Here is a 70684-nt window from a genome sequence, read left to right as displayed (position 1 = left end):
GCTTGGCGCGGAGGCAGGCTCCCGGCCCCACCGTGAGGGGGCGCTGCTTCCTCCCGGGCGGCTGGGGGCGCTGCGGCCTTGCGGCGGGGGGCGCTGCCTCCTCCGGGACGGCGGGGGGCGCTGCGGGCCGGGCGGCGGGGGCGGCCCGGGCCGGCGCGGCGAGTGGCGCGGCGGATGGAGAGTCTGGCCGCGGCCGGCGGCGCCGCCTCCTCGTCGGGCCGGGTACGGCGGGCCGGGGCCTTTGTGTGAGCCGGTGGCGGCGATGGTGCTCGGGCCCCGCGGAGCCGGGTAAGCGCGGCCGGGCTAGGGCTGCCCCTGGCCGAGCCCGACCCCGGCCCGGCCTTTCTGTCGCTCTTCTTGGGCTCCTCTTGCCCGCTCTCCTGGCCGGCCCCATCCTTCCGCCGCGCGCCTCCGCGCCGGCCCGGCAGCCGTTCTGTGGCCCCTTTGGGCTCCGCGCCCACCCGCCTCCGACTCAGGGTCGCTGGAGTGGACCCCGCGCTGTTTGTGGGGGGACGCTGGCGCTCGGGGTCCTTCAGGTGGAGTGCCCCTGTCCAGTCCAATGCCCTGCCTGCGCGGATTCTATCGTCCGTGGGGGAGACCGCGGTGCCACCGTTTGTTGGGGCGTCCTCCCCTGAAGTTCCGAATCTCCCACTCCGGTCTCGGCTCAGGCTGCCCAGTGCCCTGACCCGTCCACCGTGGATGAGTGGCCGCCAAGGCCTGGGAGATGCGTGGCTGGTACCCAACAATACTCAGAAGCTTGCTGGGCCCGGAAAAAGTTGGGAGTTATTGGTGAAATCTGTGAAATGGAGAAAGGGGTTTTACTGCGCAGGGCGAGTCCTGAGACTGAACAAGCATGCAACTTAGGCGTGCAGGAGCTGAAAAGGGAAAAAGTAATATTGAACTAGCCTGCAGGAGTCTTACCTACGTAATTAGATGCCTCTCTTAAAGGCATTGAGTAAATCTGTTAGTATAGTGTCAACATAAGCATAAACCTAGTAAAGGTTGGTAAAAAGAAATGAAACGTATGGAAGTAATATTTACCACAGTTGTGTTCTAATTCGCTTTCCTCTTTGGTTTAATATTTAAACTTCATCCACAGAATAAGTTCAGAGAATGTGGTCTACCAGCATCTATAATGGCTCTGGGTTATAGGGCTAGAGAGTAGGCATGTAGTGTAGGTAGTGAGAGATGGGGATTCATGAGTGTGAGACGTATTTAGAGTCTGAAAGAACACGGAAATGACAGAAGAGAACACCCTTATCTCTTCCTCAGCAGCTAATGGAGCTTTGATAATTATATTTAAGTATATGCATGGCATTTAGCATCAAGAGGGAATAGAATTACTGAGATAGCACAGTGTATTTAAGAGGAAATTAATGTGAAAAAACTTTGAGCTAGTTGCTGTGGTAATGAAATATAAGATTATGTTCAAGGGAATGCCTCCTGTCTAGCTGTAAGGCACTAACTTGAGGCCTACAACCTCTCTGACTTTTGAGATGGAGTGAATCAGCTTTTTTTCTGATTTAGGTTTTATTATCATGATTCTGTGTTTGGGTGTTTAGGCAGGGGGACAGGTCATTGTCTTACCATTTTGCTGTCCTTGCCCCCAGAATAGAACAGCTGTCCATGTCCATTTATCCTGTTCCTTGGGACATAGGTGCATTCAATGTGGTGGCTCAATGGTACAGCGCTTGCCTAGCCTATGTGAGGTACTGGGTTCAGTTCTCAGCACCACATATAAATAAATAAAATAAATGTCCATTGACAACTAAAAAATATTTTTTAAAAATATGATGGGATTTTCTCCCGCAGAGTCCCCTCTCATGCAGGGATGTGTTTGGCCATCCATCTTTTTTTCTTCCTGTCTACAGATTAACTGTGCTGATAAGGAGGCAACTTCCTAGGAGCTGCTAAGATGGGCATGAGGATCAAACTGCAAAGCACCAACCACCCTAATAACCTGCTGAAGGAACTCAACAAGTGTCGGCTCTCAGAGACCATGTGTGATGTCACCATTGTGGTGGGGAGCCGCTCCTTCCCGGCCCACAAGGCCGTACTGGCCTGTGCAGCTGGCTACTTCCAGAACCTCTTCCTGAATACTGGACTTGATGCTGCCAGGACCTATGTGGTGGACTTCATTACTCCTGCCAACTTTGAAAAGATTCTGAGCTTTGTCTATACATCAGAGCTCTTCACAGACCTGATTAACGTTGGTGTTATCTATGAGGTGGCTGAGCGTCTGGGCATGGAGGACCTCCTCCAGGCCTGTCATTCCACCTTTCCTGACCTGGAGAGCACTGCTGTGACAAAGCCTCTGACTAGTACCAGTGACAACCAGTCCAGCACCCTGAGTTGTCCCTCAGCAGATCCTGCCCATCCCCTTGGAGAACTCCGGGGTGGTGGGGAGCACTTTGGTCCTGATAGAAACTATGTGTTGTCCAGTGATGTGGGAGGAAGCTATAAAGAGGAAGAAAGAAATGTTGCTAGTGATGCTAATCATGGATTGCCTGTGCCGCAACCATCATTGCCACCAAAGACAGAAGACCATGATGTCTCTGCTCCTTTCACATCTGTTTCTAGTATCGTGACCCAGCCGGTCCTAGGCACTGTTAGCACAGGTATCCAGACTAACACGAGCTCTTGCCAGCCATACAAAGTTCAAAGCAATGGAGATTTCAGTAAAAACAGCTTCTTCACCCCTGACAATGCAATAGACATTACCACTGGGACCAACTCCTGTATGAGCAATAGTGAACACTCCAAAGATCCAGGCTTTGGGCAGATGGATGAGCTCCAGCTAGAGGACCTGGGGGATGATGACTTGCAGTTTGAAGACACTGCTGAGGAGATTGGGACAGCTGAGGAGGTGATCGAACTGAGTGATGACAGTGAGGATGAACTTTTTGGAGAGAATGACAACCGAGAGAATAAAGCTATGCCCTGCCAGGTGTGCAAGAAAGTTCTAGAGCCCAACATTCAGCTGATCCGGCAACATGCTCGGGACCATGTGGACCTGCTGACAGGTAACTGCAAGGTCTGTGAGACCCACTTCCAGGACCGAAACTCTCGGGTGACCCATGTCCTGTCCCACATTGGTATTTTCCTCTTCTCTTGTGACATGTGTGAAACAAAGTTCTTCACCCAGTGGCAGCTAACCCTTCACCGACGGGATGGAATATTTGAGAACAACATCATTGTTCATCCCAATGAGCCCCTGCCTGGGAAGCTGGGTCTCTTTTCAGGGACAGCCTCACCAGATTTGAAATGTGCTGCCTGTGGGAAAGCATTGGCCAAAGATTTCCATGTGGTCCGAGGACATATCCTCGACCATCTGAACTTGAAGGGCCAGGTCTGCAGTGTCTGTGACCAGCGCCACCTCAATCTTTGCAGCCTCATGTGGCACACACTCTCCCATTTGGGCATTTCGGTCTTCTCCTGCTCTGTCTGTGCCAGCAGCTTTGTGGACTGGCACCTCCTAGAGAAGCACATGGCTGTGCACCAAAGCCTAGAAGATGCCCTTTTCCGCTGCCATTTATGCAGCCAGAGCTTCAGGTCTGAGGCTGCTTATCGCTACCATGTCAGCCAGCACAAGTGCAACAGCAGCCTTGACATAAGGCCTGGCTTGGGGCTACAGCACTCAGCCCTCCAGAAACGGAAGCTGCCAGCAGAGGAGTTCCTGAGTGACGATCTGGCTCTGCAGGGCCAACCTGGGAATAGCAAGTACAGCTGCAAGGTCTGTGGCAAAAGGTTTGCCCATACAAGTGAGTTCAACTACCACCGTCGGATCCACACAGGCGAGAAGCCATACCAGTGTAAGGTGTGCCACAAGTTCTTCCGAGGCCGTTCGACCATCAAATGCCACCTCAAGACACACTCGGGGGCACTCATGTACCGCTGCACTGTGTGTGGCCACTACAGTTCTACCCTTAACCTCATGAGCAAACATGTTGGTGTGCACAAAGGCAGCCTGCCACCTGACTTCACCATCGAGCAAACCTTCATGTACATTATCCATTCCAAAGAGGCTGAAAAGACCCCAGATAGCTGACTGGTCCCAGTAGAGCCAGTGGGGAGCTTCCAGGTGGCAGCCAGGGTAGTGATTTTCTAATGGCTGTTGGTCCCTCCTCAGTGGGTGCTACAGTTTTGCCTTGCTAGGAATTCTGTGTTGTGTTTAAAGGAGAAAAAAAAAGAAATAGCACACAAGCTGTGACTGTTTTTGAAAAGCAATGGCCCTATTGCATTTACCTCCATACCTGTTCTTGCCCACACAGGGCTGTTTTTGATTCTTTTGAGGCTGGTTTGGGGATCTAGTCAAGCATTTATGACAGCTAGATCCCTTTCCCCAGCCTGTCTAGTTTTAGTTTACTGATAGGTTTCATGCTGCTAATAATCCAACCAACAGCCTCACTGGAGAGGATGTGGAGAGAGGTTTTCACTGTGGTTATTATAGCCAGACCTCCAACTGGGATGACCAGCTATGAGAAGGATTTGGGGAATGTGGTCATTTGGAAGGGACTGGTTAGCAGGGGGGCTGCTCACCTCAGGTTCCAGGGCTAGCCCTTAGCAGGGGAAAGTTGTCAGAGATGGAGGTACCTACCTGCTCCATAGCTCTAATCTGCTGACTGGACAGTGAAAATCTTTTGACAACTAGGTCCAAAATGGGGACAAAGCTTTCTATTTATGTTGGAAAGCTTTGGGATGACTCTTTGCCAGCAGAAGGGGTGTCCTGTAGTGCTGTTAGCAGTGGCCACCTGGATGGACAGGAGAGGAGGCTTCTATTTTCTCCTCATTTCCAAAGAAACACAACCTGGAATGATGGCCGAGATGTCAGGCCTTCCCTGTGGAGCAGAGAGTAAGGGGATATATCATCTGTTATTCTGGTAGCCTCTAGTGACCTTGAGTTTCCTGGTGGAGAGGAGAGGGAGGTCTGACAGCAGCAGCCTTGCCTTAATTTACATCGGTTTCCCACCCAGAAGGGTTTGGCCTATAGGATAGATGGGAAGACCCAAGAGGTGTGCAGTGGTGGTATATTGTCATCCCTTCAGGATTAAAGGGACCTGAGTAACTGGTGGTATGTAGCAGGGTGTGCATTCTGACTGTCCCAGTCGGGTAACCTGTTGTTTACTTCTGTTCTAACAGTGCTGGAGCTTTGGCAGCTCACCTTTGACCTGCTGGAATTGATCTTGATCTGTTTTTGCATCACCTTCAGGGGGCGCTGTTGGGCGGAGCTGGTTCAGGCCCTCCTGGGTGACCCAGTCCATGTAGCTGTTTGGCTTCATTTTTAGTTGGTCTTTGAAGGGGTCTTGCCCAAAGAAGGCTGGAGGGAGAGGGCCCTCAGTCTTGCATACTCAATGAGGTGGCACCTCAGTAGCTCATACTACCTCACCCTGTTTAGGCGAGCTCTAGGAGTTCCTGGCCTCGCCTGACACTGCCCCTGGTGGGACTTAGCAACACCCGGGTTGTTTCACAAGCAAGCTAATTAACTCACAAAGCCTTTTTGGATGTTAATATTTATTTATTTTTTGTTTTTGTATGCATATTACCCAGCATCTCTTTTGGATAAGAGAGTTCAGGAAAATGAGTTTCTCCCCAGCAAGTAGCCATATTCCAGGGAATAGTCCTGGTCAGAGATTTGGGGAATAGGAGTATAATCAGGGAGAATGTGTCCAAGCCTTTTAAACAAGTCAGTTTTCTTGTCTCCAGATGTCTGTAGCAGAATAAATCCACAGAGCCCTTTAGGTAAGTTCTAGAAAGTTTGGGCCAGTTAAATTTCCAGACTTTTCATTCCCCTTCCATCCTGAGATGGTGTAGATTGGGGATTGAGTTGAGAGGATCAAGTCACAGGACCTTTTTACAGTTTCTTATCCTTTCTAAACATAGAGACCCTCCTGTCTTTGTTTATATTAAGAAACATGGCCAAACCAAAGCTCTGTCTCTAATAGGCCTGCTGCCTCTCTCCCCGGCTTGGAATTGAGGAAGCCTCAGAATGGAGCAAGGAATCTCCAGTCCTTCACTAGATGACAGGAGACTTTTATGTGCCACTTCAAGGCACACTGTCCAGTTAAAGGCCCACCTTTTACCATCTAAACCCAACTTGGGACATTCTCAGGAGAGAAGTTCTGAGACTTCATTCCTGACTGTCTTCTCACTTTCTTATGCTGACCATTAGGAATTTGAGAAGGGGACACGTAATAGGCCATAGTCAAGTATCTGCCAAGCTTTTTAAGCATGATGGTTACTTCCAGACTGTTGGTGAGGACTGTTTTGAGGGGTCAGTTTGAGAGAAATAATACTTACAGGTCAGATAGCTAAAAGTAGATAAACATGCTGGAGAAATCCTTTTTTAAAAAACAAAACAAAACAAAAAAACAGGCATTGTGGATGCTGGGTGGTCTGTATACTTAACCTGATACTGTGAAGTTTTCCTTTTTTGCCAATGAACCAAAAAATAGATCCTTGAAACTTTGCCCTTGAAACACTAAACAAAAAAACTGCACCCTCTGATGCCCCTAAGGCTAAATGGTTGATCAGGAAGGCCCAGTTGGTCCCAGTCAGATATGTAGCAACAGGATCAGTAGATCATGAGTCTTATTGACCAAACCCTACCCTGCTGGGTGTCCCCTGGATTCACATTGAACTCCCCTTCTATGTGAAGTCACACTGAAGTCCCCTTCTGTGCTTCCTCTGCTTCTAGCTCACCCTTTTCTGAATTTTACTTGAAACACTATATTGTGACAAAGGGCACTGTAAGATACTACCCAGTGGAAGGGATTCATTTTATTTTGCCTTTTTTATTTTTCAACCTAATGCTCATTTGATTGTGTTGCCCCCTCTCTCCAGGAACCCAGTTTAGCACTGTCCCTTCTGTAATGCTCTGAAATTCTATTTGACCCTTGAATGTTCTCTCTTTACCAGTTTTCCCTTTTTCTTGATCTGTACTCAGGACCAGCTACATAATTTGCAAAGCCCTCTGGTTCACAGATTGTTAGGAATTTCAAGATGGCAGTTGTACAGCATTAAACCAAATCTGAGGCCATTGCTGATTTGTTTCCTCCAGGGAAACAGCAATCCTTGTATGGCATGCTGGGATGAACTGCGGAGTCTGCTTGTGGCCGGAACAGGGGATCAATACCCTGGCATCCAGTGACTTGATGGCTCATTGATGCCACAGCATCCACTGGAAGCTCTGCTGAACAGTATTTGGTCCTCAATTTTAAGACTCCAGGGAGTCCCTTTAGTTCATGGCTAGTTGGAAAAAAAGGAGGTAAGGTGGGTGTTGGGCCCAAACAACCCCTAAAAACTAAGAAATGGGTAAAAATTCTTTTTCACTTCTTTTCTCCTCTATTAGCACCCTTTATCTCCAGGACAAATCTTTGGCTTCAATGCCTTTTTTCCCAGTCAGGCTTTTGCTACTGATTATTCCTACCCCCCTCTTTCTGGCCTCCTGCTGTGCTCTTTTTCCCCAGACCACTCAACTTTGAAAGTGAAATTAAATCCCTTTGTAGACAGACACTGAATTTTTTGGCATGGGAGTGGACTGTGTGGAGCAGTCTGTGCCCATCTGGGAGTCCCCACATGTCCTTTTCCCTAAATCCTGCACCAAATGAGACAGGAAGCAGGGTGCATAGCATTAGTTTCAGTGTGATTATGCATCATAAACTTAACATCCGAATTAAAATGAAACATTTGATTTTGATGTTTCTGTAACACCCTCCCCTGTCCAACCCTCCCAATTCCCTCCATCTCTAATAGCTAAAGTCTCTTAAGAAACGGAAAAAAGTTGTTGACGTCTAACTCCTTCCATTAAATTAATAAGTACTGACCTCCTAATATTTAAGTGTTTACTATCTATTGCTGTAAAGTTTTGTATATTTTGTAAACTTTTTTTCCCAAATAGTAGATGTTTAAAATCGTTGTACATCTGATTCTTTTATATTCCATTGTTCAGCACAAAGTGTGGTTTTTATTTAGAATAATAAAAAGAAGAAATTTAAAATGAGAGTTTGCTTCCTGTGTACCACAAACATGCTTATACCTTGAGTTCAGAATATCTGAGCTCATCACTCTTTCAGTAACACATGTTGGCTCAGTACACACCAGAATTCTTTCAGATAGCACATTTTCCTTTCCTGTAGTTGGAATTCCCCAGGATTAGCTTGTTGACCAGTTTTGAGTGGGAACTTAAGTCAAAAACTCAACCTCTTCAAGGGGAAGTCCCTGAGGGCCTCTTCTGTCAAACTGAGAGAGAGCAGTGAGACTATGGATGTCTAGTTGGACTAACATTACTAAGTAAGTGATTCAGTTGTAAATTGTCTTACCATGACCACTTATTTCTTGGTGAAGTAGTATGTCTTTGAGTGGAGAGAGGCAGATGGAAAGTGGGAGAGGGAAGGAAGATTTGAATAGGGAGGAGGGAAAGGTTTGGCATAATTTTTTGAGGTTGATGTAAATGAGTTAACATAGAAGAAACAGACCCCTAGCAGGTAGGGAGTGATGTGGTCCTGTTGGTCCCAGAGCACATGGCCCAGGCTCAGCTGTCATTGTTGCTCAGTAAATGTTTGCTGAGTACAACAGTCTTGTCACAGTCAGCATAGTCAGTTCCTAGCCTTCCCTTCCATGGGTGAAAAGATTCTAAGGAAGTATTCCTACTGCCAGGGTGATAACAAGTTTGGGGGAAGTGGCCTCTGTGGTGACTTGGGATGTGACACATGTAAAATTGGATTTCCTTCAGAAAGATCCTGGAGCCCAAGACAAAGCAGTTAGTGATAAGGTCATCAGATCTTGGCTTGCTTTTTAAGTGGGGATTAGGGAAGAATGTCTTTATATTGCCATTTCTGCATTGTTGGGTTAAGCCCTTATCGCATCCCCAAGAACAACCCAGAAACCTTGTTCAGAAAGTCTTCTCTCTATGTGTAGCTTAAGACCCTCTCCAGTTTGGGCCAAGTGATCAGGGAATGGCAGATACAGGTTTCCCTCTGTGCTCCTGACAGACCTGGGCTGCATCCGCCATTGCAGCATATGTTTAATGCATCTGCTGAATATGGGTTGAGATTTCCAAAAGTAGAGTATTTGGCCTCCAGGTAATGGGTAATTAATCCAAGTTAAACATTCCTGGCACAGTGAGCTCTGGAGCAGAACAGAGGGAACAGAAGATCAGCAATTGTATCCATAGCTCCCTAGCTCTCCACGCAGGATTGAGAGGCCAAAGATGTGACTCGTGATTGAAAGGCCGAAACCAGAGCCTGTTCTTAGACTTTTACGTCAGTGTTCTTCAAGTTCCTGGGCCTAGTTTCCCAAACTGATAATGAGCCTTTTCCAGAAGACCTACTTGTTAACAAGAGGACTACTTTCCCCATCTATACAACAAGTGTTAATAAGTGTAAATTGTCAGGCAGGAAAATTATGAAAAGACTTGGCCAGGGAGAACTGACTTCGTGCTAGAGCTCTACTCTGTCACAGAACTGGGAAATTTCCACTTTGGCCTTTCCCATCCCTGTAGGGGGGCAAAGGCTGAGGGATGGAGCAACTGTCAGCACCTGCTGCTAACTGTCACCATGTTTGCTCCAGAATGAATGTCTCTGGATATTTTCCTATGATCTGGAGAGAAAGTAAGAGATGGGGATGGTGGTGGGATTTTTGGTAGCTCTGTGTCTCCATGAAAGATAGATTGTCCTAAATCAAAAGCTACAAGGAGCATTGACTCTGGAACAGTGCCTCTGCTTTGGGGGAGGAGGAGCAGGATGGACAAGGGGGAGGGGAGGGTATCAGTAAGGAAATGGAACTCTGTTTCCTGGATGGTGGAGGGTGGAGAGACTATCCTGCTGACCCAGCTGCAGGGTGCCTGTCTCAGACCCAGGCCCCACCCCTGTAGACCCCATCCCCCTTATCATTGCACTGACATGCACAGATAGGGAATGTCCTGCTGAGGCCTCCTGGTTCCTTGACCTCTGGCCTCATGTCCCCACAACCTGCATAGTGAGCTGGAAGATCAACAAGCACACAAACAAAAGGAAAGTTTTGTGAAGTTCCTGTGGAGCTCATTCTTTCTAGCTAGGATGATTTATGAAATGCATGTGTCTAGTTTCCTATGCAGGGCATCCCTTTAGCCTCAGCTTCCTTCCCAAGCCCAGCTGGAAGTGCAGAGTTCTTAGAGATCCAGAGCCATGGCTATCTCTATTATTTATTTAACTTTTTTTTTTTTCCTGCATTGCTCCCTTAGACACAAGGGCCAAAACAAATAATACAACACCAAGGAAGGACCTGTTCTCTATTCCTCCCCATCCCTTCTCCCTCTCCCATATTTCAGATATACCATGAGTATTCTGATGCTCTCCCTCCCCCCTCCCCCCAAATGTCTCACCTCCCCCTTCAGCCTTTTACTCGACTCATGGAAGAGACTGGAATCTACCTCAGCTGCCTATGGGATTGCCAAACAGAGATGAGGCATTTGGAAGCAGAAGGCGGCTGGAAGTTCAGGCTTAGGTGGGACTGGGGGAGGCAGCTGCAGTGGGCAGGCTTCCCTCCTTGGTGATGATGATGGAGTGCTGGGTGGAAGAGGAAGAAGAGGAAGCCCGTGCACCTGCCCTGGCCTGGTCCTTTGGAAGGTAGTGGACAACAGCACTCAGCAGCCGGTCCCGGAAGCTTGGACTGAAAAAGTTGTAGAGGATGGGGTTGGCAACACAGTGCAACATGGAGAAGCAGTCAATGATGTCATAGAAGAAATAGAGCAGGTGGGCCAGGTAGCAGTGGACGGATATGTGGCTCCCATGCAGAGTGAGCAGCAGCAGAGTCGCATGGTAGGGCAGCCAGCAGATGACAAAAACAGCTATGTAGGCACACACCAGGAGGCAGTGCCGCCGACCCTGAGGCTGTCCCTGGCTCCGAAGTCGGCAGGCTGTCAGCACGTTGAAGACTGCAATGAGAGGGAAGGGCAGCAGGAAGCCCAGGACAGTGGTGGACAGGGCCACTACCAGGGCCCATGTGCTATATGTTTCAAAAGGTGCCACAAAGAGGCACATGGGCTCTGACCCCTCCACCAATTGAATGTGGACCACCTCGGGCAGTGGGATGATGGCTGAGAGGACCCAGACGCCTGCACATATAGCCCGCCGCACTCGGTGCTGGCGATGCTGCCAGGAGGAAGAGGCATTGGTGAAGGTGATGTAGCGGTCAACACTGAGGCACACCAGGAAGAAGATGCTGCTGTACATGTTAGCAAGGTAGAAGTAATGAGTGAAGCGGCAGGAGAAGTCTCCCCAGAGCCAGGTGTAGTCCAGCATGACCTCCAGCATCCAAACAGGCAGGGACAGGATGATGCCCAAGTCCGCGATGGCCATGTTGAGGATATAGAGGTTCAGCAGCCCAGCCCGGCCTGAGCGACGCCAGTTGACACATACCACCAGGAGGTTCTCCACCAGCCCAACCACAAAGATGGCCAGGTAGAGGACAAAGAGGACCACTCGCTTGGTGTCCTCACTGAGCTCCAGGTGGCACTCGGACAAAGTGTGGTTGAAGAAGTAGAGCAATTCCTCCCAATTGTGGATCTCTTCACTGTCAGGCGCTGCGGTGGGCCCTTCAGAGGGGCCTGGCCCCAAGCTGGGTCTGACTGACATGAGGACCTGGAAGCACCTGTTGGGAAGAAGAGAGGGTGGGAAGAGAAAGGAACTCTTGAAAGCAGCCTTGTGCCTCCCAGGTAGAAGGCATAGGGGCTGGGGGCCCTTGGGGAAAGATTCTGGGACAGAAGGAATAAGAAGGGGGTGCTTAGCATTCAAACCGTGAGTTGCCAGCTTTGGCCCAAGAGCACAGACATTTTGCTAAGGGATTTCAGTGCTAGTAGAGACCAGGATGGTTTGCCCAACAAGGTTTCTTCCCAGCCCCAGCCAGTCCCATCCCACTTCCAGCCCTAGAGCCTCTCCAACCTCCACTTCTCTCCGCTTTGTCATGCGTCTTCACTAAGGATTCCACGCTGTCTAGCCATTCAGGCATTAGGTGTGAGAGGACACGCATGTGTGCACACACAACACCCCTGCCCTCTGATTCACCCCTGGGAAATCTGTCTTCAAGCCCTGGCTTTCCATCTTCTCTGGGAGGGGTCAACACTCACCTGGATTTCCCGTGGATGCACCTCTAGTCCTGGAGGTCCTGCAGGTCTGGGCTGTTAGGGAGTTGCAAGGAGACTGAAGGGACCCTGGCTGTGGGGCTGCTGGCTTCAGGGCCGCCCTGTGCTACTGGCTTCAGGGCTGCCCTTCATCCGGGAAATAGCTGTCACTGGCTAAAGCTCCGTGGGAGAGGGCTGAGGTTTTTCCTGCATTCCCCCAATCCAGTTAGAGGGGACGTCCCAGCAAAAAGCAAGTAGGGAGGTCAGGATGCAAGCATTAAAATCCAGCTGCTTCACTCACTAGCTCTATGAATTGACTTCTATAAGCTTCAGTTCTTCTCTGCAAAATGGGGACAACAGTACCTACTAAGAGGGATGATATGAGAATTAAATGAGCCATCAAAATAAAGGGCTCAGTGCAGGGCACACAAAAAAAGATTATTTTCCTCTCTGAGCTGGCTTAGAGTCCCACTTTTCCCGTCTGTCTTGATTTCTACTAGAGCAGAACTGTGGGGTGGGGGTGGGGGCTAAAACAAATCTGAAAATCAGTCAGGCTTTTAATGGCTCTGGTGTCCCTACGAGTTCACCCCCCCCAGTCTTCCTGTACCCACTCCAACTCCACCCACAAGGGTTTCCAGTTCCCTGTCTTCATTCTGTGATCTGAAGTGAGAATCTAGGGAGAGAGAAAAGTCTGAATGTGGAGTTGAGACTCCTGGATGGGGAGGGAGGAGAAGGGCATAGTCTTCTCCAAGACTCCACACTTCACCACGGGAAGGAAAGGGAAGGGCACAGTGTGTGACTGGGGCAAGGTGGGCAAAGGGGTATGAGGGAGGGATCAGACTTCCCTTTTCCTTCCCTGAAAGCTATAGAGTAAGGAGCTTGTGTTGGTGAGATCCTGTGTCAGCAGAGCTGCCTTCCTCTCAGAGCACTCTCACCTCAGCCATTTCCAGAGACCCAGGACGTACTTCTATGGGGCGGAAAATGGGCTTCTCCATCCTCTTTTAGGGCCAAGAGAGTTGCCTATCTCACTTTGCATGTGGTAGAGCCACCTGAACCTGGGCCCTTGTTTTATAGGATATAGGGTCAAGGGTATGTAGGGTCAAGGGTATGGAAGGGATTAAAGAGATAAAGGGGAAATTCTTGTAAAATTAGTCATTTTAAAGTGTACAATTCAGTGGCATTTGGTACATTCACATGTACAACTTCCATTTCAGTCTAGGTCCTCAACATTTCCATCACCCCAAATTAAAAACCCTGTACCCACTAAGCAGTCACCCATTATTCCTTGTTCTCCTCCTTCATAGTCTTGTTTCCATGGAGACACTGATCTGGCAGCAAGACCAACTTTGTGGCCAGCAGGGACTTCTCTGTGGACAGAAGAGGGTTTTCCCATGTACTGGTGATTACCACCTCAGAAGGGATGGATGGTCCATAGGGTCATGGTCATATCCTGCATGGGTAGCCAGCAGTTCTTCTTTGCCTTATTACTTGTGGTAAGCTCATTAGCCTGCAGGATGGGTTTGTCATTTTGGCCACCTATGGCATGGGAGGTGACCCTCATAGAGCCAAAGGGAAACTTCATGCCTGGCATCTTGGTCTCCAGGTTGTGGGAAATAACTGGTACTGTTTCCAGAGGTTCAGGCCAGCTATCTCTGATCCTCAGGCTTTTCTAGGTAGCACATGATGGTCCCCGCAGGATTGGGGCCCCTGGCAGGAACATTGGCAGTGTTGAGCTGGGCCTTTTTGATGCAGGACACGAATTAACCCATGTGGATGCCCTTGGTTGTTATGAACAGCATCTTCCGTTTCTTAAACTGGTAGTCCTTCACAACGTCCTTGATATATCTATGCAGCTTGGAGAAGTCCAAGACACAAGAGCAATGCCCTTGTGGTGCTTCCTGTACACACAGAACTTTGTGACATCCTTCCTCTCCATAGAGCCCAAGGCTGGTACAGAGGGGCCATTCTCAAGCATGGCCAAGAAAGCGTGCAGGCCCCAGCCTGCTCTCCACCTCTATGGATTTATCTAGTGTGGATATATACTACACATGGACTCATACAGCAGGTGACATTTTGTATCTGGTGTTTTTCACTTAGCATAATGTTTTCAAGGTTCATTCTCAATATAAGCTGTGTCTGCCTCATTCCCTTCTGTGCTGAGCTATATTCCACTGTATATACATACGATATTTTATCTACTCAAGGAGGGAATTTTGTTAAGTTTGCTACTTAATTTTTTATTGTTTGTATATATGTGTATATCTTTAATATTAACATTTACACTATAAGCAACTTGTAGGTGCACAGTTCATTGGTATCAAGTACTTTCACATTGCTATGCCATTATTACCCCATCCTTCTCCATGGAGGGGATATATTTTGCTTTGAGATTTCTTGAGTCCTCTCTATTTATTAGACCACTTCTGGATCAAGAAATCTGTCACAGCTATGGTTTACTTTGATTTTTCAGACATTTCCACATATTCTCTTTCTCTCTCCTTTTTTTTAATATTTATTTTTTAGTTTTTAGTTGGACACAATACCTTTGTTTTATTTATTTATTTTTATGTGGTGCTGAGGATTGAACCCAGGGCCTCACACTCGCTAGGCTAGTGCTCTACCGCTGAGCCACAACCTCAGCCCTCTTCTTAATTTCTATCCCATTGGTAGCCTTTTTTCAATAAGGAGGCTTCTGAAAATTTTCACTTCCATCTTCATGCCTTTGAGTCATGCAGATGGAGCTTCTGCTAGGCTAACATCCCTCCAGGGAAGCCCTTGTTCTCCAAGTGGACTGTGCCTATGGCCATTTCCATTCCTTTCAAGACTGCATTTTAGTGGCTCTTGTCACTTGGGTTTTCAAATCTTCCTGGCATATGGAGACGCACCTCTGCAGCCTCACCTCCACCTGCTTCCAGCCTTTACCTATGCCCACCAAGAGGAAGTCATGGTGGTTCCTTTGAGCAGAGGCTAAGAGGGAAAGCTGTTCCCTCAGGAAGAAATAAGTGAGAGCTCTACAGTTTTCATGTGAAGATATTTTTTTGTGGGGGGAGTGGGGCAGCTGAAAAGAGAAAGGCTTGGAGGAAGGGAAAAAGGGAGGGGCAGGAGACTAGGCTCCTTGCCAACCTGGGCAGGAGGGGGCACACGGCTTTGCTCTAAGCAGTAGGAGCAGCAGTCCTGAAACAATTCCTGGAAATTACTCTTTCCCCCTCCCCCAAGCTCACTTTTTTTTTTTTTTCCAAAAAATGTAGACAAGACATTGGGATCAACAATGAAAAAGGAAGGAAGGTAGGGGAAGAGGTATTGACAGGCACAGATAAAGGCAGGCAGCTTCCTGGGGCTGGGCAGGGCAAAGGGCTTGTGCTTGGGCCCTGGAGAAAGAGAGAGGCAGGCTGTCCCAGGAGATCCATGTTTCCTGGCCTGTGTGGCAGGGGCAAGTAGAGAGTGGGAAGATCAAGTCTGAGCAGTTTGGTGACAATTGCACTCCTGTCCCCTTCCAGAAGGTCACTGAGTGAAAAAGCCAAATTAGGCTGAAAGTTACTCTGTTTGGCCAGCAGCTCTGGAAAAGGGACTCCCCAGGTTTCCCAAAGAAGGATGTTCCCTGCCCTGGGCTTTCTCTGTTTAGTCAAGAGACACGGTAGGGACTGTAAGGAAAGAACAGAGTGAAGGAGATAAAGGCGGAGGAGGCAGCTCAACGCTAACACAGGTTTATTCAGGACAAACCTGCGGAGTGGGGCCCAGTTGAGACTGAGACCCATCTTCACTCAGAGCCTGAGGTAGTCATAGGGGAATGAGGGAGGGGAGAGTTTTTGCAATTAGGCCTTTCCTAGGGGTTTTCAGGGAAGGGTCCTTCGGGTGTCACCTTCATATTTCGAACCAGGTGTTTTTTAGGATTTCAGTCCCAGATAACAATTTCCTTTCTTTTGCATGATGATTGTCTGAGGTTTAGGTCAGGCTGAGTCACTGTGAGGTGACTGTAAGGGACTCCTGTTCTAAGATGGAGGATATGTTTCAAACTGTGTCAAGTTCTTCCTAAAAAGGTTTGGGGATCACCACTGAGTAGCTGTGTGACTTTGGGTTATAGTCAAAAATTAGCTTTTCTGAATCTCAATTTCTTTATATGTAAAGTGAGGATAATGATGCTCCTGTCACTGAGATCATGGGATAAATACATGGAAAGTGCTTGGCATGAGCATGCCCGTTTCCCACTTTTGAGCATAGGAAGAAGAAGTCACCTTCTGTGTAATTAACATTGAAATATCTCTCTCTATATTCTCACTACCACCAATCACTTTTTATCTGAATTAGGTCAATACCAATTTCCTTTTTTATTTATTTCTCTGGGGTTGTATTTCTTACATTGAATGGTGAGACCGTTCCCAAATGCCACCATGAATTACCACAGAAGAGATGTAGTAATAGTAATAACTAATGTTAATTAAATATTTGCCAGTTGTCAGACATAGTTCTAAGGTGTTTTACACGTATTATCTCATTTAATCCTCATGACCACTTATGAGGTGGATTCTATCATAGGATGAGGAAACTAAAGTGCAGAGAGGTTAAATAAGTTCCCCAGGCCACACTGTAACAGTGGTCCACTTTATGCTTTGAATATAGCCCTTGCTGCTCTGCCACTACAATTTTTTTTTTCATGGATATGTTTCTTTCTCTTTCTCTCTCCCTGTTCCTCCCTTATTTCTCCCCCTCCCTAATCTCAGGGGAAACAGGATGACCTTTCTTCCCCATTTTAGGCAGATTTTTCTCTCCCTGAGTAAACACCCAGAACAAAATAATCCAGACTTTGGGGATGGTACCAGAAGATCTCAGAAATAACTATCTCCCAAATTAACAAGTAAATTACAACTCCAATAAAGAACACTCCAAAGGTAGCCTTTGAATGACCTCTTTAAAAGCCCCCTGTTCCTGCTGATGGGGAGAATCGGGCTCTAGGACATGAATCCCCTGTTTTTCTTCTTTGCTAGCAAAGCAATAAAATCTCTTTTTCCTTCTTTTCAAAACTGTGTCCTTGTTATTGGATTGGCATCGGGGATAAGGACTGAGCTTTCGGTAACAACACTGTTAGTGGTTCAGTAAACTTCTTCAACTGACAAAAATTCCTAGCTCCACTGGCTTTGGATGGGATCTCCCTGCAAAGTACTGTATATGTAAAATTTTGTTTTGTATGTGCATTTTCAGGGGACTTAGAACTTTCCTTAGATTCTCAAAGGGGTCTGTGATGTCCTCAAAGGTGAAAAATCACAACCCTTGAAGAGTTTCTCCTGCAAGGAGCTAGGAAGAAAAAGAGTTGGGCATCCACTTCTGGGAATCCTGGGAAATTTCTTGAGTGAGGGAGGAGGCGAATTCCTCATGAATTCCGACCTATAATGGGATGGTCTGGGGAGGGATTTGAAAGGGGACTTGTCTCTAGCTCCCCCCACCCATTCCATGAGGACAACTGTTCTGTGAGTTCTCAAGAGGGGAGGAGGGGAGTGAGCAACATCACTCTAAGGAAGAGGAAGCTTGGAAAGAGTGATAAGAGATGGACAGGACCCCAGATCCCTTCCCCACAGGACACTACCCAGAAACCTCTCAGTATGCATCTGCCTTGCCCCCTCCTTCCGTTTTCCACCTCTCCTCTAGCTTCACACAGAAGCTGGGTGGCTCTTCCTCAGATCTATACTCTCCAAACCCCACACCTCCCCCAGACTCTCCGTGGATGTGGTGACAGTCCTTTGCTGATTCTAGATTTATTTCAGTTTCTGCTAACTCTGGTTGAGCACCTAATGTATGCTGGACAGAAGTTCCCCTTAGTTCCCCTTTAATTCTCCAGTGCTTCCTGAGGCTCTGACTTTCTAAGTTTTCACCATTTTGGTAAAGACATATAGATTCTTAGACTTCCCCAAACTTGGAGTTGGGAGGACTTGCCAGAGTCATCTTGATTCTCTTTCTTTATTATAAAGATGAAGAGAATAGAGGCCTTAGGAAATCTCATACTGTCAAGACAACATAAGAAATACAGATGGAGGGGCTGGGGCTGTAGCTCAGTGGTAAAACACTTGCCTCACATGTGTGAGGCCCTGGGTTCAATCCTCAGCACCATGTAAAAATAGATAAAGATACTGTGTGTTCATCTACAACTAAAAAATATTTAAAAAGAAAAGAAATACAGGTGTAAATGGAAAGTGCGGCCAGACTTTGCAGTGTCGTCTCCCTCAGCAGTCATTCTGCTCTGGGAAGAGCTAGACACTATCAGGTGCCAGAAACAAAAAATGGTGGGAGTCAGTCCCTGTCCTCAGGGGTCTCTGAGTCCACCAGAGGTCTAGTGTTAAGAACACTCAAGCCACCAGTCATGTTTCTTTATTTAAATGAAATTATTGCTTCAGGCTTAAACTGGAGTTTCTAGATTTCTATTATTATTCTTCTCTGAAAAATACAGTGATTGTTGATCCGTTATGTAACTCCTAGGGGAAGGTGTTTAAGAATATTAGAGCAATGGACTGTTAGGTCTCTGGTTTCCGCTAGCACCTCAGGATTCAGGGCTTCACCTGGGGCTGTAGCTCAAGGTCTTGACACAGTGGAAGGAAAGGCGTGTGGACAAAAAAGTTAGAGGCACTTGGATCTCAAAGTCTCCTTAGACCCTCAGCATGCCCCACCTCTTCTCAGGCCTCTTTTCCTTGGGAGGGAGCCAGATCCCGCGTGGGGGATCTGATCATAGCCCAATCCAGTCATGGTGTACCACTGCCATGAGGAAAACCCCTCACCCCTTCCCTTTTCTATTCTGACTCTTCTGAGATGCAGAGGGCCAGTGATACCCCACTTGTGCCTCCAAGATATTTGACTCCAAGTTACACTCCAGGAAGGGGTGTCTCTTTTTAGGTTTGGGTTTTTGTCCCTGGCTTAGAAGAATGCTACAAGCCCTCTAGGGCTTGGAACAGGTTTGAGTAATTAACATGCGATTCAGGCCTTTACCTGTCAAAGATCTTGTTGTTTCCCTCCTTCCTGGAAAACTCATGTAGGGTGCCAGCTGGAGCGGCACCTGGAAAGAGTGGCCATTACAGGGATGGGCTGAAGAAGCCATGGTGGCAGATCCCAAGCCAACACCTGCATTTAGCCTGCAGTACCACAGTGGAACCATCAGGGGGAGCAGCTCTTCTCCAGCCCAGGTTTCTGCAGGAAACTTCTTTCCCTACTTGTCTATCTCCTCCTCCTCCCTTCCTTCAGGGAGAGAAATTCATGTAAATGTGGACTGTGTATAGCAGTTCACAACTATGAAACCCTTGTTTCTTCTTCCCACTACTCTGCCACCCTACCCCCTTCCCCAAAGCCCTAATGAGAAATGGCATCCTTTTCCTCCCCCTGGGAGCCCCCCCATGGACAGTGGTTATGTGGTCCAGGCTCTAGCTGTCTTTGGTCTCCTGTGGGGAAGTTCTATCCTATCAGCCATACTGGATACACACTGAATAAACACTTTTCCAGTGGTTAGAGCTCAGGGCCTTCCATGCCTGGCTGAGGCTCAGGAAACCCTGTCATCTCTGTGGGGCATGTTCTTTTTATTATTATTATTATTAGTTACACGTGACAGTACAATGATCTTGACATATCATACATTTGAATCAAACGGGGTATAATTTCTCATTTTTCTGAGTGTACAGGTTGCAGAATCACATTGGTCATACAGTCACGTATACACATTCAGCAATACTAGTGTCTATTTTATTCTGCTGTTCCACTAAGTCTTTTCTGCTTTTAGACATTCAGCATGTGACCAGGCAGGAGAAGCCCCAGAGGAGGAGGGGCAGGAAAATGTGACAGGCACCTAGGGCTGGTGGTCTAGAACAACTCATCCGAGTGTATGAGGGCTGGCTCCAAGGTGCCATGAGACTGAAGAAAGAGACAGATTGATCTAGGATTGCAGTAGGGGACTTACTGAAGGAAGCGTGGCCCTGCCTGGCAACAAGACCAGTTGAATCCCTGCCATTTGGGTCAGAAAGAAGGGTGTGTGAATGGGTTAAGACAAAATGTGATTTCATCCTAGGTGGCATGTATCTAGCTTATTTTAAGCTTGTATCAAGAAGTCAGGTATATCCCCAATTCCAGAGTCTGATTGCAAAACCCCACATCTTACTTGAATTGTTCCCATCTAATGGGAAACTATGCAAAAGAAAAGAAAGCTGGCTGGGGTTTATTCTAGGACAGTCATGTAGTTATGATTCAAGATGGCTGTAGTCATATCAAGCTGAATCCATATAGCTGAAGAAAGGACATCTTCAGGGGATGTTGATTTCTACAGTTATACTTACTTTGTACAAGTTCTCTATTCCTTCCTCCCAGCAGCTTTGGGAATATTGGTGCTGGGGTTCTCACTCCCATTCCCTTTCTTCCCCATGACTCTGAGGTCAGCCTCCTTGTTTGGGGTTCCTCACTCACTTTTTCCAGACAATTGTTATACCAGGAGGACACCTCTTCCTATTCACTCTTTCTGCCTATTCCTGTAGTCCTAGAGAGAATGAACATGACTTTGTTTTCTGAGGAATGATTCTGGGTGCTGAGCTAATAAGGAAACACGTTCAAAGAGGGATTTCATTGTAAATGTGTCTCAGTAGGTTCTCAATAACTTCTATCTGTGTTCAGAAAGTCCACGGTGCAGGGGTGTTGTTGTGTGAGATAAGTAGAGACAGTTCTAACCCTGGAACTTAGATTAGAATGGCATGTGTGTTAGGGGTGTGTGTGTGTGTGTGTGTGTGTGTGTGTGTGTGTGTGTGTATTCCTGTGTGGACACTGGGAAGGAGAGAAGAATCCAGGTGAGGGAAATGTTGCTGAGTAGGAATGTTTTCTTTGGGACAGGACTCTGGATATCCAAAGGCATCTACATATCAGCATCAGCAAAAGCAGTTCAAAGAGCACAGAGGTGGAGCAGGATCAGGGAGAAAAGGAAAGCCTCTCTGCCAAAGTACCTGGAGGCTGTCCTGCCTACCACAGCTCTGTGTTCTACTTCTTCCCATCCTCTGTCTGAACAGAAGCCAGACTTATTTTACCCAGCATCTGTGCCTGTACTCTACAAAACCATGTGGCTCTCCCTGGTGGTCCTTTTAGGCCTGTACTACCTTCTGCGCTGGTACAGGGAGAGGCAGGTGGTGAGCCACCTCCAAGACAAGTATGTCTTCATCACAGGCTGTGACTCGGGCTTTGGGAATCTGCTGGCCAGGCAGCTGGACATGCAAGGCATGAGGGTGCTGGCTGCATGTCTGACAGAGGAGGGGGCCAAACAGCTGAGGGACCGGACATCAGAGAGGCTGGAGACGGTGACCCTGGATGTTACCAACACAGAGAGCATTGCTGCAGCCACCCAGTGGGTGAAGGAGCATGTGGGGGAGAGAGGTACCACCCAGATTCCTGATGTGTCTGCTGGTTTCTTTTCTCTGTGTAGGGACATTTCCTGGGTGCTCCCTGGCGAGGCTCCACAAGTGTTTCGGGGACTTGAAGTTATATCTACTTCCTTTCCCTCCCCAGCATGCCTGCTTGAGCCATTCTATCTCCAGTCTCTGCCTCTTATCCCATCCTTGGAATTCTCTAGACTAGGTGAGAGGGTGCCCTGAAGAGAATTTGCCCTTGAGAATTTCTCTGTCCTCTGTCTTCCTGTCTAAGCCGAGGGGCTGCATGGCTAGATATGGAGTACTGGATTGGCGATGGTACCTTTCTATAGGAATGCTGGAGGCTGGAGCCCTGTGCAGGAAGAGCCAGGCTCATGTATCAGCACTGTAATTTGTTCTTATCAGGCATCCATCCTCCTCCACCTAGAGAGCTGAGGACATTCCTGTGTTCAGAGCAGGATGTGAGGAAAAGAACAGGCTCAGAAAAGTCATGAACTAGGAAGGGGCAACTTTTTCTTTCTTTTACTACATTCTTTTGTCTGTGTTATTAGGGAGAAGAAAGCAATGTTGATTTCCTTTTTTTTTTCTTTTTTTTTCCCTAAGGGTCAGTGCAAAATAAAATATTGCCGGAAGTACTAGAATGCATAAAACCACAACAAAATTAATGTATAATCTCACCACCTAGAGATAAATACTTTCGACATTTTTAAACATATGAGATTGTATTTTTCACTTAAAAAAAGATGAGTAGTTTACCACTTACTGAAAAATTTCTTCAAATGGTTATGTTTAATGATTTGAAACATGGTATCCTTTGACACTGCCCCACTTATTGGAACATAGCTCAGGGTGGTATGTTGAAATTGCTTTGTCATAAATGCTGTCTTAGTAAATTTTTTAAAATTTATATCCTTGGGTTCTTTGGAATTAAATGTCTTGATAAAAGATTATGCATTCCCACAATGGCAAGGAAGGATTGAGGAGGGACACGGCTCCTCTGCCAAGTTTTCCAGATCAACAGGCACCACCACTTGCCCTAAATTGACGGATTCCTGCCCATGCTGCAGGCGATCTGTAGTATAGGGATGTATAGAAATGCCCTTTGATCCTAGAGGTGAGGTTGAGGTCTTCAGGAGTAGTTAACTTGAAGAGTAGTGAACTGGGGACTGGGGAGGAGTGAGGGTGGCCTTCTGGGTGAGTGGGAAGAGAGGGTGTGATTTTTCTGGGGCAGAGGGTGGGACTTGGGTGCTGTAGGTAGGGTGGGGCAGCCTCGTCTCTTCCCAAAGCTGCCCTGTGGGTTTCACAAACATTTCCCCAGGAAAGTTGCTCAATATCAGCGCAGGAGGGTTCAAAGTCAGCTTCCTGAGAACAAACACACCAACTGTTTTCCAAATTATCCCCCAACCAGGACTTCAATTCTTTGTTTCTCAACCAAATTCTATCCAGTTATTAGTTTTGCATTTTCTTCCTTTTCCCTTTCACCTTTTCCTCTGCATCCTCTCTTCCCATTTCTCCCCCTCCCACTTTTCCTGTCTTTCTTAACCCATAGACCCTGGGGGAGCACTTAGTTTAAGCTGCCCAGAAGATAGAAAATGTAGGTAAGAGAATAAAATGTCTGTAAGGATGCCAATAATTTTAAGAGGTCAGATGTAGTTTCTGTGTTTCCAGAGTGATGGATGCATGGGACTTCTTCCACATCCCTTTTTGCAATCATCAAATAGGAAGCAACTGCAGGGAGCTGGGCCATGAAGAATCACAGAAGGAGGAGGAAGGGCATCAGTTCTATCGCCTAGTGGCTCCTGGCTTCTGCAGCCCCACCCCAGCAGTTGTGGCTTGCCCCACCCCTCCCTGTCCACGCCTGTCAGAGTTCTCTGTCTGCTACAGTGTGAACTTGAGCCACAACTGTGTCTGCACCACACAGGGAAAATACAGTGTGGTTTTCTTGTCTTCCCACTATCCCCAGGGCTCTGGGGCCTGGTGAATAATGCCGGCATCGTCTTACCCACTGCTCCCAATGAGTGGCTGACCAAACAGGACTTTGTGAGAGTACTGGAGGTGAACCTGTTGGGAATGATCGAGGTGACTTTGAGCCTGCTACCCTTAGTGAGGAAGGCGAGGGGCCGCGTGGTCAATGTCGCCAGTATCCTGGGCCGGTTGTCACTCTGTGGTGGCGGCTACTGCATTTCCAAATACGGCGTAGAGGCCTTCTCTGACAGCCTCAGGTATTGGAGGTCCCATCTGGTTTTTGTGACTCTCTCACTTTCTGCCTTCTGAATTTAGGCCATCTGAACTAGGAGACACCATTCCATGTCTTGGGTAAAGGACAAGGCTTTAGGCCTCAATGAAGTTAAACACATCTTACCATGGAGGAGGGTCCACAGGCAGAAAGTCTCTGAGGCAGAATTTGAACTGGGATAATTTGGTCTAGAGTGCAGACATGACCACTATTATATTCAGTATCAGGGAGTTCTTATAATGGGGTGGGTCAGCATCTTAGTCTATTCAAGGGGTATTTGTGGGGGCTCTTGTCCAAGTGCATAATAACTGAGTCCTAGCACAACAGTAAGGTTTTGTTCCTGACCTAGAATCTCTGATAGCTGGGACAGGGGGGGAGAGAAGATACTCCATCATTACCATCCCTCAGAGCAGTTGTGACTAAATCAGCCACACTAACCATGGCAGCCACCAGATTTGTGGAGATTCCTATAGAAGGGGTCTTAGCTGAGGGTTGAAGATCCATAATGAAGAGTAGGAAGGCTTCCCAGGTGGGAAAACCTTATCAGACAGGCCCAGTGTGAGCATTAGCTGACTCCTTCTAAGTGAAGGGGTTCTCCTGGGGAAGAAAGACAAGATTGGGTCTGGCACTAGCACAGCTAGGCAGGGAAGCACAGTGGGTTTATAGAGGACCTGGGGGTCTGGACAGGTGTGTACTGTGGGCAATGCAACACCTTGGAGGGATTACAGTAGGGGAGCCACTTGGGCCAGTTGGCATCCATGGACCCTGCTGACTGCAGTGTGAAGGGTGGCTCTAAGTGAGGGGAGCTGAGACTGAAGGCAGAGATGCTCCCTAGAAGACAGTTGCAAGGTTCCAGGTGAGAGATGGCTGGGAAGCTTCCAGGGGTAGGAGAGGGGAGAAGAGGGGTCTGAGGAGTACAGAGGAGATTACAAGGGGGACAAAGACTTATAATTCATTGGATGTGAGGGAACTGGCAGGAAATTACTCTTAATTGTTGCCAGAATAGGCAGTATTTAGAGCAATAAAGCTGGTATATGCAAAAGTCTTGAATAATATTCAAACATAGGAAGGCAATGCCAACATCACAATTTTTAGCCTCAGGTGTTATATATACTATATACCAAGTTTTTGAATTTCTTTCACCCAATCTTACTTTGGAGTATAATTATTTATTGTTTGAGTTTTGTCTTGTGAGGCCTCTGACATCCTTGCCCTCTGATTTTCTTCCTTGCAGGAGAGACCTCTTTTATTTTGGGGTGAAGGTGGCTATAATTGAGCCTGGTTTCTTCAGAACCAACATTTTACCTCTTGAGAGATTCTCACAGACCCTAAAGAATCAATGGAACCAGGCCAGCTCAGAGGTCAGAGAGACCTATGGAGAGAAGTTTCTGGCATCCTGTGAGTAAGCTCTGTACTCATTAATAGGTGGGGAGAGATGCAAACCCTCTTCTTGAATCCTTAGTCTACTACCATCAGTGCCTCCCATGTATCAGGTCTGTCTCCAAGCAAAGTGAGATGGTTAATCCCATACCATTGGTGCTGCATGGGCAACTGGTCACTTTAAGAGGGGCCCTGGCTTATTGAAATGTGGGACACTATTTCATCTAAAAGCCTCATTTTCACAAGGACAAAAGTAAAACCAGAGAGAAAAGACACTATTGTACTCATGGTCAGCTGGCATGAGAGACAGCTGCCTTCCACATGCTTGGATTTATTTCTAGTTTTGGGAGAGACCTTCAGTTAATGTGCCCAGATATTCCCAGAAACAGAGGCAGGGGTGGTTTAGTGGGGAGCAGCTGTTCCTTGAGGCTAGGTTGTATGGCACCTCCTAGGACCTGGGACAGATGAGATTTGGGGCATGGCTGCTGTAGATGGAGAGCAGGAATTCCTTTGCCCGCCCTGCTATTATTGCATTTATTTTATGTTGAATTTATTCCCATGCCATACTTTTTGTTTCTTCAATTTCTTCTGGTATATCTTTTTTCTTTCATTCAACCTCTTCTCCTGGTTTAGGAACAATGTGTTCCTTTTCAGTAAGTGTTATCTCAATGTGGCAGGAGAACTCATTTGAGCTAATTTGACTATGAACTCTGAGACAGTGATGCATCTTGGGTGTTTCATTCACCTGAATGTGTTCAATAACCACAGAATCTACATCTAAGCCTTTAAATTCAGCATCCTCTCTGCATTTTGAAGCATGTGCAACAAAAATTCAGCACTCTTTTTGGGCCACCAACCCTGTATCCAGCCCGACTCTTTGGCAGAGGCACACTTCCAATGTCACCATTGTAACGCTGGAATGGCACACCTTGCTGCTGCTGCTGCTGCTGCTGCTTCCTCCTCTTTTTCTTCTCCTCCTCCTCCTTCTCCCTCCTCTTCTCCTTCTCCTTCTTTTTCTTCATTTGTTCTTTTTAGATGTTCATGACATAGAGCATATTTGACATATTATTCATACATGGAGTATAACTTCCCATTCTTGGGGTTGTACATGATGCGGAGTTACACTGGTTGTGTAGTCACACCATGCTTCTTTGAAGTGACATTTTTCAGATGCTTAGTGGCTTTTCAGATATGCATACCCTTGATGGCTTGGATAGTTTTATGAATGTTCTTAAAGTGAACACAAAGATTGAACCTCTTGATTTGCATGATTTTGTGGGGTTTCCTGAGTCAAGAGAGTAGAGCACCATTTTCATAGGTCAACTCAGGCTGCTTACAGGAAAAGGGAGGGCATGAATTCTTAGAGATGCTTTCCTCCCTAACTTGATCCCAGAGCAGGAGTATTGGGAGGTAGAAATACATTTGTATCATTTCTCATTCTGAACAGATATGAAAACAATTGAATCATTGGAGAACATATGCTCAGAGGATTTGTCCTTGGTGACAAACTGCATGGAGCATGCACTGACTGCCTGTTACCCCCGCACACGGTATTCAGCTGGCTGGGATGCCAAGTTGTTCTACATCCCCATGAGCTACCTGCCGACCTCCCTAGTGGACACCATAATCTCCTGGAATGCTCCAAAGCCTGAAAAGACCCTGTGAAGTCAACGTTGGAGTGCATGGGTTGTGGGAAGTTGGGTACTGTGTGAGGGAGTGGATGCTTCAAGGGAAGGAAACTAGGGCGGAGGGAGGGAGCTGTCATGTCACCATGTTATCTATCCTACTTTCTTCATTCAAAGGATTCTGCTAAGATATAGCTCACAACTGGTAAATTAGGAGAAAAGACTCAAGGAATTCTGCTAAGGAATAGGAACTTCATAGCACTCATTGATATCCAATTGATTTTGGTATCTATTCAAGTTTCTAAGCCTTTTGACCAACCATGAGGAATCTACACAGGTGGGAAAGTTGTAAGCAGGTGAGAGGATGCTCAGCTCACACCTGCTGTGCCTTCTGTCCTCCTGTCCTTCTCCTGAGGCTATGTATTATCCATGGCTAGTTTATATCCCCACATAGTATGCAAATGGCCTGGAGAAAGCAGGGGCACTCATCCTCTGATATCATCTGTGCACCTCATGAGGGGTTAGGAGGGCAACAAGCAGCCAACCTATACCCTCAAGTCTTAGGAGCCAAGTCTGTAGGCATTGGTGGGGAGGAGGTGTCCTCAATACAGATCCTGGCAGAGGACTCAGAAATCAATTTTTTATTTGTCTTGAAACCATGGCTTTCTTTTGATTAGTTTTGTTTTAGAATAAAATTCAAAAATTTCACCAATGCCCAGTGATTTGAACTAGGGGCATGAGGAAAAATGTGGTGTGGACCACTGGGAGGAAGAGTCAGGTGCCTTCATGGAGAATAGGGGATGAAAGGAATGACCTGAGGTGGGATCAGAGGAGGGGAGTGGTATAATCCCTGCCCTCTCTATCCTCTCTGCCACAGAGGTGAGAGGGACTTGTTTCCCTTCTGAGACTTCCAAATACCTTGATTCACAAGATCAGATAGCAGATGGGCCAGTGTGGAGATGTTCAGAGGATCTGGCATGTCTCAGATCTCTTTCTTGGGTAGCTGAAACTTCCCTCCCCTCACCAGTCACCTCTCTGTGACCCTCAGTGACCTACATTGATTTTAAACTCACTGCAATTCTGTCCTGTCATTTCTCAGATCTGTCACTGCTGTTCTACTCCCTCTTCCTTCTGGTGGCATGGAGTGAGAGTCATTTCTGGACCCTGGTCTTTCCTTTTCTGCTCAACATTTGCTGAGCACCTCCTGTATGCTGGACAAGAAAGCCTTGAATTATCCCCAACTTCCTAAGACCCGGCTCTATGTGTTGTTCGTATAGTGATAGTCCTCTGGAGTCGGGGCTGAATAGAGAGAGCATTTGCAGAAAGTGATGGAGAGTCCTGGGAGGAGTCGTTGGAATTGGGTAGTATCACCCCAGGAGTCTTGGTTTTCTTGCCTTAGAGGATTTGGAACCTTTAGAGAATCTTGTGTAATTGGTTCACACAAGGACACAGTGTAAATGGATACGTGACCAGTGTCCATTGTGAAAACAGTGAAATCTAACATTGCAGGGCTATTCATTTTTACTTTCAACAGATACACAAAAATATTAAAATTCTGCATACTAATGGATGCCATGTGATGTTTTGAGTGCCGTTCATTTAAAAAATTTGTTGTGTGGGTCCAGCATCTGAATGTTGAAGAAACAAAGATGAATAAACAAGAAGACTCCTCAAGGACCTTTGAGTTTCTGAACCCCCTTATGTCAGCTCACTCATGGTCAATCCATGTTGTCCCCTCAATGGCAGAGCAAGAGCTCACTCTTTCATCTGAAGCCTCCTAAATTTTGTAACCCTCTCCACATGTGTACACACACAGATAGCACCTGTTTTAGTCAGTTTTTGCATTACCAAAATACCCAAAAAGAACAACTTAAAGGATAAAAAGTTATTTTGGCTCAGGGCATCAGAGGTCTCAGTCCATAGACAGCTGATTCCATTGCTCTGGGCTTACGGTGAGGGAAGAGCAGGGTAGAGGGAAGCTGCTCCCTCATGGCAGTAAGGAAGTAGAGAGAGGGAGGCAGAAGGGGCCACGGGGAAGATGAAGCCTTCCAGGGCAGGACCCAGTGGCCCATATCCTCCAACTCCTCCAGCCATGTCCCATCTGCCTACAGTTAGTACCCAGTTAGTCTGTCCAAACTAGGATGGACTGATTAGGTCATAATTAGTTCTCACAATCCAATCACTTGACTTCCAAACATCCTGCATTGCCACAGGAACTCTATAACAAACCATATCCTTATATCCAAACCATAACAGCACCCCTTCCACACATGAAGCACATTCAATGCACAGGGCACACTAAACTAAAAGATAACTGATTCACTTTTTCTCCTGGTGGGGCTGATGTTCAGGATGTTTAGATTCACTCTTAGGAGCCCTCTTCAGGGGGTGAAGGAAGTGTGAAGAAGTCCCTGACCCCCATGCTGAGCTCCACTGGGATTCTGGCTACACAACGGTCAGACCTATGGCCCCAAGCATGGACTGTGACTCAAAGGTGTCAAGGAAAGCAGTCCAAGCCTTCGTTCCAGACCCTCAGCAGAGCTTTCCTCTCTCCTCCTTCCCAACTTATTTCCTGGATTAGGGTCTGGGTCCACTTGGATGGATCTGTGAAGGGACATGAACCCACCTCCCCAGAATGCACAGGATGGCACCAGAGGCTACCTCACTCCTTCCCTTTGCTGTGCTGGCCTTTTGTGAGGACAGGTCTTTGAGACCCCACTTCAAGTCTTCAACCCTAAGATCTTTGGTCCTATCAAGAAATGTGTGTCCCTTCATTTCTGGGGGCCCCCAACCCACACCAAGTAGGGCTGGGGATGGGTTTGCACAATGAGTCCCATTTCCTGTCCTATCCAGTTCTGCTTTTCCTCTGGTGCACTTCCCCTTTAGCAGAAGCTCCATTCTGCATGGAGGAAGGGGTGTGGGTGGGGTTGGCCTGATGCTAGAGAAAGTGGTTTCCTTGAGCTCAGCTGAGTTCCCATGACAGCTTTGCCTAGATGCTGTCAGTACCCTGATGACAAGGAGTGCTTAGCCCTTGGGGAGAAGCCCCAGGATCCATACAGCTGAGCCTCTGGTTTCTGCAGGAAGCTTTCTTGCTTTAAGCTCATCTCCTATTCTTTATCCATCAGAGACGTGATAAATGTGGACTGTTGGGAGATGCTAAGAGCTATGAAACTCTGGTTTCTTTTGCCCCTACCCACCTCTCTGCCTCCCTGCCCTGCTTCCCCCAAGCCTTGTTGAGAAATGGCATCTTCCCCCTCATGCTGAGGGCTCCTCCATGGACAGTGGTTATGGGGTCCAGGCTCTAGCTGTCTTTGGTCTTCTGAGGGGAAGTTCTCTCGTATCAGCCATACTGGATACACACTGAACAAACACTTTTCCAGTGGTTAGGGCTCAGGGCCGTCCATGGCTGGCTGAGGCTCAGGACCTGCTGTCTCAGTGGTGTGTGTTCAACTCTTTTCTGCTTTTAGTCACTCAGTGTCTGAAGGGCTTGGATTCTGGATGTGTGACCAGGCAGGGGCAGCCCCACAGGAGGAGGAAGAAAATGTGATGGGTAACCAGGGCTGCTGTTCAGGATGTGAAGTGTAAAAACTGTTACGCCTGCCTTGTGCAAGTCATTTCTTCTTCCCTTTCAGTAGCTCTGGGAGTGTCATTCTGTATGTGGTTTCCCAGCCCCCATTACCTTACCTTCCCCCTTTCAGATGGAAGAATTGGATGATGCAAATGATCCAATCCCTCCCTAGAGGGTCCAATTTCTCAATTATTTTAAACCTTGCAATTCAAATTTCATGTTTTCTTTTAAATTTTTAAAAATATTTTTATTTGAAGATGGACACAATACCTTTATTTATTTATTTATGCTGAGGACCAGCACCTCACACATGCTAGGCAAACACTCTACCATTGAGCTACAGCCCCAGCCCTCTGTGGTTTATTTTTGAGAAAAAAATCATTTCATTTGTCAATGGATAGACATTTATCACAAGACAGTGCAGCCTAGCATTGTCCCCCACCCAAACCTATCTTCCACTGACTTCTTGGACAAATATAATTTGTTGTCCTTGGCTTCTCAGTGTTCCTTATGTCACTCATGCTTAGGGTGGACTGGAAGACATACTGCAAGAACAGCTGTTTGTGGAAATGTGCTCACCTTGTTGGTCTCTCTTTGAAAGAAAGATTTTTCACAAAACCCCAAACCCAACATTTCTCTGAAAATGTGACTGCCGCTGCCTATTCCTCTTCTTCCTCCTCCTCCTCCTTCTTTTCTTTTTCTTTTATTCCTGGGGACTTTTCCACCGAGCCACATCCTCAGCCCTTGCTAAGCCACTTAGGGCCTTGCTAAGTTGCGGAGGCTGGCCTTGCTTGTCTCAGCCTCCCAAGCTTCTTGGACTATAGGCGAGCACCACTGCACCTGGCTCCTCTTCTATTTTTATGCTCTAAGGAAGTCACAGAGAATGCAGTTGCTGCTATAGCTGGCACTTGGGCCTACACTAGGGTGGGTAACTTCAATTTCTGTAGAGAATTATTTTGTCCTGGTTGAACAAATATAAAGTGAAGAGCAAGAAAGGAAGACAAATTGTTGTGAAATGTTAGACTCATATTTGACTAAATTTATGTGGTTTTATCAACTTGGAAACAATGCTCTCAATTTCCCTTTACAGTGTGTATCACAAAAATGTCCTGTCAACTAAAATGATGTTTCCTCTTACTGCACAAATCACAACTATTTCCTGTTGAGTAACATGATGTTTTGACTTTTATTTCAATATATCTTAGAATGAATATTCAGGAATAAATTCTTCATTGACTACATCTGAGAGACAGTTATTCAGTTGATCCCCCTTTACTTTACTTCTGATGTCAGATTTCTCCTTGGGAATCTCCCATTTCCCTTTCCCAGGGAAAAGAGGGACCTATTCTTTTTTTTTTTTTTTTTTTTTTTTTTTTTTTTTAGCATGTAGTTTTTTAATGTGAAAGGTAAAAAGTTACAATTAATGGAAAGCAGAGGTCATGTTAACAAAGTTCAATACAAAGCTGGTCTGACACAAGACAAAGAATTTTCCCAGGCTCTTCACCTGCAAATGAGAGTCAAAAGTTGAGTACAAATCTGAAGAATCTATGGGTGCGACAAGCTGCTGTCTCAAGACCTTTTATCCAAGGGACATCAAAAAGTGAACATTACTTCAGTCTCCTACTCCTCAATTAAGTAACTGGGAAATATTCAGCCCACAAAGTTCATGACAACAAGGTGCAGGATAGTGCTGGAAAAGAGAAAATCAGCAAAGGCTTGCTCTGGAGAGATGCCTTGGAAATCTGCTTTGTTCTGTGGGTTGATCTGTGTTCTCAGGCACACCGCTAGGATGAAGCTCCCCACACAAGAGATGAAGCCCGAGAGGAAAGAGTTGAAGGGGAAAGTCCCCACGAGGAGACAGTAACCGAACTGCAGAGCTCCGGTCAGCAGTATATACAGAAGATAAGCGTCCAGTAACTTCAGCCGCTGCGGAGTGGAGCTCAAGTACTCTTCTAAGAACCTCGAGATGACCGACACTACTGACGCGGACATGACTACCACACTGGGATCTCCGGGCTGCTTGACCCAAACTCTGGACCTATTCTTATCTACTCTTTTGGTCTTTTTCTTGTAGTCTTAAAGAGAATAACGATCACTTGATTTTCTAAGGAGTGATTCTGGATGCTGAGCTAGGCTCTAGGAGCTTAGAAAACTATCCAAGTTGGTAGCTACTTGATAGTAGAGGTGGGTTTGGAACCCATGTGTGTCCTAATTTAAAATGTATCCTTCTATTAAGATTTTTCTGCTGCCCAGGAAGACCCAGAACTAGGACTCAAGCAGGAAAAAAAAAACAAAAACAAAACAGTTGTCATGCAGGAGACTCTGAATGAAGGGTTCCAATGTGTGTGAGTGTGGTGGACAAGGGAGATTTGGGGATCACTAAAGAGTGGGAAGATCAGGAGAAGTGGTTAGGAAGAAAGTGCTTATATCAAGACATTCTTTGGAAATCCAATGGTCTCTATTGGAACTGATCCATGTAGATCGACAGTAAGAAACTTGAGGAATTCATGCCAGAGTACCTGGTATTGGCCTGCCTACTACAACCCTCTGGTCTATGTCCTCCTCTATGACAGAAGTAGGATCTATTTCATCCCAGCATATCTGCATCTGTCCCCTGTGAAGCCATGTGGTTCACCTGACAATTTCCTTGGGTCTCTGCTGCCCTCTTTGCTAGTACCAGGAGATGCAGGTAGGGAGCCACCTCTAAGACAAGTATGTCTTCATCATGAACTGTGACTCGGGCTTTGGGAGCCTGCTGGTCAGGCAGTTGGGCATGTGAGGCTTGAGGGTATTGCCTTCATTTCTGATGGAAGAGGCAGTTGAGTAGTTGAGGGACCAGATGTCAGACAGGATGGAAATGGTGACCTCTCTGGATGTCACCAAGACAGACTGAATCACTGAAGCCATCCAGTGAGTGAAGAAATGTGTGGGAGACAGAAGTATCACCCAAATTCCTGATGTGTCTCCTGGTTTCTTTTCTCTATGAAGGGGACGCCTCCTGGGTGCTTGCTGGAAAAACTCCACAGCTGTTTGGGGACTTAAAGTAATAACTGCTTCCTTTCCCTCCCCATGCCAACTTGAGACAGGCTGGAGAAAGGCTGGGCAGGTAGGCATGAAGGGTTTATGGAGGGAGGGCCTGAGGGGCAGTATGTGCTTTATGCTGTGGGCAGTGCAACCCCTGAGAGGGAATTGGAGCAGGGGAGCCACTTGAGCCAATCAGAATCCAGGGACCCTGCTGACTGAAGGGTAGAGGGTGGCTCTGCATGTGAGGAAGCTAAGACTAAAGCCAGAGATGTTCCCAAGATGACAGTTGCAGGATCCCAGCAGAGAGAAGGTTGGGGAACTTTCTGGGGCAGGAGAGGAGAAGAAGAAGACTGAGGAGTACAGACGGGGCAAAGTCTTATAATTCATTGGATGTAAGGGAACTGGCAGGAGATAGCTCTTAATTGGTGCCTTGAAGCAAAACAGGTAGTATTTAGAGAGGTAAACTAGCATATACAAAATACTTGGAACATCATTCAAACATACAGAAGTGCTGGGTGTGGTGACACATGCTGTAATCCCAGAGATTTGGGAGATGAAAGCAGGAGTGTTGCAAGTTTGAGGCCAGCTATAGCAACTAAGTGAAAACCTGTCTCAAAATAAAAAGGGCTGGAGATGTAATTCAGTGGTAAAGCAACCCCGGATTCAATCACCAGTACTTGAAAAAAAAAAAAAAAATCACAGAGAGGCAATGCCATCATGATTTTTCCCCATTGCTGTATTTTCTAATGCCCAGGCCTCCTAGCTTATCTCATTCTAATTCTGTTTGGAATTTTTATTGAATTTATTTAGCTTTTTGTCTTTCATTCTCTTATGGTTTGGATATGAGATATCCCCCCAAATCTCCTGTGGGAATAATGCAAGAATATTCCAAAGTAAAATGATTGGCTTATGGGAGCTGTAACTTAATTAGTCCATCCTAGTTTGAATAGACTAACTGGGTGGTAACTGTAGGCAGGTGGAGTATGGCTGGAGGAGGTAGGTCATTGAGTTGTTCGCTAGAAGGGTTCATCTTCCATGCAGTCCCCTCCCCACCTCCTGCTTCCTGGCTACTATTAGTGGTGCAGTGTGCTTCCACCATGCCCTTTCACCATGATGTTTTACTTCATATTGGTCCCAGAGCAATGGAGTCAGTCAGCCATGAACTGAAACTCTGAAATCATGAGCCAAAATAAACCTTTTATCCTCTAAATTGTTCTTGTCATATATTTTGGTTGCAGCAATGAAGACCTGACTAACACAGAAATTGGTATTAAGGAGTGAGATCATTTCTGTGACTAAACTAACCATGTGGTTCAGAAGCCTTTGGAAAGGGTTTGTGGGAGGAGTTTGGAAAAGTTTGTAGACACACGATGGAGAAGACTTAGAATCTTTTAAACAGAGTTTAATGGGCAATCCTAGTGGGAACTCAGAAGACCAGAATATTAATAGGAATACAGGCAGTATAGATTGTGCTCCCCTGGTTTCAGAGAAAAATGGGACTCTATAGAAAATTGGATTAGAGACCATTGTGTTATATTCTGGCAAAGAACTTATCTACATTTTGCCCAAGTTCTGAGATTGAGTGAAGCTGAATTTAAAGGTGGTGTACTATTTGGGGGCAAGGATTCACAGCCAAGAGTTTGACTTGAGTCTAAAATGACACTTTGGACTTGGATTTTGGGGCTATGTTGGGACTGTTAAGACTATGGAAACTCTTGAAGATAAACATAAATGCATTTTGCACTGTGAGATGGACATGAATTTTTGGGGTCTAGGGATGAAATGTTATGGTTGGGATATGAGATATTCCCTAAAATCTTTTGTGTTATTGAAGGAATATTCAGAGATGAAATGATTTGATTAGGAGAGCTGCACATAATCACCCATCCTAGTTTGAATGGACTAACTGGGTGGTAACTGTAGGCAGGTGGGGCATGACTGGAGGAGGCGGGTCACTGGGAGTTTGCCCTGGAAGGATTCATCTTCCCCACTTTCTCTACTTCCTGACTGCCATGAGGGGAGAGGAACTTGTCTGCCATGCCCTTCCACTATGACGTTCTGCTTCATCTCAGGCCCAGAGCAATGGAGTCAGCCCACAATGGACTGAACCTCTGAAACTATGAGCCCAAATAAACTTTTCCTCCTCTAAGTAAGTTGTTCTTGTCATGAATTTTAGTCACAGCAATGAAAACCTAACTGACACACCTTCCAAGTTCTCTGAAGTCCTTGCCATTTGCTTTTCTGTCTTGCAACAGGGAACTTTCCTTTTTTGGGTAAAATTGGCTATTACTGAGCCAGGCTTCTGCAAGACTAACAAAACCAACACTGTGAGGCTTGTGGGGTTCTTACAGGAGGCATGGGACAGGACTAGCCCAAAGGTCAGGGAGAATCTATGGTGAGAAGTTTCTTGTATCTTGTGATTGAACTGTACACAGTGGGGACAGAAGCAGACTCTTATCTGGAAACTTGGGTTCATCATTTGCACCTCCACCCTTAAGGTCAATCATTCATGTTCTGACTCACCCACAAAGTAAGGCTGTTTAACCCCATCCTATAGTGCTGTGGCCAGCTGGTCACCTAATAAAAGCTTATTATAATTGGGGGCACTATCTCATCTAAACCCTCAACATTTTGAAGAATAAACTAAAGCTAGAGAGGGAAGACATGGTAGACTCATGGCCAGATAGTTAGGTTTGAAGATAGCTGATTTTCATGTTCATAGTTTTGTTGGCAGAGACCTTCAATTTGTGCAACAAAGATATTCCCAGAATGACAGCCAGATGTGTCTGAGTGTGGAACAGTTGTTCCTAGGGTAAGTTTTGGGTCATTCCTTGGGAAACATGGATAGATTTAGGTCTGGGGCATATCATTGTGGAGCCAGTAATTCTTAGAAACTTTCCTACTAATTTAGAGATCTATGTGGAACTAAAGGGATATGCAAGTACATTCAGTACCCTTTATCATCCTAAGCAGACCTCAACATATTTGAAAACATTTGACAAAAAGCAGATTGAATCTGTCCTTGGTGACAGACTGAATGGAGTATGTACTGACCACTTGTTTCCCCCACCACTACCATATACACCTAGTACTCACCTGACTGTGGCACCAAGCTCCCTTACCTCACCTTAAACTGCATGCCCACCTGCCTGGTGGAAGCCATGGTCTTCTGGAACTCTCCAAGGTTGGTCAAGGTCTATGAAACCAAGACTTGGGTGCTTGGAAGTGTCTAGTTGGGGTGCTGGGTGAAGGTGATGTGTCATGAAGTGGAAAATAGAGTGATGGGAAGGATAAGCTCAAGTCTCTAGGATCATAGGTCAACCTCCCCTCCTAACTTCTGCTCCAAGTTTTTCCTGGAACATTAGTCAGGACTCTGGGAATTTTATGAAGAATGAATCACCTCTTGCAGTCGAGAAATGGAGATCTGACTGCATATGTTGGCTTCCTATTTCTCTGAGCAGTCATTCAAGGCTCTGAGGCTCGTGGCCCACTGTACACACTGAGGAATACACATTTAAAAAAATTTTTTTTAGTTATACATGGACACAATTATCTTTATTTTGTTTATTTATTTTTATGTGGTGCTGAGGATCGAACTCAGTAACTCACATGTGCAAGGCAAGTGCTCTGCCACTGAGCCACAACCCCAGCCCTGTAAAATACATTTTGAGGAGGCATGAGCATCATGGGCAGGGTTCCGTCCTTGCCTGCTCTTCCTTGAGCCCACCTCCTAGTGTGTACACACATTGTACACCCAGGTGAAAATGAGCTGGAGGAGGTACGGGCTTTTCTCCTTATGGGAATGGAGTGGGTGGAAGGGTAACCACAAGACTCTCTCTGGGCCTCAGGTGGCAGCTCATCAGGGTCCCCTGTCATCTGGGAGTGGGAAGCATTCACATCCTAGCATGTGGTCCCCCAGCCCTCACACCGTCTGCTTCCAGTGCCTGCCTTTTCAGTTTAAACCCAGCAGAATACTGCCTTAGCCAGCAGTTAGCAGGAAGAAAGTTCCAGGAAATGACTGGATCAGACCCAGGCCTGCTTTGGGCCAGTTCTGCGTTATCCTTCTCCAAGGCCAGAGCCAACACCCAGATCTCACCTGCATCTTCAAAAACAGGGAAGCCCACTGTCCTTGGGGGATATTATCTAAGACTTCCCAGCCATAACTGGGCAAAAAGTGACTGGGGGATGCTTTCCAGATCCGCTGTACTGTGGGGAAGGTATGAAGTAAGTCAGGTTTGCCTGCCACCACTCCCTTCTCCATCATCTATATGCTTTGGGTCTGCTTTTCAGAGATGGGTTTGTGATCTAACTCCACACGTACTCCCATCATCCTCAGTTCAGAATAACCAAGATGAGACATCTGCTTTATCTGCTTTGGGGGCTGGCCAGATTTGGTACATAGTGCAACATAGAGCTAAAACCTGAGTTCCTTTCCTTCTCGGGAACTTGTAGTTTATTTCTGTGTCAGACTCTTGGAACAGGAAAGGTGTGAACTGTGACCAGGATCATCCCAATGAAAGGTGACCCTGGAGGTTGAGCCAAGAAACCACCCTGGGCTCCAGCATCTTTCTGTCCTTGCTTCTTATGCAATCCTGGGTGTGGCCCCCTCACTACTCACACCTACCTGGTTTCCTTATTCCTTTGCTTTACCAGCTTCCCTCCTACCTTTCTGTGAGCTTTCTGCCCCATTGCCTAGAATTTCTCCTTCCCCTCCAAGTCCTAATCCTGTTATTCTCCAAGTCTTGAGCCCCCTATGGAATAGTCCTCTCCTCCTCCTGTGCCTCTTGCCTCTCAGAGCCAAGGACTCTGCCCAACCCTTTCCACAGCTGCCCTGTGAACTCACCATGCATTTCCATCATCTGCCTGAACCTCAGGCTCAGTGATGCTTGGATCAAAATGATCCCTTCGCCGCCTTCCTGTCCATGCCCAACTCTCGACTACTGGCTTCTCTTGCCACCTGTGGTTCTACTTGTCAAGGCCCCCTACCTTCAAATCGCTCTGACTCCTAACTTCCATTCAATTACCACTGTGTCTCCTGGCTTCAGAGTTCCCTTCCACTGTCACCCCACCTTCAGTTTTCGTGCTTCATCAGACCACCTAGAGTATTGAAATAAAGTCCTGAGGGTGAACGAAAGATACCTTCCTGGTTAGGGAGCTCTATGCCCTCTGTCTTTGTCTCCCTTCATTGGTAGGGGTAGGTGGAATTCTGAAATGGTTTGGAAGGCAGTGGGGACTCCTTGCTGATGACATGAGTATCACTCCACAAGCCAGGCCCTGAGTATCTCAGGTCTTTCTGCTTTCTGGTAGGTGGGGCCTCATATCCACATCCCTGCAGTAGGAGGGCCCAGCTTCCTCTGGCCTCAGGACAATGGAGGCACACAACCTGGGAAAACCCTTTGTTTTTCATCATCTCTGATAATGGAGACTCACTTAAGATCTCCAAAGAGTTGATGATCTGGGCTTCAATTTCTCTTGGGGTTTGGAGGGCATAGCCCAATTTTATTTTGAATTCATGAATTCATCTTAATGCTTTCCCTGACAATAAAAGTTAAATTTATACACATGCCTGTACTCATGACAAATGATTTTGATCCCTAGGCTAGAGGGGGAGCTGGGGTGGGGCTTTTCCAGGGAAGGGGTCCCTAGGCTGAGTCTTCCTTTCTTATTTGCCCTCTCATGCCATCCAGGTGAACTTCTTCATGGCACCCACATTGCCATTGGGGGACTTTCCCATTTTTGGCACCTTCACCCATCAGGGCACGGGGAGAGAGGGAGGTAATCACCAGAGCTGTCAGAGGTGACATGCTTCAGGTTGGACTTGAATTTCTTGCATCTTGGCTAATTGATGGTGATGTATCCACCTATAAAGATGACAGAGTATCTTAGGCAGGGCCCTGCATCTGTTGCAAGTAGTAGAAGTTCTCCTTACCTGTGGGTTCCAGCAGACTGTCACCAGGGACCTAAGAACCAACCTCTCCTGCTGTTTCCTGAGCCCTGATCTTCTTTGCCATCAGCTCCCCACTGCTCAATGGCAGCACTCATGGACCTCTCTTTTATGTATCGCTGGTTCAAGAATTGCAATCTTGTTCGCAACCTCTCAGAGAAGTATGTCTTCATCACCGGCTGTGACTCGGGCTTTGGGAACCTGTTGGCCAAACAGCTGGTTGATCGGGGTATGCGAGTGCTGGCTGCTTGCCTCACTGAGGAGGGAGCCCAGAAACTTCAACAGGATACCTCCTACCAACTGCAGACCATCCTACTGGATGTCACCAAGACTGAGAGCATCAAAGCAGCAGCCCAGTGGGTGAGGGACCAAGTGGGCGAGCAAGGTGGGGCAAACAGCATTCTTTGGCTTTCTTAGTTTATGCTATTTCTGCATCTCTCTGTCTCCCCCTCCTCCCTCCCTGCTTCCTCATCATCTGACAGTATTAGGGACACTGATATCCAAAGCGGGTGGGAGAGTTGATGTAGGGAATGAGCAGGGAACTGGGACTGGGAGCTCTGGCTCTGTCAGGTTGGAAAGCACTGCATGGTTTGTCCTGTTCACATGAAGAGGTGATTTCCCAAGAAAGGGTTCTCTCCCAGAAACTCAGGGCCAGGGCAGAGGTTATGACAGGAAGCGAGGGAGGAAAAATGTGTTCTGTATATCCAAACCTCTCAAGATGGAAGTGTCTCTTGGAAATGTCAGTAGTTCTACCATCTCCTATAGGAATTCAAGCATATTTCGTGTAGTGCTCAGGCTAGGGGCAGAGGCAAGGAAGGGGACAGGAGGTTGGATGTCGTGAGTCGGGGCATTCTCTGTGGTTAACTGTGTCAGGCAGTGGGGAGGCAGATCTCTTCCTTACCTCACCATGGATGTTGGTGCTTACATCTGAGTGGCTACTTGCATTGAGAAAGGAGGCTGTGAGCTGGGGCTGGACCAAGAATATGGGGGGACCTGCCCAGTGAACTTCCAGTACATAGGTTGTGAGTACAGGATAGGGAGGATCAGGATTGTTCTATATAGAAACAGAAGCCTAGAGGAAGTCCTCACTCCCAAGGAAAGAGTCTAGAGCCTCAGTCTAGGTGGGAGCAACAGAATCCTGGAACCCAGGAGGAGCCAAACAGTAGCTCCTTGTTTTACTTTTTTCTTTAGCATTTATTGCCATCCAACACAATGCAATACTTATTTTTCTTGTTTATTAATTGTTTCCTGTGCTAGTTTCCTGGGAAAAGAACTTTTTTGTCTCTTACTTACTACACATCCTTAGCAAGGGTGAGCCTCTCTCTCTGCCAGGCTTCCTTGGCCAGCTCCTTACATTCCACCTCAAGCCACTTACGTTCATGACTCAGTGGCTGTATTAGTCTCCTATTGCTGCTATAACAAATTCACACAAACACAATGGCTTAAAAACACGCGTTTATTATCTTGTAACTCTGGAGGAAACAAGTCCAAAATGGGACTCACTAGGTTACATTCAAGGGCTCAGCAGAACTATGCTACCTCTGGGGGCAGGAGAGATCCATTTCCTTGCTTTACCCAGCTTCTAGAGAGTGCCTGCATTCCTTAGCACACGGCTGCTTCCTCCATCTTCAAGGCCAGCAAAGTTGGCCTGCGTCCTTCACCCTTTTTCCATCTCTCTAGTTCTCTGGCTTCTGCTTTCTTTTTCTTAGAAGGACTCTTGTGATTCTCTTGGGCTTATCAGGCAAACCTGGGATAATCTTCCCATTAAGGTCAGTTGATTAGCTACCTCAATTCCATCTGCAACCTCGATTCTCCTTTCCCATGTAACCCCATGTGTCACAGGTTCCTGGGATTAGGAACCTAATCCTAATACTTGGGGGATGATTATTCTGCCTATGCAACATTCTTACTCTAAGAAGCACGGAGTACTGGGGTGGGGGAGGGGAGACAATTCTTACATGCTTTCTCATTGCCCCTGAGTGTCCCTGAATATGAAATTGGCACAGTTCTAAAGCTGTTAGCCCTACTCTGACTATTCTCTGGTTACTCTTTTTTTAAAAAAAAAAAAATTATTTTTTTAGTTGTAATTGGACACAATATCTTTATTTTATTTATTTATTTTTATGTGGTGCTGAGAATCAAACCCAGGGCCTTGCATGTGCTAGGTGAGTGCTCTACCACTGAGCCACAACCCCAGCCCAAGATAGATAGATAGATAGATAAAAATAAGGTTGTCCTGGTTCCCCAACAGGTAATGCATCCTCTGCTGGAGACATTTACCAGGACAATCAGAGGTAGTAGTGCTGTGTGTCCCTTTTCCACAGGCAGAGACCACTGGGGTTTTATGGTCTGTGGGTCTCAGCAACCTCATTTTCTCCTCTGTAAGGCCAGAGTCTCCCCCAGCTGAAAAGATTCCAAACCCTGCCAATCAGTTAATCTCCTTTAGTTTCTCAAATGGCAAGAAAACAGGAGAATGGGGGTGTGGCTTAGGTGGAGACCTGGGGGGAAGGTGGCCAGGATTGATGTTCACATTCAGATCTGCCCTCAGGAGCGAGTGACTATGCTGGCAGAGTACCTTGAGGTATTGGTCAAGGTTGGGGTATAATGGGGGTGGGAAAAGGAAGGAGCCAGGGAGTGAGGTTCCCTGGATCCTTGGGTGAAAGAGCCAGAAGGAGCCCTTGAAGGTCATTGAGGGGCTTTTTCAGTGTGATTTTAGCATTATGCTCCCCTAGTGGAATTCTACTAAAAAACTCCAAGGAGTGCTTCTCCTACAGCTCCCTCCCCCACCAGGCTTTTGGGACTGACTGGGAACAATCTCCCTACTGAAGTCTGACGAAGAACTTGAGGCCCAGACAGGAAGCTGTCTGTCCAAGGTCTGGAGTTAGAAGCAGGCCTAGATCTTGAGGTTCTCCAGTCCTGAGGCCCTACAGAGTTGGGCCTAAATAACTTACCATTATTTTTCTCCATTCATGTGCAACCCAATATAAAGAGAGCCCTTTTCACATTTCTCATGAGTATTTTATTCAAGTGTTTTATACACTTATAAATATGACATTTTTCTCTCTGGTCTGCCTTGTTTGACTTTTTTCTTTAGCATTTATTGCCATCTTGAGGGGCAAGACCTTGTCTTGTTCAGTTTCCGTCTCCTTCACCTTTTAAGTGGCACAGAGTAGATGTGTAGGAATGAATAGATGTGTGAAGGATGAATGAATGAATAAATGAATTGATTTTGGTAATAGGTGAAATGGAGTTGGTTTCTTACACTTAGGTGAATAGAGAAAGGAAGCCTGATTGACAATGGAATTCAGACTTGAATTCATTGGTAGGAAAATGGTATCTCCTATCTTTGAGCTAATAGCTTCAGTGCTATTAGCCACATGCAGCCTGGGTTGTGACTGGTACAGAGCCAGTTGACAGACTATGTTAATCAGAAAAAAAGTGCCCCTTCAAGGGAAATGAGTCTGTAAAAGGCATATGATTTTTCTGGCTGTTGTAACTCCCCACCCCTGCTCCAAACCATGCCATCTTGTGTCTTATACACCTACTCGGCCAAAAGGTAGCCCTGAGCAGGTGGGTAATGGTCCCTGGTGCTTTCCCAGAGACACTGATTTCTGTGTGGTTCTTTCTCTCTCCTCTCATCCTTAGGCCTCTGGGCGCTGGTGAATAATGCTGGTGTGGGCCTGCCCAGTGGTCCCAACGAATGGCTGACCAAGGAAGACTTTGTGAAGGTGATCAATGTGAACCTGGTGGGACTGATCGACGTGACCCTCCACATGCTGCCTATGGTCAAGAAAGCCCGAGGCAGGGTGGTCAACATGTCTAGCTCTGGTGGTCGTGTGGCAGTCATTGGTGGTGGTTACTGTGTCTCCAAGTTTGGTGTTGAGGCCTTCTCTGACAGCATCAGGTGACTGGGCCCTGATAACACCACCTGGGTGGGGATCTTGGGTGTTTTAATTCAGGAAGAGGGGGCTGGGGTGACAGCATGGGGGCGGGGCAGTTCTGGAACAAGGGAGCTAAAGCAGTAGCAAGAGGGAGGCTAGATCTTCTCCAAAGATCAAGAGAAGAAGGGATGAGGAGAAGAGGTGAATGGAGATAAATCCTTAAAGAAGGATGCAAGCCTTGTATAGACCACCTCCCTTTCATCAGGTATGGTGCTGAGCATGGGGCTGAGAGTGGGAAGGACCTGGTGAAGGCAAGATCTTGGCCTAGATCCTCCATTGACTTCTTCACTATGGGGTTTGCCTTATGCAAAGTGCCCAGAGACTGCTGAACCAGTTTAGGAAAGGGTTATTTGCATGAAGGCAGTGAGTATCTGGGCCAGCTGCACAGGAGTTGGGGGACCTCCAGGTTCCTGGTAAGACAGGTCCTTCCACAGGTGAATCTCCCTAATGACTGTCATCATGAGGCCCAGAGCAAATGCAACTCTAATTTCCCAGGCGGGAACTCCACTACTTTGGGGTGAAGGTCAGCATCATTGAGCCAGGGAACTACCGGACATCCATTCTGGGAAAGGAGGGTTTAGAGACACGCATGCAAAAGCTGTGGGAACGGCTTCCTCCAGAGACCCGGGATAGCTACGGAGAAGAATACTTCTGCATCTGTGAGTTCCCCCTTGGGAGTGGGGTCTCAGAGAGGGGAAGGGAAATTTTGGGGTTGCTGACTGGCTTTCAGTTTACTGATGATGGGAAGGAAGCTCAGAAGGACTCAGGGCTTGAGGCCATACAACTAGCAGCAGAGCTGGGGTTTGAGAATAGAGACCAAATGGCAGATTCATGGGGGAGTCAGGAGAGATGCTGCCTACTCCTGGCACTTGCCCTTGAATATCACTGAGCAGGTTGAATCAGGTGAAAATGGACTGAGATAAATATAGAGCAGTGATCAAGAGCATGGCTGCCCGGGTCAGAGTCCTGGCTCTGCTCCCTTACTAGCTGGGAGGCTTTGGACAAATTCATTAGTCTCTCTGTACTTCAGTTTTCTCATCTGGAAAATGGAGCTAATGGTAGAGCCTACTTCACAGGGTTGCTGTGAGGATTAATACGTGTGAAGTGTCTTACACCAGGCACTTGTTATAGAAAGAGGAAAATGATGGGCTGGGGTTGTGGCTCAGTGGTAGAGCCTAGCATGCACTAGGCACTGAGCTCCATTCTCAGCACCACATAAATGTAAAATAAATACATTGTGTCCACCTAAAACTTAAGAATAAATATTTTAAAAAAGAAACAGGAAAATGAGCACATGGGTATTTAGAAGGGAGGGTCTCTAGGAAACTTTCTTATCTTCCTGAGCTAGGGATCTCCTGTGAACCTTAGGTGCTTGGGAGAGTGAAGGAGGAGGTCTCAGCTCTTTACCATCCTGCCTAACATTGTGCAGCTTGTCCAGTTTGGGGATGAATGGAGCCTCAGGCTTTGGGGAACGTGCAGTGGAGGGAGAATGGGCCAAAAGGACTATTGATGTGTCATTTTGAGGACCAGAGTGCCCCACATTTACTCAGAGAATCTGATCTCAAAGCTGAACCAGCTGGTTTCAGGAGAGTGGGATTCACTGATTTCCTAGGTCTCTCCATTTCACAAGTCCCAGGGCCCGGAGAGAGAGCAGGCCCCAGGCTCCCCTCTGTAGCTGCCCTTGGGTGGGGCAACCTTTGTCAGTAGCAACTGGCCTGGTGCAAATAGCTGACACCTCCTTGGCAGTCATCTCCCTTCTCCAGTTTTCTCTCTGATGATGCCACCAGCCAAGAGGGTAGGGCTGGCTCTGTGCTGTCTTAGGAATCGTCCCTGGGTCCAGACTGAAGCAGCCATGCACCCAGTCCAGTTCCTGCTCCCTCTAGGCCTCAATGGTCTTGTCTCATGTTTCCCTAACCCAGATTTTTCTTTTTCTCTTTTACCTTACTTCCATGTATAGTCCCAAGAGGCAATTTTCTGTTGCAGTTAAGAACTAGCCGGCATGGATGTAGATTTTGCAGATGCGGGCCTTGGACAAGTTACTTAATTTCTTAATTTTCTCATCTGCAATGACTTATGAGAATGTACATATTCTCATTTAATATATATGTATATATACATATATATGTACACACACACACACACACACACTTATAGAGTAGTTTCTAGTGCTTGGTAAAAAAAAATTTGATTTAAAAGTTTGTGGTGGTTTTTATTATCTTTCCTTAGACTAAGTGTGATTTCCTTTATTTGATTACAGTGGTATCTACAAGATATAAGTTCTTATACTGTAAAGAGATTCTTAAATTATAATAATCCAAAATTATAATCCAAATTTCGTGGATGTGTTAGTTAGCTTTCTGTTACTATAATAAACACCTGAGACAATCAACTTATAAAAAGAAAAGGTTTATTTTGGCTTACAGTGTTAGTAGTTTGAGTTCACAGTCAAGTTGGCTCCATTGTTGCTTTGGGCCTATGGCAGTACATCATGGAGGAAGCATATAGCAAAGCAAAACAACTCACCTTGTGGAAGCAAAAAAGAGGAAGAAGAAGAGACTTGGGTCCCACAGTCTCCTTTGAGGTCATGCCCCCAATGACCTCCCAATAGGACCCACCTCTTAGTTCCACAACCTCCTAAGCTAAGGACTAAGCCTTTGACTCATGGGCTTTTGGGGGACATTCCAGATTGAAACTATAGCAATGGGCTAACTGTAATCATGCAATGAAACCCATTGCAGGTCTGCAGAAAGGTTTATTTTAGTGACATGCTGTCCTGGACATCACACATTAACAGAATTAAAAGCTAAGAAACAAGAACCAAGAAAGCGATTTCTTCACTTAATATACCTTTCAGAGCAAGGCTGCCATGTGCCAAGCACTGTGTGGAACTAGGAGTTGGAATGGACAAAGCAGTGTGCTTTCCCCTTACTGCCGGTAGCTTTAGACCCAGTAGGGGAGACAAATGTTAGTAAAAGCACATACATTTCATGAAAAATTGTGGTTAAGAGCAATTGAAGAGAAAGCAAGGCTATGAAAGAAGAACAGGGTTGGGAGTTGGAACCCCAGTTCAGATTATGGCATGGGGAGATCTTCTCTAAGTTGACCTTGAGGAAAAAAAATTAGAGTTAGGCATTGCTGGAAAGTGGAAAAGGAGCTGAGAAGGGAGATTTTTGCAGGAGAGCTCAGAGGCAGGACATTCCTTTGGAGGGACTTTAAGGAAGCCAGCAGGTAGGGAGCAGTGAGGGCTAGCTGAAGGGCACAAGATAAAGTAGAGCATTAAAGCACACTGAGAAATAAAGATGTGATCTGATCTATAGCTGGGAAAGACCACTCTGATTGCTGCAGTGTTCCAGGTAGACAAGATGGTGGTTTGGACTAGAGAGGAGGTAGAGGATGTAGAAAGAAGTTGCTGGATGCCAGGTGTATATTAGACTAGCGGTTACTGGGGAAGAGCAAGAGGGAATCCTCAAGGAGGAGTGCTAGGATTATGTTGAAGAACCTGGTAGATGGGGATATCATTTACCTGTTGATTTAGGGAAGACTCAGTGAAGAGATCTTTGGAGAAGTGTTCCTTAAAGAAAAGAATCTTTTGGTTCTGGACATATTAGAATTCTGCGAGGAGGAAAAAAAAAATGTCCCAAGGATTTACATCAGTTAGGACTTCCTCAGTTCCAAGTGACAGAAAATCCAACCAAACTTATTGAAGCAGAAAAGAATCCCTTGACCCACATGACTAAAAAGTTAAACAAAACTGACTCCAGGCACAACCCAATCCAGCTCCAAAGTGATACTGTTAGGCCTTGGTTTCACCCTACTACTTGGTTCTTCTTGTTTGTATTGTGACTCTAGACTCACAAACTCTCTTTGCTTTGGAAACCTCATGGTTACAGCATCTCCTCACCTCCTTCCAAAGTGAGGTCTACTGAGAATAGGGGACAGTTCTTTCTAGAAGATTCCCTGAAAATCCTAAAGTTCATTCTAATCTGGATGGCTGGATCAGAGGAAACTGCAGAACGTTCTCAACCTCGAATTAATCTCCATGCCCAGGGAAATGTGAAAGTCCTACTGGCTCAGGCTGGATCATGTGCTCTACCTAGACCTAAGACTCAAGAGCCAGGGAATCATGGATCCCCAAAGGGAAGTCTGCAGCTGTTGGGAACAAAAGAACTGGATGTTAGTGGGGGAGGGGATATACTGTAAATTCTCTGTGTGATTCCCCCTAAAACTCCCTTGGCAGAGAGTGGTCCAAGTCATTCATGGGCTGCTGTGAAGCTGGGCGAAGCATAGATTCAGCCAGAGTCTGGAAAGTACATTAAGTCACTTCCTAAATAAGTCCTCAGTGCAGGCAAGGACTGCAGAGTCTCTAGCGCTGTCCATGAAGGAATCTGCAGGAAAGCAAATGTCCTCTGAAAGCTACTTGTCACAAAGATGGTATTGTTATGCTGAAGAATAATAAGGAGAGGGCTTATGAAATCCATAGGCTGATTCATTTGTAGTCCACCCCATGATTTCAGAGGAAAATTTTCAGGCAGGTGTCAACCACTTTTAGATAAACATTTTCCCAGGTGGTTATACTCTCAATTTTCACCTCAGTTACCTAGTGATTACAGGGATGAGATGGGCCTCTGAGAATCCAGCAGGGGAGATCCAAAAGCAAATACAACACCATGCAGAGAATCAATAGTGGGCATGCAAGCGAAGCAACGGTTAACAGAACAGAGACTTAATTCCTCTGTCACAAAAGCCTCAAAGAAGAAACAATGGATGCCTTAGAGAGTTTTGAAGGATGAACAGGAGTTCATAAAAGGGAAAGAGACAGCAAATGTTTCCCACAGAGAAGCATGAGCAACATCTGGAGGCACGACATCTGGAGACATGCTGTGACATAGATAGCATCTTATGCCTTTGCAGGCAGTGTGATTCCAAATTTGGACTCCAGCAGTCTTTCTGATCATGTTACACAACTCTCTAAACTTCAGCTTATTCATTTAAAAAAGTATAATAATTCCTCCTTCAAAAACTATAGAACTAAACAAAAATGTAAAGTACTCCTCTCAGTTATAGAATGAGCTCAACAGACCTTAGGCATTGTTATGATTACTAGTCTGGCAAAAGTGAAGTGTGTAGGGGACTGGGACAGGGATAGATTAAGGATCAGAGCCTAAAAGACTATTTTGGTGGTTACACTGAGGAGTGTGAATCTTATCCTTTCAAATAGCTTTGAGCTAGGTGTGGCATGAAGACATGAAGTCACACATCATGGTGGTTATGAGAAGTGGGGGGACAACAGTAAGACACAAGAGATATTCAAGAGTGGTCATGCAGTGCTGCATTAGACAAATGATAACCACTTGCTGTGGCTAACCAAACAGGCCCCTAGCTTATGAACTCCAAGACATGCCTCAGATTTCTTGTATGTGTGTGTGTGTGTGTGTGTGCATGTGCACATGCGTGCATGTGTGCATGGTACTGGTGATTGAATCCAGGGCCTGCTGTATGCTAGGCGAGTGCTCTACTACTGAGCTAATCCCCAGTCCTTAAAATTTTGAGACAGGGTTTCACTAAATTACTCAGGCTGACCTCAAACTTGTGATCCTCCTGCCTCAGCCTCTCAAGTATCTGGAATTACATGTGAATGATAATGCTCACAGCTCTTGGAGTTGTTCTTAATGATATCCAGAGTAGAATTATATGGATGGCTTGTTGATAGCAACTGTCAGGAGCACATTCCTGCTAGAATCACAGGGACAAGTACAGAAATAGAGATCACGGTTCTTGTGCTAACAGGCCTGAAGCTGAGCCTCAGCCAAGCGTGGTTACCACTGCTGCTGCTGGGGATAGCCAAGGACCTAATGTCTTTTCTCTTCTGAACTTTGCTGGGGAGGACATCAAAAATTCCCATTTTAGCTGGGCACAGTGATGCACACCTGTAATTCCATAGGCTCAGGTGGCTGAAGCAGGAGAATAGCGAGTTCATAAGCCAGCCTCAGCAAAAGCAAGACACTGAGCAACTCAGGGGGACCCTCTCTCTAAATAAAATGCAAAATAGGGCTGGGGATGTGGCTCGATGGTTCAGTACCCCTGAATTCAATCCCCAATACCCTCCCCCAAAATTCCCATTTTAGCCCCCTCCCCTACTTCTTAGGGAGTCTATATGAACACTAGGACCTGTCCCTAGCAAAGAATAGGGGTCAGAAATTCAACTGTTGTGGCCAAAATGCCAAAGTTTGAACCTTGCTCTTTTATAAACTCTCTTGCTTAATTCTCTCAGGAAGAAAAACTTTTCCCCCAGGTGCCCAGATCCAAAGCCCATGTTCTTCCCCACCATCTAGGAGAGTGATGGGCTAGATGGGAACCTGTGTCTCCCTTTCCACTCCATGCCTAGCAGGTGCCCACACAAAACAAGAGCTAATAAATATTTGAGAGGACAATGGAAGGATGTGCTTCGTATCACCTCCCACTGTCCACCTTGCCCAGCTGGTTTACTATTTTTAACAACATTTTTTCCCCCTGCATGCTCTTGTAGAAAATGTGGAAACTCTAGAAAGTGAAGAGAAAAAAATGAAAAAAGCCTAGGAATCCCACTACCCCATCGCGTAGCCTGCTACTAATCAATCATCTTTGCTATTCTCCAAGGCAGATAGCATTATCCCAGTTTTACAGATAATGAAAATTTAAGTTCAAGTTCATACGACTCTAAGTGGCACAGTCATATAAAGAACTGGAACAGCTCTTCTCATTGCAGTCACTAGAATTCAATGCACAACTGTAAAATTGAGGAAGACAAATAAGAGGAATTGTAATGATCTTATAAATGTGTGTGTGAAAACCTGCCTGAAATGTTAGGCCAGGGATCTGATGCAAAGGGAGCTTGAACAGAATTCAGAAAAATAACAGAAACTTTCATCTTTCATGAAGAATAACAGAACCTTTCATTGCCACCCCCCCTACCCCTCAAACAGATACCAACAAGTTGAAAAACATGATGCAGCTGGCAGAGCCAAGAATCAAGGATGTCACCAACAGCATGGAGCACGCCATCGTTTCCCGGAGCCCCCGCATCCGCTACAACCCCGGCCTGGATGCCAAACTCCTCTACCTCCCCCTGGCTAAGTTCCCCACCCCTGTGACAGATTTCATCCTGAGCCGGTACTTTCCAAGGCCAGCAGACAGTGTTTGAGCTGGGGAGGCTCAGAAGGTGGCCTAAAGGAGGGGTGGGATAAAGGGCTGTGAGGTCACAGGCGGTGATATCAGACATCCTGGGGGAATCATCTACTATGGACACCTTGCTAGGTTGATACTCACTGCTGGCAAATCTACCAGTGACTTCCAACAGAAGATGACTGCCTCTTCCCAATCACTGGGGGCCGCAGACACTTGAGGTGGCCTTTAGAGACCTACAGCATGACTTCAAGGGTATGCGTCACCCAGGCAGGAGACAAGTTTTTCTAGATCTGAAAAAATCAAGCAGGGAAAAACTGGCTCCTGCTGAATCACAAACCGTCACCGCCTCCAGGAAATACCATGGGATAATCTAACCCATGGGGGAATCTCAGCCACCTTCCTGTGGGCTCTGACTCTGTGCTAGCCTTATCCACATAACCCATTACTGACGGGTGTAGTAGGGCAGCCAGGAAGTGTGGAAGTATCCTATAAAAGTTTAAAATAGTTTTTCTTTCTCTAAATTTCTCTATTGGTAGGTGGTTGGGATACACATGAAATAACATTCATGTATTTAATAGCCATTGATTAATTCTTCAAATATTTATTGAGTTCCTACTACATACCAGGCACTGGTATGTGAAGATGCTGGGGAGGGGGCTATGAAAATGATGAAATCATGGTCTTGGTTTTTTATTGTCTATTTTGTGTTTGTTTCAGCATGATGTCTTGTAGCAGAGACCAGAAAGTGAGAGAAAGAACAGAAATCAGAAAACAAATATTTATAGGGACCCTGGGGATCATTGTGCTGTACAAACTTGGCTGTACATGATAATTACCCAATTATTCCTGGGCTCCAATGTCAGAAAATATGATCCAGAAGACTCAGGAAAGGGCTCAGAAATATATCTATAGCAAAGACCTAGATGATTCTGAGACACTTGGGAGGCAGTGGTGGTTCCTTAGGAAGGTGACTAGTGCTCAGACGGGGAAATGATTTCCCAAGTTCCCTAACTTAGTGCTAAGACAGAGATAAAACTCAGATTCAGATTCCCAGTTCAGGGATTTATTTATTTTTATTTTTAGTTACAATAGAATCAATCTCTGAAATTAGCATCGTCATCATCAAATAAGTAATGTAACTAAACTTTTTAAAAAAGCCTTTAACTGCTGAGTCATATGAAGGTGTATTGAAAAGCCTTTTCTAAATTTGATGAATGGTCAGATAATAAAGGTCAAATGTGATATTTTATTTTTAAAAAGTCTTCAACTTGTGTCTCTTCAACATCTGACTGAACTTGAAAATAATAAAGTGTGACTTAATTATATCTGCAAAGACTCTGTTTCCAAATAAGGGGTAATAATCATGGGTTCCAGAGATTAGTATGTAGACACATCTTTGGGAGATCACCATGCAACCCACTCCTCTCTATTATTCACAACCCTTCTATTCCTGGCACCAAATTTGGAATCAGGTGGAATGTACTGAGCAACATGTAGCAGAAAAGCCAACTCAACTGGCTTAAACAATAGAGCGTGAGGACAGGACCCAGTGGCTGAATGATGGCATTGAGGTGGTGGGCTCTTTCTGTTTCTTTGCCTCTCACAGTTCCGGTTTCATCCTTCATTGCTATGACTGACTACCAGTGGCAATGGGAACTCTGTGCTTTCTCATCCTCAACTTACAGGAAGAACACACTTGCTTTTCCATGGCATTTGAGATGGAGCAACTGGTCTTCCCAGAGCCCTCATCAAGGCTCTCCTTGAATCCCACTGGCCCAAAGTGGCTCAGGCTTGTCCATCTGTGAACCAATAACTGATGTGGAGCAAGTTGCCATGAATTGCTTAGATTAATCATGGAACAGAATAAAAATGTTGGTACAGTGTCGCAGCCACATCAATGTTAACAGCAACTCAATTCACAATAGCTAAACTATGGAACCAACCTAGGTACCCTTCAACAGATGAATGGATATAGAAAATGTGGTACATACACACAATGGAATATTATTCAGCCTTAAAGAAGACTGAAATTATGGCATTTGCAGGTAAATGGATGGAACTAGAGAATATCATGCGAAGTGCAATAAGTCAATCCCCAAAAAACAAAGGCCAAATTTTTTCTCTGATAAGTAGATGTTGATCCATAGTGGGGTGGAGGGACAGGGAAGAATGAAGGAATTTAGGGTTGTGTAGAGGGGAGTGAGCGGAAGGATAGGGTGGTGGGATGGGAGGACAGTAGAATGAGACAGACATTATTACCCTGTTTACTTGGATGACTAACTCTGCACCATGCACAGACAGAGGAATGAGAAGTTGTGCTTTATTTGTGTACACTGTGTCAAAATGCATTCTACTGTAAAATAAATTAATTTAAAAAAAAGAATGGAAATGTTGGGGAGTCAGTCACAATGCTAAGTACCCAGGAAAATGTAAAACTCAAACTTCTATGCTATTGAGAGGGTTGGAAAAAAAGTCAACATCTGCAACAAAAGCTTTACTAGGGAGAAACTTTGGCTAGGTAGTTTTCTGAAATACCAATTTACATTTTTCCATTGCTCCTTTTTTTAAAAAAATAATGTTATTGTATTTTTATACCTCTATTTTAATTAATTTATTTTTTGTGGTGGTGAGGATTGAACCCCATGCCTCACACATGCTAGGCAAGCGCTCTACCTCTGAGCTACAACCCCAGTCTACTCTTTGTTTTTTTATACACTCTCCCACTTTTTTTTAAATTTCCCATTTTCCCACCCAACTAGGTAGCCAATTTGATACTTCACTGAGGGTGAGATGTTTGACTGGATAGTACACATAAATTTCCTGCCCTTTCTCCAGCTTTAGTTTCCCCTGACCCTAATATGTTTTTAAAGAAATTACAGAGTTTGGAGAATGAAATAAAAGGTGGTGTTTCTTGAGGGTACGTACAATGTCTCAGAGAAGTAGGGCCTTTCCTCTAAGTCAAGGAAATTCACTTTGGCTAATGAGAGAAGAGGGTGCTTTGGAGTTTCCAAAGCTTAAGGGACTGGCGTTCACTTTCTGAAAGCACTTAGAAGGGTGGCAGGACTCAAGGAACAACAGGTGCATTGTGTGTTTAGGCAGACGAGACCCTGGATGACCTCAGAGCAGACTCGCGTGTCCCACCAGGCATGTCAGGAAGGCAGTGTAGATTCACCAGACAGAAGAGACACACAGACTGGGACAGCAGTTACTAAATGGTAACCTGTGCAGGTAGAATTATTATTATTATTTTTATTATTATTTTGGTCTGAGGGCACCTGTCCAATTCATTATTAATAGTTGAGATATTTTTGGAATTTGTGGACTGAGATTCATATCTGCTCCAATGTTACATTTTTATTCATTTTGTATTAGGATTATGACCTTTGTTGTATTGTAGCTCTTATATTTTCATAGAGATTTAAATTGCCTTTCTTTTTCTTATTCACTCATTCAGCTTCTTAATCATTACAAAAGCAGGGAAGTAAGGTAATCTGGTTTAATTTTACAAGGAGTATCATGGGGGCTCTGGAGAGACTGTGTTGAGAGGACACTGGTGGAATCAACAAGACCCACAAGGAGGTGATTGCATAACCAAGCAAGAGACTATGGTGCTCTGGGTGAAAGTGGGAATGATGAGAATGGGTGAAATCAGCATTTAATTTGGAGAAATAACTATTGATGGACTTGAATCAGCCTGTCAATAAGAATTATTTTGTTCCTTTTATATGCCAGACATGAATCTAGAGATTCTGGAGTTATACTGGTGGATAAGACAGAGGCCTTGTCCCCCAAAAGTTCATATTTTAGTGGAGAGAAGAATTGGGCAATACATGTAAAGAAATGAATGAAATAATTGTATATACTGATAAGTTCTGGTAAGTGCCATGGAAAACAGAAAATGCAGAGTAGATGATCAGGAAGGCTGGTTACCTTTTCTTCTTCTCCTTCTCATTCTTATTTTTATTAGCATTGCTGAGGACAAAACCCAGGACCTTGCAAATGCCAGGCAAGCACTCTATCACTGAGCCCCTTACCTTCCTCCACCCCAAATAACAATATTAAGGGAAATTTACATAAAAACAAATGCATCCGCTTAAGTGTACAGTTTGATAGGTCTTGACATATGAAGATGCTTACCACCACCACAAGGCAAAATATACACAACTTCTCTCATCACAGAAAGTTCCTTTGTGCCCATTTGTGGTTGATCTCCCTCTTACCCTGGCTATAGACCACCACTGACATGCTTGATGTCACTACACATATATTTTGAGTCTATTTTCCTTTAAAAAAAAAAAGTCACTTTTGCTGGGGGATGAATTGGAATAAACTACCCTGGAGGAGCACAGAGGGCAAGTTTAGAGATAATGAGAAACACATAACATCAAAATAATAGAAATAATATTAATAATTAGCATATAATGGACATCGACTGAGTCTCAAGCACTGTTTAGTATTCCATACATTATGTATCATCCTCAAAGAAAGGGGGGATGGTAAAACACTATGTCCCTGAATACTCCCTTTCTTTTCCCAAAAACCTAGCCAAGTTAAGAGAGTAATGAGAGCAAGCCTGGGCTGGAAAGTCCAGACACATAATATCTTAAAGGACACCAGCTGTCTTATACACACTGGGAAATGGCAAGTTACTGTTATCTGTAGAAAGAAATTTCTTGCATATGCACCAGAACAGATGATCCTGGGATGCTGGTCAGACAAGCAAACTAGGTAAGCTAATGCTGATGATGTCATTTCTTCTGCAGCCTAACACATAAAACCTCACTCTGAGTGGGCACAGGTACAGAGAGGGCTCTGTGGAAAGTCTAGCAGGCTGCCACTAGACAAAGAATAGAGGTGCCCTCTGTCAGCCTGTTGCCACTAAACTCTTCTTGGAGCCGTCACTGATCTCTTGTAAGCTTTCCCTAATAAATCACAAGTCTCACATGCCATTTTGGAGCATTTTCTTTGCCCTCTCCACAACTGCTCTTGCACATCTGGATTGTGGATGTGACAATTACCCCATTTAATTTTATTTAATCTCTGCAACAAATCTTAGGGCTTGAGTTTATTTCATAGAGGAGGAAACCCCAAGGCTCAGAGAGGTTAAGTAATATTCACAAGATTACACAGCCAATAGGCGGCAGTTAGGACTCCACCCTGCAGGGTGTGTGGTTCAGCAAACTCTACAATAGCAAACACTTGAATAGTGCTCACTGCGTGCCAGACACTGTACTAAGCACTTTAATCGTCACAACAATCCAGAAAGGTGGGTTTGATTATTCCAGTTTTAATGAGGAAGAAATAGAGGCCCAGATAGGTGACTAGCAGAACAAGTTCCTCAAGTTCTAGAATCCTATTCTTTGACCACGTCATTGCTTTATTTCATCCCAGGAAATAGGCTGCACACCAGTCTTTGCAACAGTGTTTTCTAGTCAGTAGCTGAGACCAGAAAAAGGCTTGCTTCTATTTCCATGAACTGTCTGAAACCTCCCCTAATCTTTCTGGCTTGGCTTCCTCTTCCAGCTCTTTCTTTGTGAAAATAGGGGAGTCTCTGTGCTCTAGGGTCCTCCTCCTTACCTGGGGGACATGCTTGCTTTCCTTATGAACTATAGGAAGTTCCTCAGTCTTTAGTGAATCTGCCCCCCCCCCAAAAAAAAGTGAAAGGAGGAGGGAGGAGGGAGTGGAGCCTGTGTTGGGAGGAGGCTCGTCTGGCAGCCTGCTTTGTAGGACAGTGTACATGGTGACTCTGCTCCCAAACAGGTACCAAGAATGTCAATGTCAAACTCAGAACAAACAAAATGTTTGTTTTGAAATTTCTGATGTAGAGCAGATGGGGTAAGGACTGAAAAAACTTGTGCATGTGTAGACTTAATATTCAAGGACATGGTTCAACCAGGTGTTGAAAATGAACTGCAAGTAAACAACTTTCGAAGGCACAATTGAGACTTAATCTTTGAGTCATTTCAGAGGGCTTTGAATATAATAAGGGAAATGCAACTCCTCTCTATTTTGCTGGGAAAGGAAAGAAAAAATCTAAATTTGTCCTTCTACTGAAGGAGAAGAAGCCCTTGGGTGGGGATCTACTTCCTTCTGTACTGTAAGAGGTAGGCAATGGGTGAGTCACTCGAGGTGAGTGACTTAATCATGAGATGTGACTTGGCCTTTGGGAAGCTGCTGACCAGACAGCTGGACAGGTGAGGCGTGAGGGTACTGGCTACATGTCTGGTGGGGCAGAGCAGCTGAGGGGCCAGAGAAGTGACCTTTGATATCATCAAGACAGTCTTGCTGCAGTCATCCAGTGGGTGGGGGAACACATGTGGGACAGAAATATGACTTAGATTTCTTTCACTTAATCTGAGTCCCCTCTTATTCAAAGTACTGGTCCCCAAGATGAATGACACCAACTTTCCAAATAAGAGAAGGACACTATAAAATTTAAAAAAAAATTTCCCTAATTCTTCTCTTTGATGGTGGGAACACAGATCTGCATCCAAGACAGCGGCTAATTCTACTTAGTTGTACTCTGTGGTATGTAGCTGTATGCCTTTTTAAAAAAATTTTTTTTTAGTTGTCAATGGATTTTTTTTAAAATATGTGGTACTGAGGATTGAACCCAGGGTCTCACACATGCCAGTCAAGTGCTCTACCACTGAGCCACAACTCCAGCCCAGGTGTATGCCTTATATAAGTACAAATTATTCAGTAATAAGTAACCCCTGTGTAGCACAGCACAATTTTATAAAGTATATATATATATATATATATATATATATATATATATATATATATATATATATATCACCCCATGTCCTGTTGAAAGAAATTTTATTTCATCCCAGATCATCTGAGAATTTTTGAGTAGGTCTTGCCATCGCATTCCAGGTCTTTGTTCATAGCTCTGGAACATGTTGGTGCAATGGGAAATGGGAGTTGGAGTTCAGATACCTGTGTTAAAATGTAGTTCCCCTTTGTGTGACCTTGGGCAAGTTACCTCATTCCTCATGATTCAGTACCTTTGCTAGTAAAGTGGAATAACAACGTCTTTCCCAAAGGGCTATGGTGAAGCATACATGATATTACATATATAAAAAAACTTTGTGAAGGAGGGCTGGAGCCAGATAAGGGAGCTGGGGACTCACAGTGCTAGCTAGAGAATTAGCTTTTTATCTTCTATGCTACGTAGAGAGGGGATTGCTCTCTTGATCATTCCCAAATTTCCTTTGTCCATCCTGAATCCACCTTATTTCTTTTCAGTCCACTGAAAAGCTTCTAGCAGATTCTGAACGAGAATTAGAAGAGGAAGGAAATGTTGGCAAGGAGCTGCAGATGCCCAGTGGTGGTGGCTCTAAACTTCTGTCATAGGAGAGACTCATGAGAGGCAGTTAGATGGGAGAGGGATAATTTATCACTTGTGCTGGGGCTGCTTTTGCAGAGCAAGCTGTGTTTGCCTTTCAAAAGTTAAAAACTGCAGATGTGGAATCAGCCTTCCTGGGTTTAAATCTCCCTCTGCCGTTTCATGTGTGACCTTGGGCAAATTATTTAACCTCTTTGTGCCTCATATGCAAAGTAGAGATAATAATATTATCAGTTTCATAGGATTGTTGAAAAGACTCAATGAGTTAATATGAGCCAAGTACATAGACTAGGGCATAACCCATAGGAAATGCTACATAATGTTGTGATATAATTACTTGGTTTCTTCTTTTATGCTGGCTTAGGGTGGCTTAGAGGGCACTGATGTGTATTATGAGGGGACATATGCTCCACAAGTGGCCAATTGGTACCACCACTGATTAGGAGGCTTAAAAAAAAAAAAAAAAAAAAAGATCCAAAGTACCCTCTTTCCTGCCTTCCTTTCCTTGCCTGTTCTGCTTCCTTATACCCATCCCCATGGCCTTTGGGGTGTCATGTGGAGCCTTCTAAGGCACCCCCCACCCTTCCCAGGGTCCATTTTGCTCAGCCTAGACCCCATATCTTGGCTTTTCCTATAATTTCATCTTCATTCCATGTCCCCTTCTCTCTTGGTTACCCTTCTCAGAAAGTCATTGCCGCAAAGGGTGGGAGGAGAATTGGAGACTGAGTGTAAATAGCTCCTTCAAGGCGTCTTGCTCTGATGAAGAACAGAGAAATGGGGCAGTAGCTGGAAGAGAAGGGTTTTGAGGGCGGGAGACATAATAGCATGTTGCATGCGGATGGCAGCGACCCAATCAGGGGTGAAAAGTATATTCCTATGGAGGCTGGGGAGGGGCATTGCTGGGATGGGGTGTTTAGTAGGAAAGAGGAGCAGGACATTTTCAGTTGAAAAGAGTATACTAGAGAAGGCTTTAGCTCCTACCCACAACTTATCCTCTCTGACTCTGATTTCCTCTTCATGCTGACACATGTTCCTGGACACTTCCTTAGACCATTTTCTGTTGCTAACAACATGGTACCGCAGATGGGATGTTATAAAGAAGAGATTGTTTTGGATAAGTTATATAGAAAATAGATTTAGTTGTGCTCACAGTTCTGGTCCAAGGTTGAGGGGCTGCACCCCATGATGGACTTCTTGCTGGCAGAGTCCTGAGGTGGCACCGGGCATCACATGGCAAGAGGCTAGCCAAAGTGGATTTAATAGCAGGCCCACTCCAAGGATAACCCATTCACCCATTAGTCACAAGAATGGATCAATCCATTCACCAGGGCAGATTCCCTAATTGCCTCTTAAAGATCTTGCCTCTTAATGTCTCATAATGGGGATTAAATTCAACATGAGTTTCAGAGGAGACAAACCATGTTCAAGCCATAGCAGTTCCCAGCTTCATATCTCACAGCTTTATGATCAAGTCCGGAGTCTAGACTTGCTCTTTTGGGAGCCAAGTTTAAAAAATACATGAAAAGTGGGCTGGGGGTGTAGCTCAGCAGTAGAGTTATAGCCTAGCATGCACAAGGCATTGGGTTCAATCCCAGCATTGAAAAAAAAAACCCAAAAAACAAAACATGGAAAGTGACAGTTCAATCATTGATTCTAGCCCATGATCGAGGTTCTAATATCAGCCTTGATTAGGACAGAGGCCTGTTCCTTGATCAGTTGTTTGACCACATGCTAACTGTATTTCCCAGAAAGAGAGGTAGATAATTATGTGAATGATATTTTAGGCCAGCAAAATAAATGTCATCTACATCTGCAATATGAAAAAAAAGTAGGTTATAGAATCATTATATGATAAAATTTTAATTAAAAAATAATAAGTTCAAAAATAAAATAGGCCTGGGATTGTAGCTCAGTGGTAGAGTGCTTGCCTGTCTAGTATGTGTGAAGCACTGGGTTCAATTCTCAGCACTGCATATAAAAAAATAAAATAAAGGTTCACTGACCACTAAAAAAGTATTTTTAAGATAAATAAATAAAAATTTTTAAAAAACATATACATAACAGCATATGTAAATGTATATATAATATACACGTATACATATGGTGAAAGTATTTTATGGTATTATATATTGATTAAATGTTTCTACATTTGTAATATAATGTATTAAAATATTTATAAAGCTAAAAGATTATATAACACCAAATTAACCACTAATAGTATTTTTCTTTTTTTTTTTAAAGAGAGAGAGAGAGAGAATTTTTAATATTTATTTTTCAGTTTTTGGCGGACACAACATGTTTGTATGTGGTGCTGAGGATCGAACCCCAGGCCGCATACATGCCAAGTGAGCACGCTACCGCTTGAGCCACATCCCCAGCCCACTAATAGTATTTTTTCTGAGTAATAGAAATGAGGAAAATTCTTACTATAAATTTTATTTCTAATATTTGATGTATTCACATATTTTCTAATAAATAAAAGGCAGTACTTTAAGCTCTTCAAGCTTGATGACCCTCCAAGTCTGACCCTCTTCAAAGCCTTGGAAGCAAAAATGTCTTCCACAGTGTCTATCCCTTCAGCAGTCCACCCAAGTGCCAGCAGAAGGTCCCAGTTTGCTGTACCACCATTTAGAGGGGGCATATTTGGCCAGCTCCTTCTTCATATTTATGATCCTTTTCTATGGCTTTGTTTTAGATGAGAATCTCATCTGAGAATTTGAAGGTGTCCTTCTGGATCCTTGTTCCTAATATAAGGGTTTTTTCTGCCTATTTGGTCCCTGCAAATGTCTCCCCTCACAAACCTGTAGGAGTGGGTGGATCCTGATCTTCCAATTACTTTTTCAGTTTTTCACTGTGTTTTCACGGAAGAGGGGTTTTTCTGGTCCCAGGAGCCACTCAGCATGATCTCTCTCTGTTTATTTGATTTTCCTTCTCCAACACAGGCATAATTTGGGGCAAAATAATTTCAGAATAATATCCTGCCTTTTTCATTTTCTTTCTCTAAAAGACTTTCTTCCTTTCCTTTCCAGCCAGATTCTTGGTCATTTTCTGAATCCTGCAGTGACCTGTACTATAATTGTCCACAGCCTCTATTTATTTATTTGTTTGTTTGTTTGTGGTACTAGGGATTGAACCCCCAAGTGCTCTATACTGAGCTACATCCCCAGCCCTTTCTTCTCTGCTTTTTTATTTCTTCCTTTTTCATTGTTGTTGTTGCTGTTGTTGTTGTTGAAGAAGAAGATGGGGTCTTGCTCAGTTGTTGGCTTTGAACTCCTGATACTTCTGCCTCAGTCTCCTGAATAGCTGGGACTAACAAGTGAGTGTCACTGTGCCCAGCTGTTCACAGTCCCTTTACAGGGACTTTTCCTAAGCTCTGGACTCAGAACTAGAACCAGGAGTTCAAAGAGTACCCCCCCACACACACACACACCCCACTGGCAGAATAGTTTTAATAGTTCCTGGCACATAGAAGTTTAACTTCTGAACTTTACAAGAGGAAAGAAAGGTTTGCCAATCACAGTCACCTTTAGGTTCACGCTGGGCTCTCTCTTGTTCAGAAGAAAAATGTTCTAGATGTGAGGACTGGATACAAATATCATTCTTCTTCCTTACCTCCTCCTTCTCTCCTACTCTCCTTTCTTCCTTTCATCCTTTCTGAATGGTTACTGGAAACAACTGCCCTCACTCAATGTCCTCTGAACTGATAAACTCATCTCAGTAGATTGCACTGTTCTTGTAGGATTTCATTTCAAATGCACATCACAGGCACCAAAACTAACAGTGGTTACACACAACAGACACTTCTTTTCTTCTCATGGAAAAACCTGGAATGAAATGGTATCTCCTGTCTATTATTTGTCAGGGGTCCAGACTCCTTGTATCTTTTTGCTCCACCATCCTATCATCCAAAATGGCTCCAGAAAGCAGGAGAGAGAGAGAGGACAGGCCTCTGCCCTTATGGGGCACAACGTGGATGTTTTACACATCACACATGTACTTACACACACGTGTACTTACACACACTAAAACTTAGTCATATTGTCATACCTTGCTGTGAGAAAGGCTAAAATAGGCTCTTCTTCTGAGCAGCCATGCATTCGGTTAGAAATTCCATTATCTGAAAGGGGAGAAATGTGTATGTGGGACAACTGGTGTCTCTGCCACACAGAGTAAGTCAGGCCTTTGGAGGGATCATCAACAATGGCAGCTTTCTTGGTGTTAGGTTTAATGGTTGTGTTTCTGAATCTATAGGCCAAATAGTTGGGATTTCTCTAAGAGTGGATTGAATTTTAATCCTAGGAATCCTCTTCTAAACATACCTGCTCAGAGGAATAAGGAGAGTTTGGAGACATCTCCCACCATCAGTTCTGAATCTTTGGATTTCTTCCTTCATAGGTTATAGATTCTTGCTGGTTTGTTATTTTAAGTTTCGTTTAAGTCTAACTTCCATACCATCAAATTAATTCACTGAATTTTATGTAAGTGACCAATTTGATAATTTTTTTCTGAAGTCATGCAATTGTACCACTATCATATAATCCAGTTGTAAAATATTTTTTTTTCATCCAAAATGTTCTTTTGGGCTTGTTTGAAGTCAATTTCCACTTCCACTCCTGGTTCCCCCAGACAACCCCTGATCTGCTTTCTGTCTCTATAGAGTTGCCTTTTCTAGAAATTTTATATAAATAAAATCATACTATATGCATTCCTTTATGTGTGGCTTTTACAGTAATGTTTTTGTGTTGATCAGTGGTATCATGTTATTGCATATTTTGAAAGGTCATCCTAGAGGAGCTTTCAGTACCATGGAGTAGATACAAGTCAATGAGCACTCAACGAAGTGTGATAAGCATATGGTGAGAGAGAAATGGGCTTTTTCTTTGCTCTTGCCTCTAACCAAAAACAAAAGTAAAACCACAAAACTCTCCTAATAGAAATAAAAGAAAAAAATGGGCTGTTACAGGAACTATATATACAGCAGGGACAGTTCATCTAGACTTGGGGGATCAGAGAAGGGTTCATGGAAGAGGTAATGTCTGAATTGAGACTAAGGAATGAGTCAGAGCGGGTGGTAGCTAGCTGATCTGCACTCCACATCATTCACAAATACCCAAACCCAGGCAGGTAATACTCAACCTCTCACCTACTCACCTTGCTTCTAGGTCACCTCCTCCACCTTGCCTCACCCAACCTTTGTAATTCCTGTCTATGATCTTCAGGAATGCCAGCTCATTCCATTTTTATTTGAGCCACATGGGTTTAGAAAGATACACATGTGGCAATAAAAACAATCCTATACCCGGTGATTGAGAAACAAAACAACCCAGTTGACTGGGTTTCTCTAGAGGAGATTCATGAACCCCACAGGACTAGAACCAGAGAGCCCTGAAATTCTAGTCCCTGGCCAATCATTGAGTAACTGGGTGATGCTGGACAGATTTCTTAACCTCTCCACGCTCTGTCGCTGTTTGCTTGTTATTATTTTTAATGTAAGTAGCAGACTAAAGACAGACAGGTAAGTCAGAACCCAGTTGCCTTCCTCCTCTAGTAGAAAGTGAATTATGTTTGTTTTTCAATTTTCCCCCTCAAGCAGAAATAATTCTTGAATGGGTGGTACCATAGAAGGCAAGCTGAGGTCCTCACTAAAATGAGAAAGATTCTACCTAAAGTGCCAGAGTAGAGTTTTGGAATAGAGCTGAGGGTCTTGAATCTGCCACAGAAGCTCTCTCTGGCTTACTCTGCCTTGTATGGAGGGTCTCGTTCCTATGTGTGATTCAACAAGGCTTCTGTTGTGCCCCATATATTGTGCCTACTTACAAACATCATTGAGTGAAGCAGATCAGATCTATCTCCAGTGACAGATAACAAGGGATGCTCGGCTTTTTCATCCTCCCCCACTTGCTCCTCTATGAAGTTATGGTCCATTCTTCTCTTCCTAACTAGCTCTCCTGGAAGAGCAGCTGGTCTCACTGCGACTAGGCAAAACCCTGCATAAGTGAGATGGACCCACATCGGGTGTGCATGGTGGGGACTGTAGGGGAGGGCAGATTGGTTCTCATTTCACTTGAGGAAAACTCAATGTGATTGATTGAGCTGTTTATGACTGTCACAGACACGTGTAAGGGAATGTTTACCACAGACCCATTTCAACCTGTGAATCCATCCTAACCTGTGAATAGTGTCTTTTTGACACTATTCTACAGTAAAAGAGAAGGATTCTGTAAAGTAAGTGGCAGTTCACTAACTCTCTCAAAGTGGGAGTTTCTACCGTCCTAGTTTTGAAAGACTCCAATAAAATAAGAAACAAACAAACAATCATTTATTGTGTCCTTTCTATGTGCAAAGCCCTGGGCTATATGTGTCACTTTTATGTTTATGAAATATTTTCCCCTATTTTATAGAAAAGGTGTCAAGCTAATCTTTAGGCCTTTGTCTCTGGAAAACTTCTATACTTTCATCATGGGCAGGTATTCAGGGGCCCCTGTCTTCTCAGTCTAGGAAGCTGGTCCCTCTACACAGGGCATTCCATTGCTCATGCTGCAGCAAACAGCCACTTACGCTGTTTCTTGAAGGTTCATGACATCTCCTTCTCAGACTGTCATTTCCTAGACGTCAAGGCTGTAGTGGTAAGATGGGAGTGACTATATCTCGCCTCCCAGATTCATTTTGAGGATTAAGTGAGATAATGTCAGCAACACATTTACCTCAAATCAGGAGTCTTGTTAAGCCTGGGATAAACACAGCTAGTCCTATTACTGATTCCTCATCTCCTTGACTGTTTACATTTCTCTCTCTACTTCTGTTCTCTAAGCCAATTTCCCATTATAGATATGACCTTTTTCTTAATTGGCCCCTGGAGCAGGATTTAAAACTCCAAGTTAACTTGTATCTACTCAATGTTTTACATATGCACATTGTGAAACCACTGCAGTCCTCTTGTTCTAGTTAAAACCGAAATGGCTCAGGAATCCACGAATGTGCTGTGATCTTTGTTGATCCTGTGCTGTTCACCCATTTTAAGAAAGGGCATAGATGGGAACCTGGGGAAACTGGAGAAGACCACATCCCCGAGTGCAACCCACAGCTTAGGTTAGCATCAACCTCACCATTCATCTCTGCCCTCGAGACTGAAACCTGCCCTAGAAAAATTTGCAGAAGGGGAAAGAAAGCCTGAGGGGGAATGTCCTTCCCACCCTGTCCATTAAATAATGTTTTTTCAAGGCTTCCTTCAAGCCTCTCCCCCTCCAGGAAGCCTTCCCTGAGCCCCTCCCATGTTCAGTGACTGTCCTCTCACCTCCCACATCTGCAAGCTTATTATCCATCATTGTCTCGGTACTCCTTGAGGAGAGGGACATTGTTCCGTTTCTGCATCCCTAGCCCATGGCACAATGCTCTGCTGTTAGGAGGTTCAACAATGTTGTGGTTTGAATGAATGTTACATAGCTATTTCCTTCCCGAAGGAAAGGTGCATCTTTTCTCCTTAGAGAAAGCATATTTTCAGGCATATTTTCTCCTTAAAGGAATATCATTTATGTTGTTCCTGAGCAATTTTCAAAGGGAATATTTGTTAATAAATTTATTAAACCTCATCTATGTAATAAATCTCTGTGTCTCCTTTGTTTTTCTCATGTTAAACAAGCAACACACACACACACGCGCACATACACACACACAGAGGTCTTTTATGGTTTCCTTTTTTAAAAAAATTTTTTTCGCTGTTGTAGATGCCTTTATTTTATTTGTTTATTTTTTATGTGGTGCTAAGGATCGAACTCAGTGCCTCACACATGCTAGGCAAGAACTGTGCCGCCTAGCCACAGCCCAGCCCCTTCCTTTCTTATTATATAAGTTAATATATGCTGTTTGGAAGATATCAGATCACATGAAAAACAAAAGAAGAAGAAATAATAATGAACATAATCCTCTCACTCAGATAGCCACTATTAATATTTTTGTGACCATACATGTGTATTTCTCTTTTTATGTGTATATCTTTAAAAATAGTTCATAGTTGTAAGGGTCCGGCGAAGCATCGGAGGGAGAGACCACAAGAGACCGGCTTCATGCAATTGGCAGAAGGGGTTTTATTGATTCAGCATGCTGAGGCTCCAGGCTCACTCAGGAAGATAGAGCAGCCCAGAGCCCAGAGCAGAGGTCAAGCAGTGCTTAAGTACACTTTTTGGGGAGGGCGGGGGCGGGGGCTTTGCATACATCAGAACAAATCATCATGAGGCGCAGGAAAATTGAACAACAACTCTGAGACATGATTAGTACATTGCTGCGCCCCTCCCCTGACTCAGGCAATGGCAAGGCCCTACTGAGGTGGATGGCGCAAGGCGTCCATCCTCTGGAGGAGCGCAGTATGTTTCTGGGAATGGGCTGATTTGTTTTTGTATTCCTTTAATAAGTATACTTGTGACTTCTCATATGACCATTAAGTATGAAGGAAAAAACATGACTTTCCCAATTAATACAACTACTTCTAAAGAATGGATCTGTTTGCTCTAAATGCAATGATTCAGCTGTGGAGTGTAAATTGTTAATGTCTAATGAAAAACTCCCTGTATTCCTGTCAAGGAAGTTTTTGAGAAATTAAATTAAAATCTAGAGAAGAAAAATTAATGTTAAGAAGACAGATTAGTGCTTAGTACTGGGCAACTTGTTCTTGTTCCTGTGCACAATGGTTTGTGCTCTTACTCTTGTTTGATTAAAATTAATAACAAGTCAACCACTTGCCATAACCATGGCACCGGTTCCAGTCAGTAAGTCAAGAAAGAATAGTCAAGGTATAGGCCAATAGTTTGGGACATTTGTAACTATTATTAAAAGTTAACTAAGCAAAAACAGCTCAAAGCAAAACACGAACTGAAAGTACAAATGTTTGCTTATGTATAAGCCAAGATACATTCTTCTATTCTGATTGTAGCTAGGTAATATTTTGTTTCTTTGAATAATGATTCCTGTTTTGTAACCACAAAGTACTGTGAGCCTGCCAAAATGAAAAGTATATATGATCAACTTCACAAGTAAAGATTGGGATCAACACCTGCACTTTGGTGTCTGTGTTGTTTCTCCACCCCTCTTTCGCCGACTCCTCACCATCCGTTCGTCTCCTGAGACCCCCTGTTGGAGCTGGTCTCCGACAGTACATTCATTGGCGGGAACAGATTGGACGGGGGTGATTGGCCACTCCTAAGCGGGGTACACATTTAAACTGATTGGTTTAAGTCCTGCGATGCCTACGTGACATATTACACAGAATCCCAAGTTATTAGACAACCAGAGGAGTCAGTGAGAATATTTACTGGGCAGTTCGGGTATTGTCCTAACAGCTACAGGGATTACAGGTTTTGGGGGTAGCAGAGGAACTTAACAATACTTGGTCTTTTACTTTTTAACCCAAGCCCTGCAGTTTAGAAACTTTACAATGTCTGGTCTTTTACACTTTAACTCAGGCTCTGCGGCTTAGAATCAGCTTAGAAATTTTACCCTTACAGTCTTCTTTTTTTTTTTGGCTTGGGTTTCATGAAGCAGGACAGTCATGTAGAAATGTGCTTTGAGACAGAGTCAACTAAGGGGAAACCCGGCAAGGCCTGTTCATACTCTTTTTGGTTCCTTGGTGGCAGCATTTCTTACCCTGATGTACGGGGCAGGACCTCTCTGGAATGAGGGCCTTAATTTCTTTATGTCCAATGCTTACACAGAAAGACAGGGAAAAGTCAGAATAAATAAATTTTTTTTAGGTTTTATGCCTGGCTTTGGAATAAAGGGGTTCTGGTTCCTATGACTTGCCTTGGGGAAGGACATGGGATGAGGAACAGGAGATTAGGAGGAAGGGGAGGTGAAATTTTGCCTCTTGAGCCTTCACTTTGGAGTGTCATTTTCCAAGCCTTAACATTTTCTGGTCTGAAATATACCCCAAGAAGTTTCACGGTCCTGTAGTTGAATTGTCTTCTAAGCCACCCAACCAGTCTTTGAATCCTGGACTTAGGTCAGTGCAGTTTCACAGTTAACAGCCACACAGCATTGCAGGTTGTGGTATTGTAGATGGGCTTTTTCCAGGTTTATGCCTCTGTGGGATCTGAGCAACCATTTTGGGCTGGAGTGTGGCTCAGTGGTAGAGTGCTCACCCAGTACAAGTGAGGCACTGAGTTCAAGCCTCAGCACCACATACAATAAATAAACAAAATAAAGGTATTGTATCCGTCTATAACTAAAAAAAAATTTTTTTTTTTATTGGTTGTTCAAAACCCTACAAAGCTCTTGACATATCATATTTCATACATTAGCATACAATAAGAGGCATTTCTATCATGACAAAATAAAGCAAAGAGCAATAATTGGAACAAACTATTAACTCAATTTTTGAGTCTAAAGGACAGCCAGTGGAGAAGATTTCTAGATTTGGGCTTGAAGTATCTTTAGCATCAATCTGACAGATTTTTTTCTGGTTTAGAATTTGCATGAGGTGTTCCAGTGAATTTTCTCAGTGGTGCATGGAGGACACAAAGGGTTGTGGTGATTTCTCTGAAGTCTGAATCAACTTGACGACCTTTGACTTATAAGGTATCAGAAAAGGTTGATTTTAACTTCAGCAATTCCAAGCCAGAGGGTGGAAGAAAATTGCAAATATTAGAAACTACAGGAATTAGGGTGTATCCCTTGTTACAGGTAGATAATAAAACCTCAAAACAATAAGAGAGAGTTTGATTGCAGGTGCCTTATAGTTTTCTTTTGAAACATAAGTTCTGGCTTGGGCTGGGGTCATTTCTCAATGGTAGAGCGCTTGCCTCACATGCGTGGAGCACTGGTTCAATTCTCAGCACCACATAAATAAACAAAATAAAAGTGTTGTGTTCATCTATAACTAAAAATTTAAAAGAAAGAAGTTCTGGGGGCTGGGATTGTGGCTCAGTGGTAGAGTGCTCACCTAGCATGCTTGAGGCACTGGGTTCGATTCTCAGCACCACATAAATGTAAAATAAAAGATGTTGTGTCCACCTAACACTAAAAACTAAATATTAAAAAAAAAGAAAAAGAAGAAGTTCTGGCTTGCTATTGTATAGTATGGTGACTACAAATGACAATTATGTACTGAACATTTTAAGAAGCTAGACTAGTCTGGCAGCATGGTGCACATCGTAATTCTAGTGACTTGAGATGCTGAGGCAGGAGGATTGTGAGTTCAAAAACAGTCTCAGGAATAGTGAGGTGCTAAGCAACTCAGTGAGACCCTGTCATTAAATAAAATACAAAATAGGGCTGGGGAAGTGGCTCAGTGCTTAAGTGCTTTTGAGTTCAATCCCCAGTACAAAAGAAAAGAAAAGAAACAAAAAAGAAGAAGCTAGAAGAATTACAAACAAAGATTTAAAACACTTGATCAAAATAAGATCACAGGATGCAGAGGAAGCTATATAATTTCAGAGTTATGAGAAACCTGTATTCATACTGTTTCTGAAATAGTACTAGTCAGAGTTCTCTTTATCCTTTTCATGAACCTTCTGAAGACACAACATTTTGGGATTATGATTGCTTATAAAAATCTTCCAGAAAAAAGAATAAGAATAAAGCAATTTATTGTAACAAGACTTAAAATTGTCATTGCTAAAGATCAGCTTAGAGATACAACCATTCAACATAATAACTAAACTAAGAATCTCATACAATTTTGGAATACATGTTACAACACACTCATACAAATGTAACCCAAGCAACCTTGATTTTTGAGAAGTTTACCAAATATCAAAAGTTTTGCCAGGCATAGTGGTACACACCTGAAATCCCACAGACTTGGGAATATGAGGCAGGAGATTTGCAAGTTCAAGATCAGTGTCAGCAATTTAGACCTTCAGCAACTTAGTAAGATTCTGTCTCAGAATAAAAAAAATAAAAAGGACTAGAGACATAACCCATGGCTAAAGTACCCTGGGTTCCATCCTCAGTAAACACACACACACACACACACACACACACACACACACACATATATCAAAGATTTAAAACACATGATCAAAACAGAATCACAGGATGAAGAAGAAAATGGCAAATGAGAGGAAAGGCACACTCCCCAGCAATTCCTCAGCACAGGATTCAAGCAGTGGGAGTAGTGATCCTCAGCGAGACAGATGACTAAGGAAATTCATAGAAATTCAACTTTGGACAGAAAAACAATCATAAAAACATAGAAAGTCAGAAACTTTGAACATAAAAAAGAAATAATATATTAGAGATGTGCCAGCTTGTCTGGCCATTGTGGTGGCAGCTTTAGAGCCACCAGCCCATTGTGGGGGAAGGGAGAGCACAGAGAGAAAGGAAAGTGAGATGAACAAAATTGGCTTGGAGGAACCTGTGGAAAACACAAGGAGGCTAATATTAATTGACTCAGAGATGATAGGGGAAGGTGTTGAGTGATAAGCAACCAGAATTGCTCAGCTGACCGGCAGAGAGTCCAGTGGGAATCAGAGTTGCTACTGTAGGAAGAACCCTTTTGAGATGGCTGCTCAGAAGCAAGCAGAGATGGGCAATTGGAAACTCATAAAGGAAGCCACCAGTCTGAACCAACAGTGGCCTATTGTGGGGCCCAGGGGAGCCTAGACCAGCAGGATTGAAACAGGGGTAGAGAAAATTGTGTCTAGGGTGGGCCAGACTTAGAACAGAGAGTGCCCTTTGTTGCTGGCATCCCCTATGAACAAGTGGAAAGATGAAAGCAACTGTTCAGACAGGCACATCTGGACTCTGGGTCTGATCCTGGGAAATTCAAATCCATTGTGGTGAATATGTGAAGCTGGTGGAAGGTTAGACTCCTCACCCTAAAAGTATTTTCAGGAGGCCTTTGAGACGCAGATGTCCAGGAAAATGATGGGGACACTTCAAGTTCACAGAATAAGAGATCCTACTGCTGAGCAACTCTCACCACTCAGCCAAGCAACAGTGATCCTCACTCCATACATGAACTAGCCCCACCTGAGCCTCAATAATAC

At 44.8% G+C, this 70684-nt stretch overlaps 4 protein-coding genes and 1 pseudogene across 5 annotated transcripts; 3 read left to right on the top strand and 2 right to left on the bottom strand.

Annotated features, from left to right (window-relative positions):
- The first annotated feature begins 177 nt into the window (after nt 1-177).
- Nucleotides 178-7909, top strand: Zbtb39 (zinc finger and BTB domain containing 39). Of its 2 annotated transcripts, XM_076854732.1 has the most exons (3): nt 178-288; nt 1872-3817; nt 7058-7909. In XM_076854732.1, exons 2-3 carry the CDS (start codon nt 1916-1918, stop codon nt 7145-7147), a joined length of 1992 nt encoding a protein of 663 aa, XP_076710847.1. In that variant the 5' UTR covers nt 178-288; nt 1872-1915; the 3' UTR covers nt 7148-7909. The 2 variants fall into 2 exon arrangements, with proteins under 2 accessions (XP_076710847.1, XP_076710846.1); XM_076854731.1 differs by having other exon boundaries at nt 1872-7150.
- A 2569-nt stretch (nt 7910-10478) lies between these two features.
- Nucleotides 10479-11612, bottom strand: Ackr5 (atypical chemokine receptor 5). The gene has a single exon (XM_076855400.1). The coding sequence runs from the start codon at nt 11610-11612 to the stop codon at nt 10479-10481; it is 1134 nt and encodes a 377-aa protein (XP_076711515.1).
- Nucleotides 11613-21162: 9550 nt separating this feature from the next.
- Rdh16 (retinol dehydrogenase 16) lies at nt 21163-26749 on the top strand. The gene is made up of 4 exons (XM_076853036.1): nt 21163-21475; nt 23432-23690; nt 24939-25102; nt 26532-26749. The coding sequence occupies exons 1-4, from the start codon at nt 21163-21165 to the stop codon at nt 26747-26749; spliced, it is 954 nt and encodes a 317-aa protein (XP_076709151.1).
- Nucleotides 26750-31790: 5041 nt separating this feature from the next.
- LOC143397035 (dolichyl-diphosphooligosaccharide--protein glycosyltransferase subunit DAD1 pseudogene) lies at nt 31791-32297 on the bottom strand (annotated as a pseudogene).
- A 7032-nt stretch (nt 32298-39329) lies between these two features.
- On the top strand, nt 39330-50366 carry Sdr9c7 (short chain dehydrogenase/reductase family 9C member 7). Its single transcript, XM_076853035.1, has 4 exons — nt 39330-39630; nt 42891-43149; nt 43682-43845; nt 50149-50366. The coding sequence occupies exons 1-4, from the start codon at nt 39330-39332 to the stop codon at nt 50364-50366; spliced, it is 942 nt and encodes a 313-aa protein (XP_076709150.1).
- Nucleotides 50367-70684: the final 20318 nt, after the last annotated feature.

The sequence above is a fragment of the Callospermophilus lateralis genome, chromosome 4 (assembly GCF_048772815.1).
Source record: "Callospermophilus lateralis isolate mCalLat2 chromosome 4, mCalLat2.hap1, whole genome shotgun sequence".
In the NCBI taxonomy this organism is placed as follows: Eukaryota; Metazoa; Chordata; class Mammalia; order Rodentia; family Sciuridae; genus Callospermophilus; species Callospermophilus lateralis.
The sequence above is the reverse complement of the archived record's forward strand: the minus strand, read 5'-3'. Positions and strand labels throughout refer to the sequence as shown.

Coding starts and splice junctions, on each gene's coding strand:
- Zbtb39 (XM_076854731.1), top strand. CDS start 1,916: ATGGGCATGAGGATCAAACTGCAAAGCACCAACCACCCTAATAACCTG.
- Sdr9c7 (XM_076853035.1), top strand. CDS start 39,330: ATGGCAGCACTCATGGACCTCTCTTTTATGTATCGCTGGTTCAAGAAT. Junction 43,150..43,681: donor GCCTTCTCTGACAGCATCAG/GTGACTGGGCCC, acceptor CTAATTTCCCAG/GCGGGAACTCCACTACTTTG. Junction 43,846..50,148: donor AGAAGAATACTTCTGCATCT/GTGAGTTCCCCC, acceptor CCCCTCAAACAG/ATACCAACAAGTTGAAAAAC.
- Ackr5 (XM_076855400.1), bottom strand. CDS start 11,612: ATGTCAGTCAGACCCAGCTTGGGGCCAGGCCCCTCTGAAGGGCCCACC.
- Rdh16 (XM_076853036.1), top strand. CDS start 21,163: ATGTGGCTCTCCCTGGTGGTCCTTTTAGGCCTGTACTACCTTCTGCGC. Junction 21,476..23,431: donor GGAGCATGTGGGGGAGAGAG/GTACCACCCAGA, acceptor CACTATCCCCAG/GGCTCTGGGGCCTGGTGAAT. Junction 23,691..24,938: donor GCCTTCTCTGACAGCCTCAG/GTATTGGAGGTC, acceptor TCTTCCTTGCAG/GAGAGACCTCTTTTATTTTG.